General features: G+C 42.5%; 4 protein-coding genes across 4 annotated transcripts; 3 read left to right on the top strand and 1 right to left on the bottom strand.

The window, feature by feature from the left end:
- Positions 1-4397: 4397 nt before the first annotated feature.
- On the top strand, positions 4398-6257 carry LOC124607386 (cuticle protein 18.7-like). The gene is made up of 2 exons (XM_047139703.1): positions 4398-4446; positions 5681-6257. The coding sequence occupies exons 1-2, from the start codon at positions 4435-4437 to the stop codon at positions 6101-6103; spliced, it is 435 nt and encodes a 144-aa protein (XP_046995659.1). The 5' UTR covers positions 4398-4434; the 3' UTR covers positions 6104-6257.
- Positions 6258-20967: 14710 nt separating this feature from the next.
- On the top strand, positions 20968-23708 carry LOC124606771 (cuticle protein 16.5-like). The gene is made up of 2 exons (XM_047138826.1): positions 20968-21028; positions 23129-23708. The coding sequence occupies exons 1-2, from the start codon at positions 21017-21019 to the stop codon at positions 23555-23557; spliced, it is 441 nt and encodes a 146-aa protein (XP_046994782.1). The 5' UTR covers positions 20968-21016; the 3' UTR covers positions 23558-23708.
- A 16977-nt stretch (positions 23709-40685) lies between these two features.
- LOC124607207 (cuticle protein 18.7-like) lies at positions 40686-44518 on the top strand. The gene is made up of 2 exons (XM_047139471.1): positions 40686-40783; positions 43940-44518. The coding sequence occupies exons 1-2, from the start codon at positions 40772-40774 to the stop codon at positions 44378-44380; spliced, it is 453 nt and encodes a 150-aa protein (XP_046995427.1). The 5' UTR covers positions 40686-40771; the 3' UTR covers positions 44381-44518.
- A 7569-nt stretch (positions 44519-52087) lies between these two features.
- Positions 52088-54798, bottom strand: LOC124606998 (cuticle protein 16.5-like). The gene is made up of 2 exons (XM_047139144.1): positions 54713-54798; positions 52088-52678 (listed from the first exon to the last, which is right to left on the bottom strand). The coding sequence occupies exons 1-2, from the start codon at positions 54722-54724 to the stop codon at positions 52235-52237; spliced, it is 456 nt and encodes a 151-aa protein (XP_046995100.1). The 5' UTR covers positions 54725-54798; the 3' UTR covers positions 52088-52234.
- Between the last annotated feature and the right edge of the window lie 17291 nt (positions 54799-72089).

Genomic DNA, 72089 nt, shown 5'->3' with positions numbered 1-72089 from the left:
GGTATTGACAGTGGCACGTAAAGTGCCCTCCGCCACACACCGTTGGGTGGCTTGCGGAGTATAAATGTAGATGTAGATGTAGATGTAGATCAAGAGCTTTGATGGAAACCCAGTTCTAAGCGAAGAAGGGAAAGCAGAAAGGTGGAAGGAGTATATAGAGGGTCTATACAAGGGCGATGTACTTGAGGACAATATTATGGAAATGGAAGAAGATGTTGATGAAGATGAAATGGGAGATATGATACTACGTGAAGAGTTTGACAGAGCACTGAAAGACCAGAGTCGAAACAAGGCCCCCGGAGTAGACAACATTCCGTTGAAACTAAGCCATGGGAGAGCCAGTCCTGACAAAGCTCTACCATCTGGTGAGCAAGATGTATGAGACAGGCGAAATACCATCAGACTTCAAGAAGAATATAATAATTCCAATCCCAAAGAAAGTAGCTATTGACAGATGTGAAAATTACCGAACTATCAGTTTAAGAAGTCACAGCTGCAAATTACTAACGCGTATTCTTTACAGACGAATGGAAAAACTGATAGAAGCCGAACTCGGGGAAGATCAGTTTGGATTCCATCGAAATGTTGGAACACGTGAGGCAATACTGACCCCACAACTTATCTTAGAAGAAAGTTTAAGGAAAGGCAAATCTACGTTTCTAGCATTTGTAGACTTAGCTTTTGACAATGTTGATTGGAATACTCTCTTTCAAATTCTAAAGGTGGCAGGGGTAAAATACAGGAAGCGAAAGGCTATTTGCAATTTGTACAGAAAGCAGATGGAAGTTATAAGAGTCGAGGGGCATGAAAGGGATGCAGTGGTTGGGAAGGGAGTGAGACAGGATTGTAGCCTCTCCCCGATTCTATTCAATCTGTATATTGAGCAAGCAGTAAAGGAAACAAAAGAAAAGTTCGGAGTAGGTATTAAAACCTATGGAGAAGAAATAAAACCTTTGAGGTTCGCCGATGACATTGTAATTCTATCAGAGACAGCAAAGGACTTGGAAGAAAGTTGAACGGAATTGACAGTGTCTTGAAAGGAGGATATAAGATAAACATCAACAAAAGCAAAACGAGGATAATGGAATGTAGTCGAATTAAGTCGGGTGGTGCTGAGGGAATTAGGTTAGGAAATGAGACATTTTAAGTAGTGAAGGAATTTTGCTATTTGGGAAGCAAAATAACTGATGATGGTCGAAGTAGAGAGGAAATAAAATGTAGACTGGCAGTGGCAAGGAAAGCGTTTCTGAAGAAGGAAAATTTGTTAACATCGAGTATAGATTTAAGTGTCAGGAAGTCGTTTCTGAAAGTATTTGTATGGAGTGTAGCCATGTATAGAAGTGAAACGTGGACGATAAATCGTTTTGACAAGAAGAGAATAGAAGCTTTCGAAATGTGGTGCTACAGAAGAATGCTGAAGATTAGATGGGTAGATCACGTAACTAATGAGGAGGTATTGAATAGAATTGGGGAGAAGAGGAGCTTGTGGCACAACTTGACAAGAAGAAGGGATCGTTTGGTACGACATGTTCTGAGACATCGAGGGATCATCAATTTAGTTTTGGAGGGCAGCGTGGAGGGTAAAAATCGTAGAGGGAGACCAAGAGATGAATACACTAAGCAGATTCAGAAGGATGTAGGCTGCAGTAGGCACTGGGAGATGAAGAAGCTTGCACAGGATAGAGTAGCATGGAGAGCTGCATCAAACCAGTCTCAGGACTGAAGACCGCAACAACAACAACAAGTGATATTATATACCTCATAAAAATTAGACGGTGTAAACAAAGGACTAATTAATCTATACAGCCTATAAGCCTATTTGGGAAATCTTATATTGAGCAGATGCACTGCACCATCAAGAACGTTGTATTAATACCATCGACATACAACCCTGGGAGAACCTGATAAAACAATTGTAGCAGATAATAAATACAGGACATCTCACGTTTTACCGGAAGACTATGGTTTTATCCTCAGCATCATCGTTCTGGGATTATTTTTTAAAGTAGACCACACTTATCCGCTAGGCGGGTATGTGATGTCAGCTATACATTGCCTGGAATCCAGCACTGGCTGGCATTAAACTGTTACTGCTTATAGCAGACGCGCTGAGTACTTTCTTCGGCTCCCGGTAGCGGCGCCCTATGAGCCCCGTTCCACGAACTGTAAGCTCCTCCGCATGCACGCTTCATTGTAGCTTCCTGTCTGATAAAGTTCGACGGCGCTGCATGGTTATCACCACTCCCATCTCGTATCAGTGACGACAGCAACTACCATGACTGGAAAATGTCGAACAGATGTGTCAGTGTAATATTATCGGACTTGCAAAATGTTATCCGGCGACAAATCCGAGGAATGTATTTCCAACAGATCCTCGGGAAAGCCTGAGAAGTACCACTCTTGCACATGAATCTCATCTACTGAGAGTCAAGACACAGTACGCATTTTCCATGACGTGGATCACTGTTGAAGGCTACTTTAGTACTTTAAGAAAATTCGCACTGACAGCATTCGATAATAGTGAGATAAGCACTGAAGAGTTAGTATATAACAAAATCTTCCTATGTTATGACAATCAGAATTTTCTGTAGATTCTAAGAGATCATACTGTGACCAATAAGTCGACGTTCGACTGAGAACTATTTTGATTCAGTCAATACCCTTACACTAGTCGTATAATTTCATTTATTGACGGCGAAATGCCTCCTGACAGCATGACCAAATTTTCTCGCTCTATTTCAGTTACTGAATCTCTTTCGTTTGATCGTCCTCTGTGAAATATTTATTCAAACTGTCGCAGTATGAGACAAATACCATACAGAATGTAAGTTTATGTATTGATGAACTAAAACATTACGACCATTGCACACCGTAAGATGAAAATAACATCCTCGTGGTGGTTGCCAGCATGTAACGTTGTAAGGAAAGTATATAAGCGGAAATAATTCAGTAACTATTCTACTTACTGTGCATCTTGCAGATGAATACATCAACTGACATAAGCGATTTTGGCAAAGGCCTGGTTATTATGGCTAGACACAACGAACATCTTGGAAACGACAAACTTGATTAGCTATTGTCGTGAGCATCTATGGAACGTGGTTGACCTAAGAAGAAACCTCGAGTAGGCGTCAACTGTTGGACTTCCACGCCTAATCACGGAACGTGGAAATCGAAGGGTTTGACCGCAACGTAAAGCAGGTTTGAGTCCTCCCTCGGGTATGAGTGTGTGTGTTTGTCCCTAGGATAATTTAGATTAAGTTGTGTGTAAGCTTAGGGACTGCTGACCTTAGCAGTTAAGTCCCATAAGATTTCACACACGTAACGCAGGGCAGGAAGCGACCTGTGACAGATCTGACGAAAGAGTACAATGTCGATACATGCACAACTGTTTCGGAGCACACCGTTGAGCCTACATTTCTGAGATTAGTTTCCGCAACACACGACCCCTAAGTGTTCCACGTTTACCCAACGACATCGTCAGTTACTATTCTATTGGGCACAGTATAATCGAGATTATGCTGTGAATCAGTGGAAACGTCTAGCCTAGTTGGGTGGAAAGCATTTCTTGTCACTCCGGATACATCATTACCAAGGCGAACGGTTGCTCGAAGCAACACTGTGCCACGAACGCAGGTAGGTGAAAGCAGAGACATTCACAAGGGTTTCCACGGGATCTGTTTCAATAACGAAGCGCACAATGACAGCTGTAGACTATGGGAACAATACTGTGGACCGCAAGCGTACCTTTATGTTTGGTACCTTCCGCAGTGGAGGTAGCATTCCAGCAGTATACATATTCTTGGTAGCGTGCTCTGTGGTTCGAGGAAAATGATACTGAACAGATGTTCACAAAATTGGGCCTCTCTAAATCCGATGGGACATATCTGGATCGCTATCGGACGCCCGATCCGTGTCCACAAACTATTGTATGACATCTGTATAGACAAATGTTGTTATACCTCCGGAAACAGACCAAGGACTTCTGGAACCCCTTCACCTAAGATATTTGCAGCATTGTGTTCCAGAAGTCGACCAAACAAGCTATTAAGCAGGCTATCATAATGTTGTGGCACGTCATTGTAGGTCAGACCTTGTAGAGATTGCGTTGGTATCTCTACAGAATGAAATCAAATTACTACTGCGAACTAGACGGATTTTCAAATGCTTATGTGAACTATGCCTGTCAGTTCTTGATTGATGTGGTGATTCTCTTCGTCAAGAAAGAGTGTCAGTGATGAAACGGGTGTCAGCTGACCCTGATGTTAACACTGTACGTCCACGCCCATTGGCGACGCAGCGGAAGGACGGCTGCAGCACTTTCACGCGCCAGAGGCCGACGCACTGCAGCCGATCAGTATATAAACTGGTCTTCTACGGTACTGCGATACACTGCAGCAGTGCCCACAGCAGCAGACATCTCCCACTGACACCATGAAGTGCTTGGTGAGTACCCCGCGGCAAAGTACTGTCTTTTGACCATTTTACCACTACGACCGGAGTCCAGGTCGACTCTGTTAACGAAGAAGTTGACTTAATTCACAATATCAATGACACTGGCCCTCTATATTCTGAAAAATCATATTTGTGCTCCAAGGGCACATATAGACTCCATATTGAATCTTTACTATTATTCGTAATAATGATTTCATAAGACGCTACCTAACATGCCATTACGTATCAGTTACTGGAACAGTTAGCTGTAAGATCTAGCAACTCTCCTTAATTAACGACAGATGTACCAGATTTTTAAGTATAATATTAAATGCTGCGTTGTAAATGCCGAAAGAGAAGATTCATAGTTACACGTTTAGGAAACTGATTTTGTGGGAGCTTGAAATGGAAACACTGTTGACACATATTATGTACATCCCTTATTAAGTACCTTTAGTATGAGCTGTGGTATGGAGACTTAGTGACTGCTACTTGCAGTTCCAAATGACACTTGTCTGACACCCATACTTGCCTGAGCGCTCAGTTATAAACAAACATTCTGGAAGTTTTAACTGTATACAGCCTCGGATAATAATCAGGATAACTTTGTGCGAATTCGCGAAACGGTGTAGGGAACGTTTGTGAATCAGTATGTTCACCTTAAGAAAATTTGTAAGTTTATGTCACTTGTACGTAAATGGAAACTGCCCAGATTTATTGTACTTCACAAAGAAGCAGTCTCAGGTTTCATACAAGAGGAGGCAAAGAACACTTAAGCAACTGGATATTTGACCTCTGAGAGAGCTGAACAATAGCTGCAGCTAATAGTGTAAAGAGGCAACGAAACTGGAGGCCTTTCTGTAGTATTTTGCTTTCAGTAGAAAGTAACTTATCCGCCTCTCTCACACAAAAATTTTAATATCATTAGATAGTCAACATCGAAATTACATAGTAATATTGAGTTTTTAAAGTGAGAATACGTTCTGCGTAGCGCATCTGTTACTCTTGAAGCTTAAGTAATATACAATCTCAATATTAAGAGTGTTGCAAGCTGCTCTGGAATATTCACAAGTGAAGTTTTTAAATATTTTCTCTTATTAAGGAGACTACATGGAACATACATTTATTTAAATCCACAGCTTCCAATTGTATAATATGTATATAATATACTTACAGCTATGATGGAATATGCCTAGAGAAAAGTCTCAGTGCAATCACATCCAACTACAATGAAACGTATTTCTAGATTGTCCTGAGTGCTGTGCTCGCCGTGGCCCTGGCCAAGCCCGGCTACCTGGGAGCCGGCGTCGTCGCCCCCGCCGTCGCTGCCGCCCCAGGCATTGCTGCTGCTGTCCAGCCCGCACCAGTACTTGTGGGTGGTATCCACCCAGGCCTAGCAGCCTACGGTCCAGCCAACATCGTCGTCGGGCCTGGCGGCTACAACCTGGACACGGCTGACGTGGCAGCCGCAAGGGGCGCCCACCTGGCCGCCGTCGCCCAGACGAGGGCCCGTGACGCCGCCATCAACGGCGCCGCCCTCGCCGCCGCCTACGGCGCCTACGCGGCCCCCGCAGTGGTCGCCGCTCCCGCAGTGGCTGCTGTGGCGCCGGCTGCCTACGCTGCCCCTTCGGCTGCCTTGTTGGCTGCCAAGGCTGCCTATCACGGTTGATGTGACTGCACTAGGTGAAGGTTCAGACCATTGAGACAGCTAACCTCACTGAGTATCATACCTCAGCCCCAAAAGCACATGCCAGAATATAATATGAACTTATATTTATCCATATTATATATTATGTAAATAAATTATTTCTTGTTGCAAAATATGTCAGCGTCACTTATTAACCCTTTAATACTATTCAATCTAGTAATCAACACAGAAACTTAAAGAAAGGCAATGGCAGATATAGAATTGTGAAATCAAATAATATTCAGTAAAACTGTATCTACATCTAAGGTTGCTGGAGTCAATACCGCCATATGTGGGTGCATGTAGCGCCTCTGTTTCAACCTTGGTGATAGATTATCGATAGATCTCGATTGTAGAAACCCAAATGATGACCTGAGGCAATGGGGCACATTTATCTCTTTCTGTAACTAAACCACATAATACGGATTTCGTAGTCATGAACAATATCGTAGACCTACAAAACCCACTTCCTTCTGTAAATTTTTATTCAAAAATTCTTTAATTGGCGTACTCTGAAACACAAAGATAGATCATGCAGCTTTTAGAGCAGTTAAACAAAATCAAATGAAACAGAGTAAGGCTTCCAGAAGTGCATAAAAAATGTATCCGAAAAGGATAGAAGGTACGATAACTTTTATATTACACAGCAACAGATTCGGCATCAAACTGTGGTGTTTGCCCCATTAACCATAAAATTAGAAACAATGATACATATTCCAAAGGAATCACAGACATAAGGAATATTCACAGTGAAAATTTAATAAAACAATTCATGAAATAAGTTGTGCATCAAAATGACTGTAATTTGATGGGAGTGTGGAAGAGATTCTTTGGCTTGGAATCTCGTTGACTGGCGAATCAGTGTCTTCAGTGATGAGTCCAGCTTCTAATTAGGACTCGATGACGAGAGGAGAGGCGTCTGGAGGTACCAACCTGAATGTGACTCACCTTATTGCTCTACGACTAGGAGTGATGATCTCGGATGCCATTCCTTCTCACAGCAGGGCGCCTTCAGCTGTCATTTGCGGCACACTTACAGCCCAGTGGTACGTCGACTATACTCTACTCTTCGTTTTGTTGCCTTTTCATGGCAAGCAATCCGCGGCTTACGTTTCAGCAAGATAATGTCCACCTGCACATCGGAAGAATTTCTACAGCTTGTCTTCATTCTTGCCCAACATAGCTTTGACCAGATAGGTCACCGAATCACTCCCCAATTGAGAACGTTAGGAGAATTTTGGGCGGAGTTCTCGGACCAGATCGGGATTTTGACGATCTAACGCGCACGTTTGGCAGAGTAGGACATCCACTAACTCTGTCAATCAATGCCAGGCCGAATAACTGCTTGCATAAAGAACAGACGTGGAACAGTTGGATTGCTTAATTTGTGAAGCTGTTTATCCTGAATAAAACCATACTGTTTTTCTGAAATGGTAATCATTTGCTCAACTGTACATGTGCATCACAAATACCGACTTCCATCCCATTCGAATAATTTATTCTTAGTGCAGCATTTTCTTTTTTGTGTTAGTTGTGTAATAGACAAAAATTGTACTAGAATTAGACGATATTTTATATCACTGTATGAGATGACTAGAAATCACAGATAATTAATGATGAAATAGTGGCATTTTAAAGGCATTGTCAAGTGTCCTGTATAATTCCATAAAAGGTAAGATGGAAAGTAAGGTGCTTGGGGATGATAGTTATAGATGAAAGCAAAGTAATACACATTTTGTTGCAAAATTGTTTACACAGTCCAACTACACACTGCAAGAGTTTCTACTGCTTGTCTTTATTCTTGACCAACCTGATCTTGACCAGATAGGTCACCTAATCACAATGTCCAATTGTTAAATATCAGAGAAAAAGAGGTATACTAGACCAAATTGCCACAAAAGCGCAACATATTCACTAAAATTTCCACCAGCCCCGTAGACTCTTTTGATGTTAATGAATCAAATTATCATGTAGGTTTTGGAGATAAATGTGGTGCAAAGTAGAAGTAAACGATGTTTTTGAAAGTACTGTTACTACAAATTTCTACATTGGACATGAAGCGTTTGATTTAATTTTAACTAAATGTGTACTAGGAGGCCATGAGAAACGAAGAACTGAGAAACTACTTTAGCGTACCTGTAACACTAATATGAAGACTAGTATAAGTTTTGTATACATTAACTATGAGATCATGGGACTGCTTGATAAGGTTTTGTGTTTAGGAGAGTTGTTGCCAGCAGTCGCGTGGAAAGTAGCGTAGACAAACTGAATTCTCAGAATGGTCTTATGCGTCTGTATAGTGTTCATAACCAGCTAGCAATGAGTCTGAAACGGAAACTTTGCAATGGGTGTGTATTACTAGATCCGATCTGTATCAGAGATATGTTCAGTACAGAAAACAGAGAGCTACTCAGTGATCAGCAGGTAAATGAATTACTGTAACTGTTAAGAGGGACCGTAAACGGAACTGTGGTTGAGTCGTACAGAAGACGTAATTTTTATTCAGTTACAATGGAATGGAAGTGGACCTAAATGATGAACACAAGGAAATATCCAATAACAATGTGGATATGGCTCACTGAAAACCATCTTGCGTAGAGAATTCAGGAAGACTTATATATCAGGAGCGATGAATTAAGGCTGGTGATTATTATGAAGGTGATGACAATAATGACTAATGGGCAGTTGAATTAAACATGCCTAAATAATATCACTTTGCATTACGTTCTCGTAATAATGATGATGATGGACGCTACAACGTATTGTGTTATGATCACTCAACTGCCTCTCGCACCGCTAGTCTCTCACAACCATAACGATGGCATTCCAGGCGTGTTTCACGTTACTGAGGCATGTGACCTGGGGATTGTAACGCTACATAGCTGTTTGTGGATGTTGCACACTACGTGATGGAGGTTTAATTATGGGGTTAATTAAGCCCAGACACAAAATAACATCTAGTGTTTACTCACGAAGTATGCTCCGCAAAGAGCACACGGATAATATAGTCCCCATATGACGTATAACGTCAATGAAATAACTATTGCTGGTAGTAGCACGTAGTTCCGTCTGATGTTCTTTGTAAAATTCCATTCGCGCATCCCGAGTTATTTTCTTAATCGCATCAGTTAATTCGGTCCTGAATTTGGTTACTGTTTCACACGCTTCCTGCAACACATAATTAATTCTGAGTTTTCGAGAACGTTTCTTCAGTTTCGTGATTAGTATTTTCATACAGTTCTTGCTATTTGTGCGATCATTTCGTTCAGTGCTAGCTAAGATTCTGAACAGTGCCTAATTACCCTTTGCACTTTATACTTTCATTTATTGTTGATGTGACTACTGAATCTGGACCGTTTCCTTTGATCCTCGTTGACTCCGTACCTAGAGCAACGTTATTTGACAATGTGCTACTGTCAATTCGGGAACATGTAGAGTATGTCTTCTTTGGTGTCCGCAGAACGGTGTGTTCCGAAACACTTGAGCTGAATCTGATGTCAGACCTGTCACAGACGGCCTCTGATGCTGCTTTATAGAGCGGGTAAGCCTCTGTCCTCCACATTCTGCGATCAGGTGCGAATGTCTACATTATCGCCTACTCATGGTTTCAGCGTCCGTACGCGATAAAGAAAACAGCAGGTGAATAGACGTTCGGCTTCGTCACTAGCCTGATGCAAATTAAATTCACAGTGACCGGGCAATAACAACTTGCGACTTTTCAAAGTCATTTGTGTCAGTGGATTTTCTTGTTTGCGGCACTATATTGTCTGCTCTGCTTATAAACGTTCGTTATTGCCACATGTGCCCCAAAGGCTACCTGGCAGCACTGAATCTGGTGTCATGTAGCGGTATAATGCTTTTCCTTATGTGTAATCCGTGATATTGGACGGTTAACCTCCTGACGTGTACGCCTTTTCGCTCACGGTATCCCACGAAAAGAGATTTTCCGTTTGGCCCGTGACGAGGTGAACATGGAAACCATAGTGACAACATGAGATCGATAACAATCCCATGTGTTAGGATCATACGATGTACCTCGGAGAAAAGGCGTGTTACGTTCACATTTCATTGGGCTTGACTAAATCACAGCCGAAAAGCTCTATTCGTCATTGCTCCAGTTCTAATTCAACTACAGCCAAAGCCGCTATAATTTCGTATTATTTGCTTTATTATCGTCGTCGCTCGTCAGGCGAAAAAGTTTTCCTATCTTCGCTGCCCTAAGAAGTTCCTGTCCCCTGATAGGTAAAACTAGTAATGACATAATTATATCTACCCTGTGGCAGTTTTGTCTGTACGTTATTGTCTAACAGCCGCTGCGTCCCTCGAAGGCGATTCCACGATTTCTTAATCTAATTTTTATTCAGTTGCTAGAAATAGCTATTTTGAGAGCCTCAGGACTTTTCACACTGTCATTAGTGACACACATCAAGATTGTCAAATAAAAGTTTCAACTGGTTAAGCCTCCTGACGTACTATACGGTGAGCAGTATTAGCGATTGAAGCGAAATGTCTTTCGGTGATTTACACTATTACTTCAGTTTCTTGGAGTACTTAAACAAGCTAAATATATTTCTAAGATTTGCTGAAAGTCTTTGAGCACTAACAAATGAAACATCGATTCCGCTCTATCTTTCAGCCCAATGTATTAGATTATACGAAGGCTTTAAAACTTAGTAGTGACAATATAATAAGAACATTACTTGCTCCTTCCCTAGCAGTCTGTTATCAGGTACACACTGAAGAAAGGTTAGCAGTCCTAGCTTGAATATCGATACTCAGATGAGAGAGGCATTAGAGATTTTAGGTGCAAAAGAAAACTTTACCTAATTCTGTAGTCTCACTGTTCATATAGCTTATACTAGCCGCTGCTCATGAAAAGACGTAACGAAACCAGTAACAAGGCAAGATGTTTTAGAATTATTCGTAACAATTTTTTATAAACTTCTAAAGTACTATAATAAAAAGTCCAAAGAAACGTATACTAGTTTTTAATGATGACTAAAATACTGAGAAGCTAAACGTTTCCTGGCACTAACAGTCATGTTCAGGATAAAATATTCGTGGAGATACTTACGTTCACTCCGACTGTCCTATTCAGAAGAGTGAGTGGGATATCCCATACATAAGGAATTAATTATTACCTCATGTACTTCGTCATTAGAAAGGACAAGAGACAATATGGAAAACAACATATAGATGTGAAGAATTCCTATCTTATATTGTGCTTAAGCAATAAAATTATACCTTTCTCGTACACACAAAAACGATACAGCCATCCATTAAAAAGGCACTTAATACATCAGTGTGAAATGCTATATTTATAAAATAATCCTTGTGTTCGGGCTTATGTTGTAATAAACAGCCATTCCAACAACTAACAATTTGAAACACACTTCTATTGATTTGTTCACTGTCATTTAAATGTCAAACACATGATATCTCCCTGTCAAACAAGATACGAATATACAACATAGAAGACAGCTCTTTCAGAAACTATAACATGAAATGAGAGTTAATACAACTACTTAGCATATTTACCAAAAATAAGGAAACATTTTAAGCGAGTAATGGGTTATAGCTAAAACAGAACAGGAGAAATGCAGATGGTATTCTTCTTACCTTTATAAGCTCAGTTTTATTTTCTAAGCTTTTGAGTAACGAGGAATCGTTCTTCTGAAACGCTCTGCGTGAAATTACGCCACGTGGTATTTCAACCACAAAAGTTCAAGAGCGATAGATGCAGACGGTGTAATGGTTAAGGAACTGAGACACCATTCGGCAAAAGCGGAAATCACATTCCATGAGCTTACGTTTCAAAAGTCGCATAGCTCAGTGTAACGCCTTGTTCATTAGAAAGACTTCCCTTCCTGCTCCAATTAGCTGAATCTAAGTCTCTATTTGAGAAGGTACATCAAAAACAGGTCTTTGCGCCTAGATAACTCAAGAGTTTGAATACGCGCGCCGATACTACGTGGAATTAATCTACAGTGATCAAAAGTAACCGGCCACCTCGTTGTGACCTAGCGTCCCATCCTTGTCTTTATAACGACTCGAACTCTATTGGGCACACTTCTAATGAGATGTCTGAATGTTAGTGGAGGATTGACAGTCCGTTATTCCTTAACAGCAGAATTCAGAAAAGGTTCTGATGCTGGACACTGGATTCTGGAGCGAAGTCAAAGTTCTAACTCATCACCAAGGTGTTTCATTGCTTTCAGGTACGGACACTGAGAAGGCCAGTCCTCTTGATGAATGTTATTGTCCACAATCCACAGCCTCACACTTGGTGCTTTATGACTGGATCCATTGTATTTTTGATACAGTTCTTATCTCCGACATGTTCCTCTACTTTACGCACTAAACCACATTGTAAAGTATTTTCATATACCTCCTTGTTTCGCGTTTTCTTAACCACAGTGAAGGGACCACATTGTAACCACGAAAATTATCACCATATCCTAACACAAACTCCTCCGTACATCATTAATCTACATCTACATATATACTCCGCTAGCCACCAAGCAACACAAACTCCGCCGTACATCATTAATCTACAGCTACATATACACTCCGCTAGCCACCAAGTGGTGTGTGGCGGAGGGCACACTTCACACCAAAATCATATTCCCCCCTCCGTTCCACCCGCGGATCACGCGAGGGAAAAACGACTGTCTGAACGCCTCAGTACGAGCTCTTATTCGCCGTATCATTGAATGGTGATCATTGGGCGATTTGAAAGTTGGTGGTAATAATATATGCTCTACATCCTCGGCGAAGATCGGATTTCGGAATTTTGTGAGCAGCCCCTGTTGTTTAGCGCACCGTCTATCTGCAAGTGTGTCCCACTTCAAACTTTCTATGAGATTTGGAACGCTCTCGCGATGGCTCAATGTACCAGTCACGAATGTTGCTGCTCTTCTTTGGACTTTCTCAATCTCTTGAATCACACCCAACTGGTAAGGGTCCGATACAGACGAAGAATACTCCAAGATTGGACGAACTAACGTATTGCAAGCTATTTCCTATGTTGAAGGACTGATCGCTTCAGGATTCTACGAATAAACCGCTATCTAGAGTTTGCCTTACCCGTTACTTGTGTAATCTTATCGTTCCTTTTGTGGTCATTTCTAACAGTCACACCCAGATACTTGACGGACGTTACCGCTTCCAAAGACTGGGCATTTATTTGGTACTCGTGCATGAATGGGGATTTTCGCCTTGTTATACGCAGTAGGTTACATTTACTTATATTGAGAGACAACTGCCAGTCATTACACCACGCATTTATGCATTTATTTTCTGCAAATCCTCATTGATTTGTTCACAACTTTCGTGTGATACTACTTTCCTGTAGACTACAGCATCATCGGCAAACAGTCTAAGGCCGCTGTCAATACCATCAACCAGATCGTTTATGTAAATCGTATAAAGCAGAGGACCTATTACGCTGCCCTGCGGCACACCTCAATTTACGTTTGTTTCTGTTGAAATCACCCGGTTCAGGACGACACACTGCTTCCTGTCTGTTACAAAACTTTCTATCCAACCGCGTATGTCATCGGACCGAACTTAAGCGCGCACTTTTTGTAGTAAGCGACAGTGCGGAACTGAGTTGAACGCCTTTCGAAAGTCGAGAATTATGGCATCAACCTGGGAGCCGGTATCAAGAGCCTGTTGTATATCATGCACAAAGAGGGCCAGCTGTGTGTCGCATGACCGCTGTTTCCTAAAACCTTGCTGGTTTCTGCAGATGAGCTTCTCAGAGTCTAGAAAGGTCATTGTGTCTGAACGCAAAATATGTTCCATGATTCTACAACAAATCGATGTCAGTGAAATTGGCCGGTAATTATGCACATTCGATTTTCTACCCTTTTTTATAGATTGCTATTACCAGGGCCTTCTTCCAGTCCCGGAACTTTCCACTGTTCCAATGATCTCTGATAGATGATGGATAACAGTGGTGCTATATTTGTAGCATAGTCAACATTGTATCTTACGGGGATACCGTCTGGGCCATATGCCTTCCTGGCGTCCAAGGATCTCACCTGTTTTACAATCCCAGATACACTAAACACTATGTCAGCCATCCTTTCGTTTGTTCGATAATTAAAAGGGGGAATGGTGCCGCAGTCCTCCACAGTAAACGAGTTTTTGAAACCTAGGTTTAGAATTTCGGCCTTCTGTTTATTATTATCGTTACATTATACGTACTGTCAGCAAGAGAATGTATTGAATTATTTGTAGCGTTCATAGATTTTGCGTGCGACCAAACTTTTTTGGTATTATTTTTGGAATCTGCAGATAAAATATTGCTTTCTAATTCGTTAAAAGGATCTATCATTGTCCTCCTGACAGCTTCTTTCATTTCCCATAATTTCGGTTTGTCAACTGGGGAGTGACTACGTTTAAACGACTGTGCTAAATTCTCTGTTTTCTCAGTCACTTCCTAATATGTTAGTTGTACCAAGGTGGATCCTTTCCCTCCCCTATACTTTTGCTAGGCACATACTTCTCTAGCACATGGGTGACAATACCTTTAAATTCCAACCAAAGATGCTCAATACCTTTGTGTCTCGCGGTGAACGCTTGGAGCTGACCATCGAGATATTCGTTAATGACAGTTTTATTTGCTTTCGCAAACAAGAAAACTCTACGCTGTTTCTATGGTTTTTTTGCAACTTCCACTGACATAGAAGCCACAACGACTTTATGGTCGCTAATACCTTCTTCTAAATTAACTTCCTTAAATAGATCAGGTCTGTTTGGCGGCAATATATCTAATATGTTTCCATCTCCAGTTGGTTTTCTAACCAATTGCTCAAGGTTGTATGTTGAGATGGTACTAGACGTGTGGCAGGTAACGCTTTCCAGGAATTTGTAAAACCCAGTCCCTTCGATCGGATTACCACAGGGTGCAGCTTGATTCGTCACTCCAAATAACTAGTTTCCAGTCATCCAGTGTCCAATGGCGTCGCTCTTTGCACCACCTCTAGCGTCGCTTAACAATGAACACAGAAATGTGTGGCTTGTGAAGACCTGCGCAACCATTATAGACATTTTTATTTTAACTCCCTACGCAGAGTCATTGTTCTAGTTGGATCTCGGGTAAGACTTTGGAATTCACGAGTGACGTATACTGCTGATTTCATGCAACTCTTTACACCCACCCTCCGCTACATTCAGCTGTCTCGTTCGTTAATGCATGAGGTCCGCCTGGTCTTAATTCTCTGTGGTTTTTTCTTCGCGTTTCCACTTCACAGTCACATCACCAACAGTCGACTTGTGCAGCTTTAGAAGGCTTGAAGTGTCTCAGACGGCTGTGTTACTCAGGTGACGTCCACTGCGTAGTCCACCTTCGAAGTCACTGCTTTCTCCTGAGCGACTAATTCTGATGTTACTGCGTTTGTACTGACGTTATAGAAACATGCCTCCAATTCTGCTGTCGGGTCTACATCTGGTGACATCTAGTGTATAATTCCGCAATACTCAGAGTTGTTCGGAACTTTTGATCTTATAGTGAATCTGCAGGAAGTTACTGTACATTGAAATGTCGGATGTGTTTACAGGGAACTGACAAAATCCTGACCGTAAAAATTCAGCAAAGATAATAGAGTTTTCGCGATCAGAAACATCAGCACACCATAGGCATAAACTCACGTTCTGCTTACCAGCTATCACCTAATGACACAACACAGGAGGACATTTGTATAACATTAATTTCACACAATCCGTTTTTACTTCGGCAATGCCCAGTGACCGATCCGTATATCAGAACTACATGTCGTGGTATGACGCTTTTGTGTGCAAATGGGTTAGGAAAAGTATGTTGTGTATGAAATTCGGATATTTTTGGTAGGCCTAAGGACTATTGGACCAAACTGCTGAGGTCATCGGTCCCTAGGCTTACGCACTACTTAATCTAACTTAAACTAACTTACACTAAAGAAAACCCACACACCTTTGCCCGAGGGAGGACTCGAACCTCCGACGGGGGGTTGTGGTGGGGAGGGGTGGGAGGGGTGAGGGAGGAGCCGCCGCACGAACCGTAACAAGGCGCCTTAGACAGCATGGCTACCCGGGCAGCGTTGTGTATGAATTCAATCAGTAAACAAATAAATTTCGTTCACGCACAACATCAATCTGGTCACGGTTGCCGACTGCGAAAGCCAGTAATTATGGGGAACTATTAGACTAATACATTCGCTATTCATGCTGCTAAGTTTATAAAAATACTGTTTTTATTAGGCTTTGAGACAGTTCTGAGGAATGAATACTAGAGAATACGTTAACAGTGTACTTACGGCTAATCACCAGAGTTTGTATTGCCGGTTTAACCAAAGTATCCGAGAGTACACTATTGATCAATCATGCCGAGAAAACCTGAGAAATTAGAAAGTAAATTTAAATACACACCCATCCCAGATCCTAATTCACACAGAAATACAAACACATATTTCCGTAAAATTTCTCAGTTATAATGCTAAGTTCACGCGAATCGAATTACGTAATGATCACTACGAGGAAGTTTCAAGATACAATATTTCTATTTAGATCTGAGAGATAATGCTTTTCATGTACATGTATGTAGATCCAGATGCCGGATTTGGCCACAGCCGAGACGGTAAACAAAGCTGTGATGGAAAAGGAAGTGTTAAAAAAACAGCCTTCATTTGAGCTGTAATGATTTTCTGAAGTCTGTTGAAGTGTGGTGGAGACTTTAATCAGTGGGTTTTGATCAGTGCTACTTTGGTAGGGATAACGAGAGGTGACTTCGATATGTTTCTGCGGCATCTATCATGTAAGAGTGTTAGGTAACGGCTCACGATTGTTCCATATCTCCATATCCCACGTCACTGGTTCCAAATAACATCCCTTATTTCCTAGAGCTTGTGTCAGTATTCTTCGGATATTATTGCTGCTAACGGTACCAAACAACAAAAACACACAATTCTGTACCAGATTTTATGATCGCCACAGGTAGTAAACAGAATGCGTGCAAAGTCAATCCTTATAATTCAGTGATATTTTTAGATTTCCAGAAAGATTTCGACACCGTTCCTAGCAAGCGTCTTCTAACCAAACAGTGTGCCTTTGGAATATCGCTTCAGTTGTGCGTCTGGAGTCGTGATTTCCTGTCAGAAGGGTCACATTTCAAGTCATCGAATAAAACAAAAGTAATATCCGGCGTCCCCCAAGAAAGGCCCTCTATTGTTCCTGATCTATACTAACGTGATAAGAGACAATCTGAGTAGCCCTCATAGATTGTTTGCAGATGTTGCTGTCATTTACCGTCTTGTAAAGACAACAGATGACCAAAACGAATTGCAAAATGATTTTGATAAGGTATCTGTATGGTGCGAAAAGTGGCAAATTACCCTCAATAAGGAAAAGTGTGAAGTTATTCACATGAGTACTAAAAGAAACTGAAACTGAAGAAACTGCAAAAAGGTGGGAATTTAAGGAGATGGGACCTGGATAAACTGAAAGAACCAGAGGTTGTAGAGAGTTTCAGGGAGAGCATAGGGGAACAATTGACAGGAATGGGGGAAAGAAATACAGTAGAAGAAGGATGGGTAGCTCTGAGGGATGAAGTAGTGAAGGTAGCAGAGGATCAAGTAGGTAAAAAGACGAGGGCTAATAGAAATCCTTGGGTAACACAAGAAATATTGAATTTAACTGATGAAAGGAGAAAATATAAAAATGCAGTAAATGAAGCAGGCAAAAATGGAATACAAACGTCTCAAAAATGAGATCGACAGGAAGTGCAAAATGGCTAAGCAGGGTTGGCTAGAGGACAAATGTAAAGAGAACCACTTGTATGAATATCAAGAGCTCAGATGGTAACCAAGTTCTAAGCAAAGAAGGGAAGGCACAAAGGTGGAAAGAGTATATAAAGGGTTTATACAAGGGCGATGTACTTGAGGACAATATTATGGAAATGGAAGAGGATGTAGATGAAGATGAAATGGGAGATAAGATACTGCGGGAAGAGTTTGACAGAGCACTGAAAGACCTGAGTCGAAACAAGGCCCCGGGAGTAGACAACATTCCATTAGAACGACTGATGGCCTTGGGAGACCCAGTCATGACAAAACTCTACCATCTGGTGAGCAAGATGTATGAGACAGGCGAAATACCCACAGACTTCAAGAAGAATATAATAATTCCAATCCCAAAGAAAGAAGGTGTTGACAGATGTGAAAATTACCGAACTATCAGTTTAATAAGTCACAGCTGCGAAATACTAACGCGAATTCTTTACAGACGAATGGAAAAACTGGTAGAAGCGGACCTCGGGGAAGATCAGTTTGGATTCTGTAGAAATGTTTGAACACGTGAGGCAATACTAACCTTACGACTTATCTTAGAAGAAAGATTAAGAAAAGGCAAACCTACGTTTCTATTATTTGTAGACTTAGAGAAAGCTTTTGACAACGTTAACTGGAATACTCTCTTTCAAATTCTGAAGGTGGCAGGGGTAAAATACAGGAAGCGAAAGGCTATTTACAATTTGTACAGAAACCAGATGGCAGTTTTGAGTCGAGGGGCATGAAAGGGAAGCAGTGGTTGGGAAAGGAGTTAGACAGCGTTGTAGCCTCTCCCCGATGTTATTCAATCTGTGTATTGAGCAAGCAGTAAAGGAAACAAAAGAAAAGTTCGGAGTAGGTATTAAAACCTATAGAGAAGAAGTAAAAACTTTGAGGTTCGCCGATGGCATTGTAATTCTGTCAGACACAGCAAAGGACTTGGAAGAGCAGTTGAACGGAATGGACAGTGTCTTGAAAGGAGGATATAAGATGAACATCAACAAAAGCAAAACGAGGATAATGGAATGTAGTCAAATTAAATCGGGTGATGCTGAGGGGATTAGATTAGGAAATGAGACACTTAAAGTAGTAAAGGAGTTTTGCTATTTAGGGAGCAAAATAACTGATGATGGTCGAAGTAGAGAGGATATAAAATGTAGACTGGCAATGGCAAAGAAATAGTTTCTGCAGAAGAGAAATTTGTTAACATCGAGTATAGATTTAAGTGTCAGGAAGTCGTTTCTGAAAGTATTTGTATGGAGTGTAGCCATGTATGGAAGTGATACATGGACGATAACCAGTTTGGACAAGAAGAGAATAGAAGCTTTCGAAATGTGGTGCTACAGAAGAATGCTGAAAATTAGATGGGTAGATCACGTAACTAATGAGGAGGTATTGAATAGGATTTGGGGGAAGAGAAGTTTGTGGCACAACTTGACTAGAAGAAGGGATCGGTTGGTAGGACATGTTTTGAGGCATCAAGGGATCACAAATTTAGCGTTGGAGGGCAGTGTGGAGGGTAAAAATCGTAGAGGGAGACCAAGAGATCAATACACTAAGCAGATTCAGAAGGATCTGCGTAGCAGTGGGTACTGGGAGATGAAGAAACTTGCACAGGATAGATTAGCATGGAGAGCTGCATCAAACCAGTCTCAGGACTGAAGACCACAACAACAACAACTAAAAGAAATCAGCTAAATTTCGATTACAGGATACGTCACACAAACCTGAACGCTGTAAATTCAACTATATACTTAGGAATTACAATTACAAATACCCTAAATTGGAATTATCATATAGATAATGTTGTGGGTACAGCAAACCAAAGACTGTGATTCATTGGCAGAACACTTAAAAGGTGCAACATGTCTGCTAATGAGACTGCTTACACCACGCTTGTCCATCCTGATAAGGAATATTCCTATGTGGTGTGGGATCCGCATCAGATGTGACTGACGGATGACATCAAAAAATTTCAAAGGAGGGCAGGTCGTTTTGTATTATCGTGAAACAGGGGAGATAGTGCCACCCGCCATGATAGGTGAATTGGAGTGGCAATCATTAAAACAAAGGCGCTTTTCGTTGCGACGGGATCTTCTCAAGAAATTTCAGTCACCAGTTTTCTCTTCCGATTGCGAAAACATTCTGTTGACACCCATCTACGTAAGGAGAAATGATCATCACGATAAAATAAGAGAAATGAGGGCTCGCACAGAAAAATTTAAGTGCTCGTTTTTCCCGCGGTCCGTTAGAGAGCTGAGCTGTAGAGAGACAGCTTGAAGGTGAAACTTCTGGCAGATTAAAACTGTGTGCCGGACCGAGACTCGAACTCGGGACCTCAGTCGGTAGAGCACTTGCCCGTGAAGGAAAAGGTCCCGAGTTCGAGTCTCGGTCCGGCAAACAGTTTTAATCTGTCAGGAAGTTTCATATCAGCGCACATTCCGCTGTAGAGTGAAAATTTCATTCTAGCTCGAAGGTGGTTCATTGAACCTTCAGTCAGGTACTTTGTTGTGAATAGCAGAGTAATCACGTAGATGTAGACAGTATCTCTCTAGCAAGCTGAGTACAGTTGTTTAAGGGCAAATGTTTCGTAACTTCACGTGTAAGTCAGTAGTGACAGAGAAATGCGTGATATTGAACAAGAGTGATAGTCAACTGACTAGGAAAGGCGTCCTAGGAGCAATGTGCAAAGTATATCAGTAGTGCACGGACACTCCGTTTTAATGCGTGAGCGAATCAAAGACTCCCGGGGCAGTTCACGATGTCAGGCACTCAGCTCTGTTGCGTAGGCGTAGCGTCCGTCTTGCGGTCAGTTAGAAAATGCAAAGGTCACCACAAATTGTAGGAGAACATTGCGAAACCCCTAGTAGCTAGGCTCCGTAGACTACTGTGCTGTGAAGTAACGGAAATGCGCTGCTCTAGCAACTGGCGTGTCCAAGTCCACGCCCATCGGGGACGCGGCAGAAGGACAGCCACACCACTTTCACCGCCATGCCGCCCGTCTATATAAACTGAACATCAGTGATCGGGCGGCACAGTCCAGCAGCAGAAGCAGCAGCAGCAGCGGACATCCACCACCGACACCACCATGAAGTGCCTGGTGAGTGTGATAGCGGGACGGACAGTCTTGAACATGAACGTTAGGCTTTACACTAGGCTTCCTATCATGTGCTAAGTACTCTATCCGTCCCATTACACAGGTCATCCAAGCCACCATCATTTGCAGCAAGACTGACTATATCGCGTACAAACGATAATATTGGATTGGCTACTCCTGATTCTTTATCCACCTTTTAAATTTTAATGCGTCCATCATTTGTTCTTCGACATACAAGTTAAGAAACAGGCTATACGCTAAAACTTGATGCTTCAGTTTTGTTTCTAAAGAGCTTTTGTTTTTCGACCTTCCACCTACGTTTACCTCACTTCACAGATCACTTGTACGGCTTTCTCCAAGGTTAACTTTGGCTTCCCATTAACAAGAAATTCTTCAGATAATGAATACTGACCAATCGAAAAAAGGAAGGTTGTCAAAGGAACCATACTCATAGAAGGGGGCATTACATAGGCATGCAATAATGCTAGGATTGAACTGAACCAATATACGAACGTTTCACTGAGCGTCTAGGAACAAGATTTGTTTTCTGTCAGGTACAAGGGGTTGAAAGTGGGCGCTGCTATTGCTGTGTTCCTCGATTAAAAGAAAACCACTCATCTGAGTCACACAGCAGTAGTTCACTGTGCATATGAGTATCAGACCCAAGGTATGCTGCAATTTACACAACAAACATTAGGTCACTGTGAACTCTTCACTGACTTTTGACTAATATTCTTTGGCAGTAGAATTATTGATATATTTCTAAGAATTAATGAAGGACGCTCACCACTGCTATCACAATGCCAGCGCTTACTGATTAAATGATTTAACGTAAGAGTTCAGTGATAGCAGTCTATAGAACTTTACTGCATGTCGAAAGAACACTGCAACTTCAATGTTCTTCACATGACTATTACAAAAACTGAAAACTATGAGGTTTTAGTCAAAAGTCCATAAAACTGTTTCCAACTTACAATCCAGACACTTCAGCCAGTTGCCCTATAACGCTAAGATTTATTTTGAATGAAACTGACTCACGTAGATTTTCACAGTAATTTGTTAGACAAGAAGATAATGGATTTCCTGCAAAATCAGTTTATAACAGGACAGTTTGATGTAGGAAACAGCCCAAGTTGCGATATTCAGTGGTTTTTATTTAACTGATGGCTTGTTTCGGTCGATTTGACAATGGGTTCTGATACCTGAAACCGGTCATCAGTTAAATAAAAAGAACAGAGTTTCGCAACATTGGCTGATTTCTACATCGACAATAATGTCTACCTTGCACCATCAGTATGAGTTCCAGTTCCATGTCCTTAGCCTGATAAACAGTTTTAGTTATTCTAGCCCCTCCCTGCAATATTTAGATCTACTGGTCTATCCATTGACGATATGAACGTTCGTGAATGTCCAAAATGTGTCCTAAATTCTATCTGTTGTTCTACTGACCCTCTTGCATGAACTTCAGTTATATTATGTAGTGCAGTGAAGGTATTCATCGTTTTTAGTAAGTGAGAATCATGTTGGTTCATTGAGTTCTCTCTTCATTCTCTGCCCCATTCTATGCAGTCATTTCCTACTGTATATTTGATAAATTGCACAGTTTAGAAGACTTAGTTGTCACTTTGATAAAAAAAAAGGTTGCAGATAATAGATCTCATTTGTTACAAAACCCAGATAGTTCGTGGACTATTTTAAAATCAACAGCAGCTCCTAGTTTCCTGACTACTGCAGTTTCTTGAACAGAACAAGTTAACAGTACATTTATTCATAACATATCCCTAAAAAAACTTTTTGATGATTTCAAATACAAATCAAGTCTAGAAAATATCCTCGTATATGCATAATTAACAGTGATTATTTCTTGTTGTTGGTAATTTATCGTGAGGTATTAGGCTGCGCCAGATTCCTAGTCAAACTCAAGGTTTCGACCCGCCGTCTGAGATCATTTCCGGGAGTCTTGTAATGTGTCCAGGTGGCTCTACAACTGACAAATATTGCAGGAGTTTGAAGAATATGATTTGACCTAACAACTATTACTTTACCATCAATGACAACGACTTAGTAAGCCTGCTGACGCTTGTTTTGTTGATGTATTTGTAGATCGTCCTGAGTGCTCTCGTGGCTGTGGCCCTGGCCAAGCCCGGCTTCCTGGGGGCGGGCGTCGCCGCCCCCGCCTACGCCACAGGCCTCGCTGCTGCCGTCCAGCCCGCTCCTGTCTATGTGGGTGGCATCCACCCTGGTCTCGCTGCCTACGGCCCGGCCAACATCGTCGTCGGACCTGGCGGCTACAACTTGGACACCCCTGACGTGGCCGCCGCCAGGGGCGCCCACCTGGCCGCCGTCGCCCAGACGAGGGCCCGCGACGCCGCCATCAACGGCGCCGCCCTCGCCGCCGCCTCCGCCGCCGCCTACGGCGCCTACGCCGCCCCCGCTGTGGTCGCTGCTCCTGCTGTTGCTGCCGTCGCCCCTGCTGTCTATGGTGGACCTGGCGCTGCCTTCCTGGCTGCCAAGGCTGCTTACCATGGTTAACTTGACTCCGCTGGACAACCATTCCGTTTTATATGACACTGGAACAGATTTATATTGGCATCCGAGATTCCACAGCACAGACAAGAGGCTAATATATACTGGTTTCTGTACATAATAAATTAAAACTAGTAAATTATTTTTTTACAAGTAACACTGTGTTATTTTTCTAGCAACATCTAATGAATCCCACCCTCAAGATCCTCAAAATGGTTCAAATGCCTCTGAGCACTATGGGACTTAATATCTGGGGTCATTAGTCCCCTAGAACTTTGAGTTACTTAAGCCTAACTAACCTAAGGACATCACACACATCCACGCCCGAGGCAGAATTCGAACCTGCGACCGTAGCGGTGGCGCGGTTCCAGACTGAAGCGCCTAGAACCACTCGGACACATCGGCCGGCTCAAGATCCTCCAAATCCTGTTTGCATTCATAAGGATATTATACATTCTCATATATTTTGTACTTTGTTGCATTACAGTGTTTTTAGTACTTGTTCAAAAACACTAGAACCTAACGAAATTGGAAAAAAACGTACGTCTTATAGGTATTAATGTCTAAAACCCCGCGAAAAATATTCATTGGCCATTGATTTTTATTTTGTATGCAAGTATAGGTATTTATTAGCTGGTCGAGTATGTCAGTAGCCCATTTAAATCTATTGTACTGCAGAATCGTTTCTTTGTCGTCACCATTCAAAATTCACAAATCTGATACCGTTTTTTTTTTTTTTTTTTTTTTTTTTTTTTTTTTTTTTTTTTTTTTTTTTGAGGGGTGGCATATAACTGACTACAATAGCATCTTGTGTGTAATAAAATTACAATTTCTCTGCTGCTTATTTGCTACGGAAGTTCTGACCTGCTTTGCTGGTGTAGTTGGAATACACAGTCAGAAGGAACATAGATAGCTCAAGAATTCATGCTATACAATTGCAGGTTCTACATGACCGTCATCTTTCTATAGAGAAGATCGTCAGGAACACGTATTAAATGTTCTTCTGCAGCGACCTCTTACATAACAATTTAAAATGAAATTATGATGAACTCAGAAGGCGAGTGAGAGTTTGGCTAACAGTACCTAAATATTGACGTAATGTGGCTTTAAATACATCTCAAGTTCTTGTTTCTTGCTGTGTGTATCGGGGGTATAGTGATTCAACAAAAAGCTTGTGTGTAAGAAAAGAGGCCAGAATGCATGTCGAGCAACAAGTCTAGTCGAAACATTTAATAAAATATCTAGTGCTACGATCTGAGAGCTAATCAACCGGAGAAGTAAAATAACTTAAAGACAAAGTCGCTACAGTATTAGTGATGAACGGGGGGAAGGCAGTTCCAAATACAATCCTGCAATAAACGTAATCGTTGATGAACAGTTACGACTCTTACGATGTGTCAGCAATAAAGCTAAACAATTCAATTGTTAATATGAATCTAAATAATGAAAGAATATTGGTTTCGGGTCATATAGACCCAACAGAACTTTAGGGCTAATAAAAATTGTTAATAAACTAATAAAAATATATAATATAAATTTTATGGGCACAACAAATTTCTGTACACCCATAATGTCCATTCCATCGTACGCCAGATCAATAACACAAAAGCAAAAAGATGTGGAATGTAGATTATATAACTGCAGCCCTTATATAGAGGCACAGAATGCTCGGGACTTTCTCGTGGTGTTACGGATATCAACGTGGAACGTACAGCGTCACATATATACCACTATCAATCCCATTTTTTCTCCCAATACATGCTTCAGTATTTAAGTCAAATGTCACGAGCCAGTATTTTTACTTCCGCAAATGTGTCCAAGATGAACGTTACGAATGGCATTATTAAAATCAGAATACTATTCGCCCTACAGAAATTAGCTGCAAAAAATGAGTTTTGCTACATCAATTCGGTGACAGAAAGCGTGTTTTGGAATCACGGAAAACATTTGGTAGCTTTTTTTTGCTTTTGTGTGTGTGATAGTAAATGCAAACCTAGGAATGTGAACTGACAACCTAAATATGCTGCTTAGCTCAAAGCCACGTCATTTACATGAAATTGAAATGAATCCTTCGTGTGTGAAAACTGATCTCATTGATAAACAAATAAATAAGCAAACCAATAATTTCACGCTCAGCAGACTCGGTCAGTGCGAACTGTTTGAAAAACTTAATTCTATAAAAGAAAACAAGCTGTAATGTCGATCTGTGGAAGAATATAACCTGAAACACACGAAAATTCCTGCACTGGCATATGGCCCTGGTAAAATAAAGACACTAACACAACCTACATTTGGCAAAGGAAAAGAAGAAACAATCACATATTATGAATTCACCTGCGAAATGAAGTACTGCCAGAAACTGAAACACAGAAATTCTCCGCAACAGCTAAAAATATACTGCTAAAAACCAACTACAGTTGGTCCAGGGAAAATGGGTTCATAATCTTGACACAGAATGCCAATGAAACTCATGACTCAGTTTATCAAAGAAAACAATTGTAGGCTCTAATATGAAAATTAATTTAATCTAATAACTTCCATGGTACAGTAAATTAACTCAGAAGATCATCCAATAGAATAATTAACATAAACTCGACTGTGACGAGGGTGAAGTGGATCAATAATACAAGTCTACAAAAATAAAATAAACTTTTTACCTCATCAAATAATTTCTTGTTTTCGTTTCAAAACCTTTTTCATGTCCGTATGCTATCGAACAATTGTTCTGAGTCACCATTCCTCCTCGTAATATATCTGCAACCCAAATAGTTCCAGAAGTTCGTTAACGCATTACACTGCACGCTCCACGCCCGTCTTCTGTACACCGCAGCTATCCACTACAGATTGTCGAGAATTCTATGACACCACAGTGCTGCCATGGGAGGCACAGATACTATTGCCTAACAACTGTTTCTCTGACTACAAATCTTAATCTAAATACTATTTTCCTTCACAAATATTAACACATCGAATAACCTCATTAAAAACAGCCGTCTTATAGCTTCTAATCCTGGAAGTAGTGGAGTTTAAAAAGCTGATTTATGAATAAGAAATGTGGCTAGCTCAAGCAATATACGTCGCAAAAAAATCTCATTTTGGCCATCTTTGCATAAGCGAGTCCTGAAAAAACGGACATCATTTGTAGTTAGAACCAAGATTTGAATACAGTAAGAAAGTTCAAAAGCATGTAGGTAGCAGTAGCTATGTAGAAACTAATATCCTTCCACAAGATAGACTAACATGTTAAGCAGCATCAAACCAGTCTTTTCCATTATAATTCGCTTTTTAGGCGTGCTTCTAGGTATTTAATAGTCGTGACTGCTTCCAATAACACACATCCAACTATGAAATTAAACAACAGTGGCACTGCATTCGTGCCAAATACTTCACGTTTGTTTGAGTAGTTGGCAAACGCTTAATATACTTTAAGCGTGTATTCTGTGCACATCTTCCTATATCTAGCTCTAATGTTCTGGGGACTTTCCTTAATAGATCAGAATCATCCCTGAACCACATTGCAAGTTTTTTTTTTCATCAAGTAATTTTTATATATCGTTCATGCTAGTGGTTCTAAAGACTATCTTTTGGATACGTTTAAAGCTACTTTCAGATCTGATGGTCTGTCTCCATTAAGAAGGAAGCAATAAATTATTACTAGTGATTTTGTTGAATGGGTACATACTGCAGGGAACGGTGCCTGAGGGGGTAAGGACTTAAACCGGTAGTACTGTGTATGGTTGTGGTACAACCCTTACGGTGAATTTCTACAATTAATTGTTAGATGACATTTCACACCGATGTGTGATTCCATGTAGCAGTTATAAGATGTCAGCAAGTGGTACAAGTGTGTTTTTGTAACTTTAACTGAGAATACGAGTTCGTGAGAAGCTGTCGAAACAAGTTTGAGCATGCTGGGGCTTGTGATATCCCCACACACCACTCTAGTCCTACAAGAGGAAAATGTCAGTATATAGCTGTTTTATTGCAATTTTGTATGTCAGATATGATATGTGATCATACAGTTAATAGCAAATATTGTTATACGTGGACTATTATGGGCCACAAGGGGACAAAGTGCGGGCATTGATTCATCAAGTACTTGATGAGGGTCGAATTGATTACGATGATGGAGATGAAGAGGATGCTGTTATTGTCAGTGACCGCGACACATCATCAGAACTGGAAAAAAATGAAAACGTTGAAATGAGGTCAGTGATATGTATTACCTGGGAACAGATGGAACGACCAAATGGGGAAAAGAATTTACCCGACGTAATATTACAACAAGGTCGCATATTATTACCCATCTTCCAGGAGTCGTTAGTGATGCCAAACAATACGCTACCTTTTTATACTTTCTTGTATTATAGAAGGAATTGTTTTGTTTACAAATAATCGCATAGAGAGTCAGATGTTTCATGAGGAAACGTAATAAAAGCTTTAACCAAACACGAAATCATTGCAGTGGATTCGTGTATTTAAACAGGAACCTACAAGACAACTAGATTGCATTTCGAAGACCTTAAGGCATCTGAAGGAACTAGAAAAAAGATATTTTGGTCTATTATGGCCCCTGTAATCGCCCTCCTCCTTCTTAAGTCCAGCTGTCGCCCACAATAAGCAAAGTGTTTTATGAAAAATTTGAGAGTAGCGAAAATTACAAAACACTTTGTAGTTTACTTATCTTTTTGTGTAGAGTTGGCTCCAGTTCTTCTTGTCTAGGGGCCTGATTCTTGAAACTGAAATTCTCCCTTTTTAGGTCCTCATCATTGAACTGATCTAAATATATTTGAATATTGTTCTTGCAGAATTTTTGTTGTTACATTAATATGCTTTTTCACTTTTTAATATATCATACAGTCTTTCGAATCTTCACAGTAACAAAGCCTAAGTTACATTGTCCGCCTAAAGCACAGAAATACGTTCGATCACATCAGAGGCATGCTAACTACTCCTTCACTCTGCGTTGCTGACCATATTCCAAAGGGTTTACAATTATTCTTGACAAATGAATTTCTATTATTATTTCGTAAATGAATCCAGAAATAAACATAGTATACAGTACGAGATTGCGTAATTAATAATAGAAATTTTAAGTTTGCCAAATAATTCGTATTTTCAAATGTTTCCAAAAAAATTATTTTTAGTGTAGTTTCAAAGCCATTGTCGATTGTGAACTCGAAAAGAAAGTAATTCCTTCTCATAAATTTTAGCTTGAAATAAAACATATTCTGTATAAAGTTATACGAAAGTTTTCAGAAAAGCTGCTGAGATAATATTGACCTGTCCAAAATTCGAAAAATGATACTGGTATCGACAACTACTTTCGAAGAAAAGTAATGCTAGAGGAGGATGTCCCGTTACACTCCGCACCCTAAAGATCGCGCAGTGCTAGTTTTGACGACCAAGATACTCGAGCAGTTAGGAAGGAAGTAGAAACAGTGGTTTCAATGACAGACATTGTTGACCAGTTTCTGAGCAACTGCAACAAACATTTCTGTCACTGAATGTGTTTCAATGGATGAGAAATCAGAAGCAAAAGACTCAAAATTTGCAACTGTTATGCGACTAATTATTAATAAATAATATTCAGTTTTATTGTTATCACTGTGTATTAATATTATAGAATAGTATTGATCCATAGTAACAGTAAATATTTAAAATATGCAAAAAACTGGATGGGGTGTTCTACACCCCACACACCACTAGCGTTAGAATTCCAGGCCACACCACAGCCGGGTTAGGGAACGAAACAGTCGTATGGTCAAAGGGCCGGGCACTCATTCCAATGGAGGTACATCTACTTGATGGCGGAGATAAAGATTTGTAACAGTCACTCTGTTATCAGCGCCAAGCAGGTGTCCCACCAGCGTGGTGTAATACAGAATATGGTGCGGAGCATTCTCCACGACAACTTCCATTAGCTCTATTACGTACTTACAACGCGCGCGGGCCTCATTACCTATGGACTTTCCCCCAAGTTGACAGTTCTGTCACTTGTTCGTCGCATAGGCCACCAGAGTGCTGAGATTACTGTCATCCATCCTATTCACAGGAGATGCTATCTTTACACACCACGGTGTCGTCGACTTTCCCAAGCCCACCTAGTGGCTACAGAGAATGCCCATGTTTTCATGGCATCAGCAATCATTACCAGTTCAGTCTCAAAGTGCGGGAGGCGGTTATGGCGACCACCTCGTGGGACTACTCAACCTTCCACAACGCCTCACAGATGAGGAGTATCTGCAGTCCCTGCGTGTGATCCTGTTGCCGGTGTGGGAAGACCTCCCTGTTGTGACACGGCGGTTAACGTGGCTTCTACATGAGGTTACTCCGGCTCATAGCCTTCATGATTATGGAGTAAAACACTGTCAGAGGCCATTTATAGCCGCTTTCAAGGAGACGTTACGCGTTTGGAACGGAGTCCCAGCCATATGTCCATATGACCACTTTTTTTTCAATTGTATGCACTGCATATAACGACTCATGACATTCAACAAACACAGAAACAAACAGATCACCACTGTACACTGCCTAATGGTTCTTATGGAGTAATACAGCGAGGTCCACAGGATTACTATTGTGGAATTCTATGGAGAAGAGATTTTTGGCCTCCAGAGAAATTGTAATGAGCGAGTACAAAACGTTATCTCTAATTCTACAACTGACTGACAGCAATGATATAGGGCAGTATCACGCTCACCTGAACGACAATACTTCTTGAAAAACAGAACAGTCTGCACCTTACCTATGTTGTGTAGTTTTAGTAGGAGTGCAATGTCATACATATGTAGGTGAGCCAATCAGCCGCATTGAATTGGTATGAAGGAAGATGAATTTCCTTGTGTGGCTGATGATTAGCTGTGTAGCTTCAGGGCCAAGGGCGCGTCGGGTCTGTTACGTCAGCCAGGTGCAGAGGGGAGTAGCAAAGGGCCGCATGTGGGTAAATCGCAAAGCTGAGAGTTTCGACAAGAGTCATCTCCCTTAGCAGAATGCGGAATGATCAGCAATGGCGGGCTTTGAGACAAACTATAAGATCACTTACAGTTCTTTGAGAACCTACAATAATTTAAAGGAAATCTGAATACATTTGCGAGCTCAGAGAAACGATGCTCATCCAGTGAGACAGCAATACTTTCAATAAAAAAAAATAGCTCTGAGCACCATGGGACTTAACGTCTGAGGTCATCAGTCCCCTAGAACTTATAACGACTTAAACCTAACTAACCTAAGGACATCACACTCATCCATGCCCGAGGCAGGATTCGAACCTGCGACCGTAGCGGTCGCGCGGTTCCAGACTGTAGGGCCTAGAACCGCTCGGCCACGCCGGCCGGCAATATAATTTAAATAGCTTTAAAACAACAATATTTAATAATTTACAGCAAATAAACATTTCACAATGAACCTCTGAATTAACAACTTTTAAACGCTTCATACCATATCAATTGCATTGCACTGCAGCTGCCATCTCTGAAAGCTACGTATATTTCTCTATTCTATTTCTTGATTTATTGCGTTTATTATACATTTTCATTACCCAAATATTTGTCAGAGAATTGTAGCCTCCACAATTACACAGCAGATGAATACATTATGAATAACTCACATTTTGTCATAACTGTGTATTTATCCGATCCACAGTTTACGTTGGCAGAAACTTTATTTAAATATTAATTACAAGTGGTAATACAAAATCATGGTGATTTAGGAAGTCATCAATCACATGTTTTAACTGACACCACCTTTGTAAAACAGTGCCAAGAGACGCTTCTGACAAGAAGGCGTAAATAATTTTTTAAATAATGTTTAACGAGAGTCTGTTGTCATTTATCGTTAGCGCATGTGCGCAAGAATACTGGCTTATTTATTTATGGACGAAACTATACTGACTATTCTGATATTTATTGTGAGTGATATGATGTGACTGAATGTTATAACATTTCTCTACTTCTTATCTGTGGAACATAAGAACGAAGTAATTCTGGTGGGAACGCCCTACAGCCAATTGGAAAACACACAGTGGCGTAACACTATCGTAAATGGTAAATGTCGAGACTGGCATTTTGCCAATGAAGGGCACGAGTGAGCGATTCCGGACTCTGACGTTTGTACTGAAAGCAAAGAGACCCGCCGGAGGTAACGTGCGTGATTCGGATGTGTAGGCGATAGATTCTGTATAGTTGAGAGTAGCTACGAGACTTCAACTTTTCAGGAATTTTTCGATTAGGTCTTGGAGGGGACATTTGGATATTCGTTCTGGAAGTAGGCATATCTGCCTGTGGTATCGTGTGGTTTTTGATGAAGTGGGTTATAGATTTTGAGCTATGGACGGCAGCTACCACACTTTAACTTCTGACGGAACTTTATATTTCGAGAGGCTGAATGTGCTCCAGAGTAAGTCTCTAAGTCTTGCCGCTTGTATTACGGCACTGAGGATACAGTATGAGTTACTATTCTTTGAATCGCGCGTGTTGATTTGCAAAACATCATGCCGAATTCTGAACTGTTCTGAGTTGGCGAATATTTTATGCATTGTGATTACGAAATGGACTTAGTTTTCGCGTATCTTTGATGACTATTTAATTCGTGGATTTTATAATCATGTTAGTACCGTTCCCAAAGTAACATTACTGTATTTGATAGGGGTATTTTCTTTTTGTATTTCAACTGATTATCGTAGGAGTACTTTATGTTTATCTGAGATTTCCTTTCTTGGACAAACATTATTCAACATAATTCTATGTCGTCTACATCAATTACAGACTTTAGAATAAAACCTTTTTTATTAAATTATTCATTTAACTTTTGCTTTTAATTTCTGTGTATTATACTAACTCGCAATTATAGCCAATGCGTAGACTACTTGACTACAGGATCATAGCTTCAGGTTTTTATTTGCAGCGAATTAGCTGTGGTGCATGAAACCAGATGTGAGCGGCTGGACCCTGTGACTACATCGAGCTACTGAGACGCGCATAATCCGAGTACGTGAAGTAGAGTAACAGCAGGTAAACACGCAACTTGTTTGCTCGTAAGGAATACGGTTAGGAAGCGCAAGTACACTAGCAGTAACAGCAGGAGCAGGAAAGGAGCAATTTTGCTAAGTGATACAGTTTAGCAAGACAAAATTTTATCTTTCAACCTATATTCTGCATTGGTGATAGTGGGATTACTCAGAGCATGGGTAGAGATCGTTTACCCATTTACTGTCTTAATGAAAGCACCGAAAATCTTTGGGTTTTCCATCTAATCGATAGATCCTCAAATAGTTAAGTGGATAAGCGAAGGTTAAGATTGTGAATTTACACCCTCCTGGTGTAAGGAATGATTCATTTCAGGGTATTCGTATATTTCTAGATGACGTTTTCTCTGTTTCTTCTAAACTGTAGTTTAGCCTATAGTGGCTTTACTTTCCCAAATTTGATGAGAAATAATTTGGCCTTAGCGAATGCTACATAACGTTGAACTGTATAATTTAAATATTTCACGGTAATTTAAACAGTTTCCTTTGGTTCGGCAACGATTTTGGCTCCGTTTTGCGAACGAAATGGAAGGAAGCCCTAAGATTGTCAGACTGCCGTTTTCCGCCTGTTCTTACATGTCCTTATCAAGTTGTAGACTACTACTGGTCAAACCGAGCGCGGTGGCACTGCGGGTAGCACACTGGACTCGCATTCGGGAGGACGACGGTTCAATCTCACGTCCGGCCATCCTGATTTAGGTTTCCCGTGATTTTCCTAAATCACTCCAGGCAAATGGATGGTTCCTTTGAAAGGGCATGGCCGACTTCCTTCCCCATCCTTCCCTAATCCGATGAGACCGATGACCTCGCTGTTTGGTCTCTTCCCCCAAACAACCAAACCCCAGTACTGGTCAAACATTCCGGTGTGCGATCGCCAGTTTCCTGGATACTCCTCTTTTCCCTCAGTAGAACAGGATATGTTTTGTTGTAGTACGTCTGGCATCCATCCTACGCCAGTTCCCGTAATGATCCCTTTTGCATGTGCACAGGTGGGACAATACCTCGAACCAGTCACTGATGGCGCAAATATTATACTGGGCAACATTCCTTCGACTACAAAGCCTGGGCGCTAAACCTCGGACGAGGTAATGAAATTCGATGTGTGAGTCAATCTACGGGAGAGCACAGTTTCTGAGCACCACACAGAAACGCAAGTGTGACTACCGTGAGCGACTGAATGCTTAACCATGCAGACATGGAGCACGGCATGGCGAGAAAGTCAGATCCGAGTTAGCTGTGCACAGCGTAGAAACTAAGCTGACCTGGTCTGTTGCCATCGACAAGTTAACACCCAGGACTGACCGTACAGTGCTTCACACACGTCATATGTGACAGTGTGGCGAAGTATTCTCCTGTAATACCCATACCAGCTCATCCGCATCCGTATCGGTGGCCACTGACGGGGATACTAAATCCCTCCCACTGAAAAGGGCACATAGTACCGAGCATGGCCACACTTCTGCCTCAACTTCTGGTGGAAGACCTGAAGGGGCGTGAGGTTCCCTGGCGGCAGGGGGGACCGCTGAAATTGGCAACTTCGATGCGGCCGACTCGGCCTGAATGGCATAAGATTGCGGAGGCCGGTGTAATGGCTGGCCTGCTTGAGTGGGCGGGGGCGTGGATTCATCTATGGGCAAGTGGAAAAAGGAGGGTACAGGTTCTAAATCCATGGTCCCGTTCGGACACCGCGGGATCGATCGCCACCGACACAGTATTCCACAGGCGAAAGCAGGAGGCCGGTGGACGCAATGGGAGTGGCCGCGTGTGGGCAGTTAAGATACTCCCGCCGGTAAAACGCCACGAACAACAAAGCTTGGCTGGCGCATATTAGATATGGTGGCAGTACAAGGACTAGGAGGCGCTGACATCCACAACAAACTGTCGTCGGTTGTGACCTATCACGACACCAGGCAGCCACCTAGGTTGCTGGCCGTAGAATGCACCCAGACTGCAGCCCCACGAGGAAAACGAAGAGACCGTGACCATTCGGGGCATGGTCATCACGATGTAAATATTCGAGGAAGTCCTGCGGCTGGCACCGATGCAATCGCTCAAACTGCTCCAATCATCCGGCATTGCCCGACATGTGGGTAAAACGTTTGACAGCGCATCGTCGCATGTTGGAGTATTGAAAGTTCTCACGGACAACTCCACCTCTAAGTTAGAAGCCGGACGAAGCAGGGATACCGTTGTGGATGTACAAAATCCTCAAACCCCCACGACACACCAACTGTTATTGGAGACGAGAGTTCAGTGAAAGTACTCGAAAGTGTGTGAACTTCTGCAGTCGACTTTGTGGAAGACAATTCAGTACCCTGTGGAAAATTGGACAACACATCCACAACCAACAACCACATGATTCCCAAAACCTGTCCCATGAAATCATTGGGCGTCGTGTTACAGTGGTTTATTCATTTATTTATAATATAATTAAATAAATAAATAATGTTCCAAGGCTGCTCCAGGACTCAACAAGGTGAAAGAGACGTGGTAGATTAGCCTGATTCTGTATACAGGCGGCGAAAGACCGCGACGTGTTCGGTATCGTGATCAATTGCCGTCCAGAGTGTTCATACGAGACGTACCCCAGTGCGATGCACGTGGCAGCTGGAGTATGCGGGTACGCAACGCCCGAGAGACGCCAACTCGACAACTTTGCTCCTCTGCGGCAAGACGTCCTAGACCACATGGAGGCAGTCAAGCAGGAGAAAAAACCTGTGCTACTGAAGAACTCGAGTCAACCAACGTGGGCAGCTGAAATGATTTTCCGAAAAACCGTGTCCCACTGGCATCAACGATAATGCATCAGAATTAGAATACTGAGGGGTGGACCGGAAATGAATCACTTAACAACAATTATTGAGAAAGAGCACCCACTTCCGTAGTCAATGGGCAGTCCTATCTGGTGGTTTGGAACAAGGGCTGAATGAGTAAACCAGCAGCTTGTGGTCAATGATGAGTAACAGCTTCACTACAAAAGAAAACATGAATCTCTTTAATGCTGTAAATTATGGCCAGTGCCTCCTTTTCCACCTGTGAATAAGTTAAGCTGAAATGGCTCTGAGCACTGTGGGACTTAACTTCTGAGGTCATCAGAACTACTTAAAGCTAACTAACCTAAGAACATCACACACATCCACGCCCGAGGCAGGATTCGAACCTGCGACCGTAGCGGTTGTTCGGTTCCAGACTGAACCGCCTAGAACCGCTCGGCCACCCCGGCCGGACAATAAGTTAAGCCACTGAAAGCTTCTTTGGAGCTTTACAAATGGGCTGCTTGGTCCTACTTACGTTACGATGTGACAGGTCGGTCTGTATGCCACACTGGGTTGCCTCGGCGGTCAGGGTTAACGGTATACCCGGCATAAAGGAAGACAGACAGGGAGTGGAGCACAGACAAAGTTTTAGTGACTGAAAAGATCTTTGCTACAATTCATGGTGAAACATTCAGCTCTCCTTTATATCGCACCATTCGCCACTAGTTTCGGTCAAATGACCTTTGTCAGGCTAAGCTGCCATAAACGGCAGGAAATTTTCACCATAATTTGAACAAAAGCAAACTGCTCTTTTGAGTCTATCATAGTACTTAATAGAGTTTCTAATGCTAACCCTAAATACTAATCAATAATTAACAACAAATCACAAACTCGTTTGCCCTTCGTGATTAGAACTTCCTGAATATGGCCGCAGATGACTGACAAAAAGTCACCTTTAATATGGTGAAGAAGGCACTACTCCGGAGTTATAATGGATGGCATTGTTTCAGGGTCGTTGCGGCCTCCTTTTACAACAGAGCCATCGTTGTCTTATTGTAGCTCTTCTATAGCCATATTCCGGAAACAACCTTACAGTGCATGAAAGCGGGGGAGCATGTGAAATTACTCGAAAGAAATGTGTATGCACTGTACTGTGCTTTGTACAATAACTGACATAGGGTTTCCGCCTTTCCTGTTACGAAGTGACGAGCTCCAGTAGTTTACGGCTGGCTTTGTAATCGCGAACTGTCTTTATACTTCCCTTTGTGATGGGAATTATCTCACATTTATCCAAATTTAAGTAATCTTGAAACCATCTGAAAAATAATGCTGTTTTCCATTTCTTTACAGTTACGACACGGTGATGTGGCCCAAATGGCTCTGAGCACTATGGGACTTAACTTCTGAAGTCATTCAGTCCCCAAGAACTTAGAACTACTTAAACCTAACCAGCCTAAGGACATCACAAACATCCATGCCCGAGGCAGGATCCGAACCCTGCGAACGTAGCGGTCGCGCGGTTCCCAACTGTAGTGCCTAGAACCGCTCGGCCACACCAGCCGGCCGATACGGTGATATCTTTCTGCGGATAACTGCTTCACCTAGCGAACAGTCTGACTGCTGCTAATCCTTGATGATTCACTATTACATTATCCGTCCTTTTAAGCGCACAAATCTTACGTTACTTTTCTTCTTTTGCGAAGTTTGCTGTCCAGTATCAGCTAAGAAGTGTAGTCACATAGTTCGTTTCATCGTGTCAAAGAAAATATACTAACGTAATTAATTACTGGTACGTTTCTGCAACTGCGGTACATGTGGAAGTACCCGCACCAAAGCGCCATAGAGGAAGAAACGATGTGGTGCAGCCCATTGATTAACTGCACTATCCGACTGTAATTGTTTGCTACATTAAAGGGAACAACGCTCCATCACTCCTTGGTAAATTGGTGGTGGTTTAAGTCAGCAGCACACTGTCTTATAATTTTCAATATTTAAGCAATAATTTCTATCAGTTATTAGCAATTGTTATTCGTGCCAAATCACGTGCAGTTTTTTCAATGAACGCCACTCAGCATGCATAATTGCGGATTTCATGCGGCTTACACACGTGGTGCTCTGTGCACGGAAATTACCTTAATTTAAGAGCTAGTACGTAAATCGGTTGACGAATTTTATCCCTGAAGTTCACACTGGTGTTATCTGAGGACCAAGACTTGTTGTTTTATTGTTTTTGAGGTGAAGGTTTGCTTGAGAAGAGGCAAACGGCTTGATACTAACGTACTTTTTCAAAAAAAATGGCTCTGAGCACTATGGGACTCAACTGCTGAGGTCATTAGTCCCCTAGAACTTAGAACTAGGTAAACCTAACTAACCTAAGGACATCACAAACATCCATGCCCGAGGCAGGATTCGAACCTGCGACCGTAGCGGTCCTGCGGTTCCAGACTGCAGCGCCTTTAACCGCACGGCCACTTCGGCCGGCCGTACTTTTTCAATACGATCTGTATCAAGTAAGGGTATACTCTTGGCTTCTAGTGTTTTAATCCTCATTCACTGTTTCGGTTTTACTCCGTTTTGATCATCGTCAGTGTGCCACATCAGTGTTTTGTTTAGTGCTGTTCTACTGTGCGTCAAGAGGTGTGATTTTAATTGTGTGCTGGCCTTGTGCTTAGTGCTACTGTCAGTGATTGTTATGTGCTAGGCCATCCGTCGATACTTTTATGCTCCGGTCATACTGCGCCTTGTGTTCTTTTAATTGTATCAGTGTGTGGTTTTTTGTGTGCGCTACTTTTTTACTGTTTTTATCTCCATTTTACAGTCGCCCCTTTTTTTGTCTATTGTCTTCCATGATGTTCCACCTTTTTTATATCTATGTACACCATGTTTTCTCCTTTATGTTGTTTTTAAATGTCTTCTATTGTTTGTTCTGTCTTTCGGCTGAAGAGCAGTGCATATGCTGCTGCCAGCCCGTCCCGATGGGGAATTGAAATACAATAAAGGAAAAAAAATCGGTTTTACTTGAACATTTTGCAACCAATATGTAATTTCTCGGCGTCACAATCACCTTCTAAAGAAGATAATTTTGTAGTTACCGAAACTTAGGTCAAGGTCTCAAATAAACACGTGACACGCAACTAGTTGGCTGAATTTATCATCCTTTGGAAGACTGTCAGGTGAGGCAGTGATTAGGTAGCATAGGGTCCTCCAGTGTTTGAAACAAGTCTAAGTGATGAAGAACGAAGTGGCAGTATGAAGAACCGGCAACAGCAATAGCTGTGAAGGCCCTGTTGCTGTACTAGCGACGTGTCGCAAACGAGACGACTGTAAATAACATGAAAATCAGTCATGGATCATCTCTAAGCTGCTCGTACTGCATTCTGAAACTGACGAATGTCGCTGAAAGTGCTCACGCACAGCATCTCCTTCTGCGCAGGACACAGTAAAACATGCTGCTTCTTTGGGCTGTCAAATTTTGCCTCAATCACCGTGTTTTCCTGCCATGGGACCCAGCGACTTCTTCCTCTTACCTCAGCAGACGGAACCATTCATTCAGCATCGTATCCACAATGGTGACGAGATTATTGGCGAGGCGCAACGTGAACATTCAAATTGCAGGTTTCCACAACCGAGGCCTCTGCCAAGCTGGCCATCGTCGGGAAAAAAAACGTGTCGCATTGAACGAATACGCAGAGAAGGACGGAAACCATCATTAAATTTCAAGGCTCTGCTACTTTTACTGTAGGTGATAACTGAAAACATATTACTGCCCGTATTAATTTCTTTTGAAACACAGCCATATACACTACTGGCAATTAAAATTGCTACACCACGAAGATGGCGTGCTACAGACGCGAAACTTAACGGACAGGAAGAAGATGCTGTGATATGCAAATGATTAGCTTTTCAGAGCATTCACACAAGGTTGGCGAAGGTGGCGCACCTACAACGTGGTGACATGAGGAAAGTTTCCAACCGATTTCTCATACACAAACAGTAGTTGACCAGCGTTGCCCGGTGAAACGTTGTTGGGATGCCTCGTGTAAGGAGGAGAAATGCGTACCATCACGTTTCCGACTTTGACAAAGGTCGGATTGTAGCCTATCGCCATTGCGGTTTATGGTATCGCGACATTGCTGCTCGCGTTGGTCGAGATCCAATGACTGTTAGCAGAGTATGGAATCGGTGGATTCAGGAGGGTAATACGGAACGCCGTGCTAAATCTCAACGGCCTCGTGTCACTAGCAGTTGAGATGACAGGCATTTTATCCGCATGGCTGTAACAGATCGTGCAGCCACGTCTCGATCCCTCAGTCAACAGATGGGGACGTTTGCAAGACAACAACCATCTGCACGAACAGTTCGACGACGTTTGCAGCAGCATGGACTATCAGCTCGGAGACCATGGCTGCGGTTACCCTTGACGCTGCATCACAGGCAGGAGCGCCTGTGATGGTGTACTCAACGACGAACCTGGGTGTAGAATGGCAAAACGTCATTTTTTCGGATGAATCCAGGCTCTGTTTACAGCATCATGATGGTCCCATTCGTGTATGGCGACATCGCGGTGAACGCACGTTCGAAGCGTGTATTCGTCATCGCTATATTGGCGTATCACCCGGCGTGATGGTATGGGGTGCCATTGGTTACACGTTTCGGTCCCCTCTTGTTCGCACTGACGGAACTTTAAACAGTGGACGTTACATTTCAGATGTGTTACGACCCGTGGCTCTACCCTTCATTCGATCCCTGCGAATCCCTACATTTCACCAGGATAATGCTCTACCGCACGTTGCAGGTCCTGTACGGACCTTTCTGGATACAGAAAATTTTCGACTGGTGCCCTGGCCAGCACATTCTCCAGATATCTCACCAATTGAAAGAGTCTGGTCAATGGTGGCAGAGCAACTGGCTCGTCATAATACGCCATGCACTACTCCTGATGAACTGTGGTGTCGTGTTGAAGCTGCATGGGCAGCTGTAGCTGTACACGCCATCCAAGCTCTGTTTGACTCAATGTCCAGGCGTATCAAGGCCGTCATTACGGACAGAGGTGGTTGTTCTGGGTACTGATTTCTCAGGATCTATGCACCCAAATTGCGTGAAAATGTAATCACATGTCAGTTCTAGTATAATATATTTGTCCAATGAATAACCGTTTATCATGTGCATTTCTTCTTGGTGTAGCAATTTTAATGGCCAGTAGTGTATTACAAGATGGCTAGGAGACGCCCTGCTAAATGTCGTCGACACGCACCGTTATACGCCTAGTTGTCTGCGTCCAAGAACTAGCCGGCAGAAGGCCGGAGGCCACTTTCACAAGGCGCTGACCGTCGGCCTCAGCGTATATAAACGCGCAGAAGCTGGTTCCAGGTATGCACTGGCTAACAGCGGCAGCGGTAGTAGCATCGGCATAACAGGCGCGCAGCACCACCAGCAAACATGAAGCTCCTGGTGAGTTCACCTAACACAGGCTCACTACGTCTTACCAAAGGCGGAGCGCAACATCTCTCAACTTCTTACTGCTAGCGTTGAGACTTTATAAATGTATTTATATCATTTTATGTTGAATTTACTTTCGCAGCCAGTGAGCACATTATTACAGACACTATTATACGCATATGATATCATTAGACTGTTGGTCATTACCGATTTAACTTAAAAGTCGGGGCTTTATGCACTTCTTCCGCTCTCTATATAAAAATTACTGGGAGAATAAAAGGAAAGTTAAATGAAGCGTCTACAGCCGATTATTAAATTGTAATGAGGAAAGAGTTGACTGTGATCCACTGGAAGGATTAATACAAGCTTTCAAAAGAAGCAATTCAGAGATATTATGAAAAAATGTAAATCAAAATATGCGAACGACGATTTGGACTCCCATGAATGTAGTTTAAATCCCCTAATCATTACACAAAAATGGTATCAGAGCTTAAATGTATACAGGTTCATTTTAGATGCAATTGTAAATTATTTGGTGCTTCAGCTGGTATCAGAGCTCTGCGTGTAGATAGGCTCTTTGGAGCTGGTGTTGGACATTATTTTATCGCGGAGATTGAGATACAAGAAAACTATGCAGTTAGAAATGCTCGACATGCGACATTCTGTTTCCCCGCATCGTTTCATTCTATCCTGAGTGGTGTACGCAACCCCAGCTACGAACAGATCTAGGGGGAGGTTATCAAAAGAAAGTTGTTGCACATCTGTATCGTGATGGGTTACAACGCTAGGCTATAATAGGCGCAGCTCCAGCTTTCTTGTGTGAAAGAGGTACTTGGTCACAAACGGGCTGAATATTGTTAAATCAGTGTTACCTTTTATAAATGACGCTCTTAAGCAAAATTAGAGACCTTTTCTGTGACTTACCTTCTTGATACGTAACAACAAATATTGCATATTTCTTTCAGCCCCACTGGCGCTCTTATTATTAGTAAACATGTGACTAGGGCCTCTCGTCGGGTAGACAGTTTGCCCGGGGCAAGTCCTTCGATTTGACGCCACTTCGGCGACTTGTGCGTCGATGTGAATGAAATGATTAGGACAACACAACACACAGTCCCTGAAAGACCCAGTCGGGAATCGAACCCGGGCCATAAGAATTGACATTCTGTCGCCCTGACCACTCAGCTACGGGGTTCTGTGTGGAACCTTTCAGGAGGATTTTGTGAGTAGGTAAAAGTTAATTCCAATTTTTTCTAAGAAAGAAAGGAAGAACTTGGAATTTCCCGGTAGACACGGTGGTTAGCAATGTGACAGAATGTTTTGCGGTATGTTTAAGTCACACCACTTTATAACCCACAGGAATAGTTCTCTAGTTATGAAAATTGTGGCTCTTACTGCAAGATATTTTCAGATTTCTGAATCAATTAGGTGTCATTCTGTCTTTCTGTATGTCTGTCAAGACCCTTTCTTCTCAGGAACGGGAAAACGTAGCAATTTGAAATTTGTATCAATTACTAAGGTGCACTGTCCCATGGTGGTGTGAAAAATTTAAACTTCTAAGCCAATGCAATCAAAAGGTGCGACCACTTATGTCACATAATATGATACTCGCAAACTGTTAAACTCTTTGTATACGCAATTACCTTCGTAGAGGGCCGCCAGGCTGCGAGATCCTCGCAATGGTTTTGTTCAGAAAGCATTATCATGATGTATAAGATCCGTTTTGGAATTAATTTACAGGGCCCATGCATTTGCTCCCTTCTAGTGTACAAGGGCTATGAAGATTTGTCAATGGTACTCGGATTAGATAATCCTAGGACACTGATTTGCCGTCGTTCACGGTATATGAAAAGGTAGAATTTCGAATATTAAGAGAAATGGTCGTCATAAAACGGGAATTTGGCAGCGCTCTAATCACGCATACGCCAGTATCTACGAACTGCAATACCATAAAGGACCAGTGACTGTTAGTGTTGTTGGAATGAGCGAGAGATCGATTCCTTGTCTAGCCACAACGGCCTTTATTTGCTGACTTTTATCTGTTCGGTGCTCTCTCTGGCTTCTTAATCGTTATACTGGATTTGCAGCAGTCTGTGAACCAAACACGCGTAAACACTTAGTAAGTACAAAGAAATACGTGTACAGTCATTTATATTAGTACAATTTTAAGACACTTTTGAATTTAAGTGTTCGATCTGTCATCTCCCTCTCCAGTTTCTACCCCATGTATATTCAAAATATACATAAATGACCTTGTGGATGACATCGGAAGTTAACTGAGGGTTTTTGCGGATGACGCTGTGATATATCGAGAGGTTGTAACAATGGAAAATTGTACTGAAATACAGGAGAATCTGCAGCGAATTGACGCATGGTGCAAGGAATGGCGATTGAATCTCAATGTAGACAAGTGTAATGTGCTGCGAATACATAGAAAGAAAGATCCCTTATCCTTTAGCTACAATATAGCACGTCAGCAACTGGAAGCAGTTAATTTCAGAAGTTATCTGGGAGTACGCATTAGGAGTGATTTAAAATGGAACGATCGTATAAAGTTGATGGTCGGTAAAGCAGATGCCAGTCTGAGATTCATTGGAAGAATCCTGAGGAAATGCAATCCGAAAACAAAGGAAGTAGGTTACAGTACGCTTGTTCGCCCACTGCTTGAATACTGCTCGGCAGTGTGGGATCTGTACCAGATAGGGTTGATAGAAGAGATAGAGAAGATCCAATGGAGAGCAGCGCGCTTCGTTAGAGGATCATTTAGTAATCGCGAAAGCGTTACGGAGATGATAGATAAACTCCAGTGGAAGACTCTGCAGGAGAGACGCTCAGAAGCTAGGTACGGGCTTTTGTTGAAGTTTCGAGAACATACCTTCACTGAGGAGTCAAGTAGTATATTGTTCCCTCCTACGTATATCTCGCGAGGAGACCATGGGGATAAAATCAGAGAGGTTAGAGCCCACACAGAGGCTTACCGACAATCCTTCTTTCCACGAACAATACGAGACTGGAATAGAAGGGAGAACCCTTAGAGGTACTCAAGGTACCCTCCGCATCACACCCTCAGGTAGCTTGCGGAGTATGGATGTAGATGTAGATATGTTGCTGCCTATCATGCATAATATGCTGGCCCATTGTTCAGTGCTTGTTCTGATCTGCCTACAGATCGTCCTGAGTGCCTTGGTGGCAGTGGCTCTGGCCACGCCCGGTTACCTGGGGGCGGGCGCCTACCTGGGGGCGGCGGGCGTCGCCCCCGTCATCGGCTCGGCGCCCGGCCTCGTCGCCCCACAGCCGCCGGCCCCCGTGGTGGTGGGCGGCCTGGCAGCCTACGGCCCCGCCAACATCGTGCTAGGACCGGAGGGCGTGCCCCTGGACACGCCTGCGGTGGCCGCCGCCAGAGTGCAGCACCTGTCCGCGCGTCTCGCCGTGCAGTCTCGCGGGTCGGGTAGCGCAGCCGCCGCCGCCGCCGCTGCCGCCGCCGCCGCCGGCGCCTACGCCGTGCCCGCAGCCGTCGCCGCCCCCGCCGTCGCCGCCGTCGCCCCCGCCGCCTACGGCGTTCCTGGACTCGCAGGCCTCGCTGCCGCCAAGGCTCTCTACCACGGCTGAAACATCTGCGAGCCGATGTTGAAACGTGCCCTGTAAAGCAGCTTGTGTACACAATTCGGCGTAGCTACTGCAGATGTACACAGTCTTTGTATATTACTAGAGGACGCCAGAGGACGAATAAATTATGATTAATAGCTATGTTTCTGTTGTTTTTTTTGCCTTCCGTTGTCCTACTGTTATAGCATGTACTCTCCAATATACTTGTAAAGCTTATCCCAGATATATTAGTCACAAGGCTTATGTTGAATGTCCTAACAACTCTACAAGAGGAAATAATCACATTTAGAAAAAGAAGAGGAATATCGGTTAAACGGCGGTAAAATATGCCGACCCATAATATTGGGAACAGTTTGGACAAGCACTAGCCAGTAGCCGGCCGGGGTGGCCGAGCGGTTCTGGGCGCTACAGTCTGGAACCGTGCGAATCCTGCCTCGGATTTGGATGTGTGTGATGTCCTTAGGTTAGTTAGGTTTAAGTACTTCTAAATTCTAGGGGACTGATGACCTCAGAAGTTAAGTCCCATAGTGCTCAGAGTCATTTGAACCATTTTGAACTAGCCAGTAAGACAATTCGCTCAACTAATCTTATAGATGAACAGTACAGATAAATAATATAGAACAGTGGCAAGAAGGCGAATGCTACAAATCTTTTGGTATACAGACGGACAGACAGACAATTCGGAAATGAAATATTGTACTGTGAACAGTTTACGCGTACAAGAGACGACAGAGACTACGATGGGCTGAAAAAAAAAGAAAAAAAAAACAAAAACAAAGGCAACCTATGTCTATAGACAGCTTCAACAATGAACTATTGAGGAACGTGACTTTCTGTATAATACTACTAAGTCGGTTCAATATGCTGGCAAGGAAGGCTGATAGCAAGAGCATACAAAAAAGTACAACTTATATCGCCTTTCATTGAGGGAGAAAGAAGAACACGCCAGAATTATAGGAAGACTGACTTATTTATTCAGCATACTGTTTCCCTGAGCAGCAGATTAAAAGTAATGTAAGTATATACTAAGTGAGGAACGATAACAAATGCAGTATTTCTGATGAAACAGGTAACTGAAGAACATGCAAAATTTAATTCGGAGAGTCAATAAGCATTTTTTATTAGGAAAAGCCTTCGATAAAATTAATGGAGAAGAACTGTGGTACCTAATGAAGAAAAAGTTTAGCTTCGAGCGATGAAGTAGTGAAAGTAACAGATTATCACATAGGTAAAAAGGCAAGGCCTGGTAGAAATTCCTGGATAAAAGAGGAGAAACTACATTTAGCTGACGAAAGGAGAAAATATAAAATTATAGCAAATCAAGCAAGCGAAGGGGAATATAGGCGTCTAAAAATATAAGATCGACAGAAATGGGAGAATCGCTAAGCAGGAATGGCTAGAGGACAAATGCAAAGCAGTACAAGTATGCTTAACTAGTGGCCAAATATATAGCATTTTGTCAAAAACTGACATTCTGAAATCGTGGCTAAGTACAAAATACACGTCGATTTTTGTAAGGAAAAGAACAGCAACCAGCCGCTCTTTATAATGCTATTTATTTATTCAAATGGCTGTTCACGTCTAGACACACACTGGTTGATGTCAACGTAAGTTTTCGCTTTTTTATTCCGCCTTGTGGCGGAGGTTCCTTGGGGTGATGGTGCCTTAAAGCTAAATCGATGTTAAAAACGACCTACTTGGACGTAACTATTCCTAATAACGATTGAACATAACGTAAAGAAATCTTTAAAGTTCAGTTATTATACATATAGTTTATTTATGGGAATTCTCCCGTCATTCTGTTGCAGTTTTATTGGTTTCTGTTCACTAAATGCTGAAGATTATTTCAAGCACTTATTTGATATACATATATTCACATAATGTAAAGCACAATACACGACCAACAAGTTTTTGTCACATGGGAAAATGAATACAAAAATGGCTATTGCACAAAACTGAAAGAGTCAAAGAATTTCTCTCTCGGAGACATCTCAACAAGTATCTGATGTTGCAGTAGAGCAACTTACAAACTACGAAAGTTTAATTGCATGCAATTTATTTTCAATAAACGTTAATTACAAATAAAGTAAATAAATGGAAAAGCCAATCTGTTAGACAAAGTTACTTAAGTAATATTACTTAAATACTGTGGCACACGCTCGTAACATAATAAATGATCAGAAATAAGCGTATGTATAAATATTTCGACAGTGGACAGTTCTGTGTCACATGGTCGCTACTTGAAAGTTTAAACTAATTTAACTATTGTAATAATGCGTGAATAAGCAGGCTGTTATATTTTAGTATAGGGTTTCAGTCTTCTTATTTTTACCGTCAAGGCGAGTAGTGTTTATTCATGTTTCAAATTGGGAAAAAGATGATTGAAATTTTGTAGAAAGATTGCATTTGATAGCTCAAACTGTTCATTAAGGATTTGTAACGCCACCTATCTCAGAATGATGCAAGATCGGGATGTAGTCTTCAGTGCATTTTACTGCACGTCTGTCGAGAGTTGTGTGCATTTCATACGTAGGTTCTGATATTTTATTCGAAGGACCACTTATAAGGACATTTTCCTGTTGCTTTTCGTAGCCATACATTTACAGAGACAACAAAAACCGTATATAGCTGTTAAGTTTGACCCCTTTCAGAACTCTTTCATGATGTTTGCATAGCAGATAATATTATGTCCTCTGTCTTTTTTTTTTCATCAGCTTACCTGCACGATCACGGGAAACTTATTCTAAGCCTTTTTCATCAAGAAAATTAATAGTAAATTCCACAGTGCAAATTTGTAAGTTCATTTTAGTGAAGCAGAAGAGTTATGAGAGGACAGTGCGAATACGAAGAGATAAAATTAGATGCCTGTGGTGAGCAGCTGGGTAAGTGACACCATGCATGGAGTCACGGTTCTGAATCCGCGTAGCCAGGCAGGTGACCGCGATAGCAAACGAGCGACGACTGTTCATAAGGCATCCTGTTAATCCCCGTAACAATCCAATAAAAATATTGTACATGACATATGAAATTTTTACACTGATTTTCGAAGTTTCTGGAAGAGTGACGAATGAAAATCCAGGCATCAGAGATAAAATAGAAAAGAAAATGCCTCACGAACTAGTCCATAAGCACAGTCGCTTGTCGTTCACAGTTTCCCAGACACCAGTGTGATTAGCTACAGAGTATTTCACTTTATTTCAAACAGTAATTTGTCACCGTTCAATATTCTACATTATTTATAAAGAGAAACATGATGAGATGCAATGTATGGATTTCAATTTTACGTGGCGTGCTGCTTTTCGTTATACGCTGTAAGACAAAAAAAAGTAGAGCCACGAAGGAATTACCCGAATGGGACGGGAACCTATAGACGTGATCTACATGTACACGCAAACAAATAATTACAACCTCAGAAAAATTGGATGATTTTTTAAAGAAAACAGCTTGACAAACTCAGCATATCAATAACGCGTTGGTCCTCATCGGACCCTCATACAGACAGTTATTTGCCTTGGCAATGATTGACAGAATTATTTTATGTCCTTCTCAGTGATATCGTACCACATTCTGTCAAATATGTGAGCGTTAGAGCGTCAGAATCCGAGCTGCTTGGAGGCTTCTTCCCAGAATGCTCCAAAACGTTCTCAGATGGGGAGAGATTCGACGATCTTGCTGGCCATGGAAGGGTTTTGCAAGCACGAACAGGTAGTTGAAAGTCATGCAGTGTGCGGGCACGCATTATCTTGCTGAAATGTAGCCCCAGAATGGCTTTCCACGAAGGGCAACAAAGCGGGGAGTAGAATATGATTGTCGCACCGCTGTGCTGTAGCGATGCTGCGGATGACAACCAAAGAGGTCCTGATTTGAAAAGAAATGGCACTCCAGACTATCACTCCTGGTTGTCGGGCCGTATGCCAGCCGACACGTTGATATCCCACCGCTGTCCAGGGGGTCTCCAGAAACATTTTCGCTGGTCATTGGGTCACAGTTTGGACCGTGTCTTATCACAGAAGACAATTATACTTCAGTCAACGAGATTACAGGCCGAATAAATGTCTGGAGACGCCCCAGACGGCTGTTGAATATCAACCGGATTGCCGCGTGCAATATGGTGCGACACTCAGGTGTGATGATCTGGGATGCCATTTCCTTTCAGAGCTGGACCTCTTTGGTCGTCATGAGCGGCACCTTTCTATCACAGCGGTAGGTCGACGATATTCTAGGCCCCGTTTTGTTGCCCTTCATGGCAAGCTATTCTAGGCTTGCATTTCAGCAAGATAATGTCCGCCCGCACACTGCGAGAGTTTCTACTGCTCATGCTTGTCAAACACTACCTTGGCCAGCAAAGTCACCGGATGTCTACCCAGTGGAGAAAATTTGAAGCTTTATGGACAATGCCCTCCAGGAAACTTGGATTTTGACGGTATAACACACATATTTGAAAGAACGTGTACGATATAACTCAGGAGGACGTCCGCCCCCGGTAGCTGAGTGGGCAGCGCGACGGAATGTCAATCCTAAGGACTCGGGTTCGATTCCTGGCTTGGTCGGAGATTTTCTCCGCTCAGGGACTGGGTGTTGTGTTGTCATAATCATCATTATTTCACCCCATCGGCGCGCAAGTTGCCGAAGTGGTGTCAACTCGAAAGACTTACACCCGACGAACGGTCTACCCGAAGAAAGGCTCTAGTCACAAGACATTTACGTTTTACTCAAGAGGACTTCCAACAACTCTGTCAATCACTGCCAAGGCAAATAATTGCTCGTATAAGGGACAGAGGCGGACCAACGCGTTATGGATTTGCACAGTTTGTCAAGCTTGAGTGAATCATTCAATTCTTGTGAAATTGTTATCATATGTTTGTGTATACACGTGCACCACATCTACCTATTCTGTCCAATTCGAATAATTCCTTGATGGGGCGTCGTAATCTTTATCTTAGAGTGTACATGTGGAGTTAAGTTTTACGTAAGACTTTCTCATTTGTCCACTTTATTCTCGTCTCACAGTTTCCACATGATGATCTAGTCGTAAACACGACGAGTTGTGTGAAATACTTAAATAAAAGTGATCTTGTATCAATAACTTTTGAAAGGAACGAATGGGAGTGTTCTCCGGCAATCGCGCCGTGGCTGTTTGTGTAATGTGGTAACTTCCTGATGTATGGATACATTACTTGTATTGAGGATGTTGTATAATCAGTTTCACTTTAAAAGGCTTTATAACTATATTGTTTCCGAAGGGACGTGCAGAGCATTCTTCCCTCATTTAAAGGTGGCTTAACTTCATCTGTACATATTAGTTTCATAAAAATCAACCATTGATTTAAACGTACGACACATTCTACTTATTTTTTAGAGCCAAATTCTTAAGCTATTAATGATCACTAGTCATACTTTCATTACGTAGTAGATCTGTAATGATTGGTACAACACATTACAGATATACAGCTGCCGATTTCGCTTCCTGTATCCAGTTCAATCCCATTTCTCTGTCCTAATAGTTCCCACGTCTCCCATTATTTCCCAAGCCTTTTTACACGTTACATTTTAGGTAAGTGATTGAGGTGCTCCAGAATTAGGAATGATTGAATCGGATGCAGTGGGAATCCTGATTTGTCTGTCACCAGCGAACGATTCAGAAACAGACTGTTGTGTCATGTGCTTACGTATGTCAGCGTGCACTGTACAGTGACCTTTACGTTCGGAACGTTAGTTCTGCTGCAAAAGTTCGAGAAATAGTTGGTGGGCACAAGGATACATTTTTGTTTCTACGTTTAATGACCGTCCCCCGTTCACACGGCACCCGACTTACGCAGAAAAAAAAAGAAATAGGAAAATGGCAGTTGTACAGTAAAACAATTTCTCATCTGAAGCGACAGTTATTAAGAATTTCTAAGAAGAACTGTGTAAATCTCTTTAGAGATCCTAAAAGAAATCTTGAAATCCAGTGGGGAATATGCACTGTTTTCAAACTTCCTGGTAGTTCATAACGTGTTCTGTAATTTGCCTCGAAACTAGAATCCTGCTTTCCATTGAGAATACTCTTAACGACAAAGCTATCTACACTCATAGGGTCAGACCATTGCCTGCGGAGGACAAGAGCCAAAGTTTGAGAGACGATCCAGTATTCAGTTTTAATCCATGTGGAAGTTTCACCTGTAAATATTAACTTACGTTAGAGTCGCTTGATAATCCATTCATAACATCGGGTGCAAATGATGTGTGTGATTACAGATGGTCGTTGAGAGTTGTAATACAATACTTCTTCAGAGTAGTGTTTCATGAAAAACATTGCACAAAAAGCTTGTCACCCTCACGAGGAATAGCGTGAATAAAATGCAACATCTGCTATTGTCTGGCTAATACCCACGATTCGGAGATGAAGAGAGTCAAAAGTTTGTTCACGTATGCCTTATCAGACAAAAGCCTACCGTTGATGATTTAATTCCGTAGACCTACCAAAATGCACGGGTGTTGCTCTATACAGATATATTCTATGGGAGAATGATAAAGCGAATATGTGGGGCCAGTTGATGTGTGATAGGGTGCCTGAATCTTCAACGATCGAGGAATGTCAGCTTGCAGTCGTGTGATGTGTCAAGTAAGCACTCATCGCGATGTTGTGGAGGAAAGAACAGGAGATGGTCTTCAAGAATGTTGACATTGCTATCATGGTTCGTTTCTACCGTAGCCTGAGTATGTGGGACTAAGCTATCATATGAACAAGACCTGTAAAATATCAAAAACCACCTGCAGTCCTAAATACAGCTTCCACATTCTGATTTAAAGAGCTGCTTGAGCCTTTAGTGCATTTGATGCCACGCATCAACTGAAATTCTGTGTTGTTTGGCCCATTTAACAAGTGTATCTTAATATTTCGAAATTTTGCAAAGTACCCAACTCCAAAGTTGGACTGGATGCAGTTACCTACATATTTTTCAATAGGAAACTGCTCCATAAGGAATTTATTTACTAATAGTAGCAATACTTGAAGAGTTTGAATTATCATTGACAAGACATCACATTCCTCTTCAGCCCCCATTCACTGGCATCTTTTTATGACCACTGATCTTACACTGTGTTACATAACTCCGAATGGTATTCAATCTTTGTAGTAACATCGGCTAATCTATGTCGAAACACTAACGAATCAGGAACGCCATTCGAATTGTGGTCAGGGTCACGTCCAAACACGATAATTTATTTCTGCTATTCTAACACATCTCCACTTCAACCAGTGTAATGCTGCATCCATTCAATCTATTGGATCATATGCGCTACTTTCACAGCGTAAACGATCTGTGAAGGTTTAGGCAGCAGCTGTGGCCGAGCGGTTCTAGGCGCTTTAGTCCGGAACCGCGCTGCTGCTACGGTCGCAGGTTCGAAGCCTGTCTCGGGCATAGATGTGTGTGACGTCCTTAGGTTCGTTACGTTTAAGTAGTTCCTAGTCTAGGGGGCTGATGACCTCAGATGTTAAGTCCCATAGTGGTAGAGCCATTTCAGCCATTTTCTGTGGATGTTCACATGAGCACCAGTCTTTCACCATCATAATGCTCCACGTTGCCAACGATCTCTGTTATGGAAGCGACTAACAATTTCGTCCAGTAAGGTTAAGTACTCCTATGCTGTTGATATTTATTCAGTGTAATGTTGTGTTTGTGTTGTAAGGAAGTACAACAATGGTATTTACTCAATAACAACAGGATGTTTAGAATGTAAAGTATAATTTATTATCTTTTGCCTTTTTCTGTACAGTGTAAACGAATACTTTATAGTTCGCGCTGCTTTCTCCCTTTTGAGTAGTCGGTGAGGTGATCTGTTGCACGGTGTTAACCGTCGTCTAGCGTAGTTGTTTTAGCCGTGGTAGGCAGCCTTGAGGGCAGCCAGGGATCCGGGAGCAGCCAATAGGCCAGGAGCAGCGACAGCCGCAGGAGCGACGGCGGCGACGGCGGGGGCGGCGACGACAGCGGGGGCGGCGTAAGCGCCGTAGGCTGCGGCGGAGGCGGCGGCGAGGGCGGCACCGTTGATGGCGGCGTCGCGGGCCCTCGTCTGGGCGACGGCGGCCAGGTGGGCGCCCCTGGCGGCGGCCACGTCAGGGGTGTTCAGGTTGTAGCCACCTGGCCCGACGACGATGTTGGCCGGGCCGTAGGCGGCGAGGCCGGGGTGGATGCCGCCCACATAGACAGGAGCTGGCTGGACAGCGGCAGCGAGGCCTGCGGCGTAAGCGGGGGCGGCGACGCCCGCCCCCAGGAAGCCGGGCTTGGCCAGGGCCACGGCCACGACAGCACTCAGGACGATCTGAAAGTAGGTTTCAGCTGCTCATTTCAAAACTATCACAGATTTCAGAGATTTCAATTGTACACTATGTTAGGAAGTAACTGTGCTACAATAATCTTATAAAAGTTGTGCTATTATCTGTCAAACATGGCTTTCTTTCTATGATCGTGTTGTCACGAAGAAAATTTATTCATATTTAACTCACTTCAAGGGTGCAAAAGAAATTATTGTTATCTCGTTTACTTACCAATTACAGATTAAGAGAAAAGTGAGGAACATAGTAAATACATTGTAGTGCATCCACTGTGCTAGAAGATAGAGACTCGAGTGCATGCTCTCTTATACCTTTTTCAATATGTGTCATAAACATTCATGGCCACCTCTGTAGCTGAGTGGCCGTCTATGTGGCTGACTGCTGTGCAGAAGACCTGGGTTCAATTCCTGGTACTGCTTTGGATTTTTTCTTCAGGGAGGTTTGTGCAGTCATCCTCCTAAAGCCAGCTGAGGAGCTGCTTGACCGTTCGGTAGCGGCACCAGCCCTAATAAACCGACAGCAGTCAGCAGTGTGGAGTACTGTCATGTACCCTTCCATACTGCATTCACATGACACCAGTGGCTAATGGTTGATATGGAGGTGGAACAGACGTAGATGGCTTGTATGTGGCCAGAACAGTTCTACCTTTCTTGTATAGACATTGATAAGCTGATTTCTGTTGTTTTATTTCAGCAGTGTTTTCCGTAAGAATGCTGAGAAACAACGTAACTGAGCACCTGGAACTTACCATACAGATCTCTTCACTGAAGTAGATACGTACTAGAAATATACTCCCGTTCTTATTCATAGTCAAATCGTCCAGTTTCAGCGAGCCGTTCCTGACGCTTTCCTTATATAATTCTTTTTCTAAATTCAGTAGCCAAATCCTGATCATTTTCTATGTTCCACAAGCCCACCTCCATCGAAAAATATCTTGTCGCTTTGTATCATATGCGTGATAACTTTCATATTTATATGTTCGAAATATTAATTCGTTTTTAGCTGATCCCGGTGGAGGTTCGAGTCCTCCCTCGGGCGTGTGTGTGTGTGTTTGTCCTTAGGATAATTTAGGTTATGTAGTGTGTAAGCTTGGGGACTGATGACCTTAGCAGTTAAGTTCCATAAGATTTCACACCCATTTTTAATTCGTATTTAAATTTAAAATCTCAGTGTTTCCTTGTGTTCTTCCTATGTCTTAAATACTTTGAGACAATAATAAATGTTAACGTTTCCTTCTCCCAATAGCTTGAGTGAGCGAGGTGGAGCAGTGGCTAGCACACTGGATTCGCATTCAGGAGGACCACGGTTCAATCCCGCGTCTGACCTTCCTGATTCAGGCTTTCCGTTATTTCCCTAATTCGCTCCAGGCAAACGCCGGGATTGTTCCTTTGAAAGGGCACGGCCGACTTCCATTCCCATCCCTAATCTGATGAGACCGATGACGTCTCTGTCAGGTCTCCTCCCCCAAACAACCCAACCCAACCCAATAGCTTGGTACAGACAATTGTCGACGTAGGCTGCATATTAACGTCTTTGAATGGTCTTGCATCAGACACTAATATAGCAGTAAATTTTTCGTGGACTTCATCCACGTGTTAAACTGTTCTGGAGTGAAACTTCGTGGCAGATTGAAACTGTGTACCGGAGCGAGACTCGAACTGGTGACCTTTGCCTTTGGCGGGCAAGTGCTCTACCATCTGAGCTCCCCAAGCACGACTCACGGCCCGCCCTCACAGCTTCACTTCTCCCAGTACCTCGTCTCCTACCTTCTGCAGTACCAGCAGGAAATGTGTACAAAAAAGGGAAATACAAGAGATTAATACGGGTCGTATAGCCATCGCTTAGTTTAGGTGAGTGGATCAGAAGATACTCGTGTTACTCCCTAAATGTCTTGGTTTTACTACAAGATGAACGTACTTCTAGAAGCCTAGATGCTAATAATGTCAGAGTGAAACATCCAGCTTGCAGATGTGTCACAGGGACGAATGTTAGACGTCGCTGGAATGCTGTATCACACTCACCAAGCACTTCATGTTGGTGGTGTAGGTTTCCAGTGCGACGACCGCTGCTACTGTTGCTCCCGCTGCCTGTCTGCTGCTGGACTGTGCCTAGGTTTGCCTATGGTCCGTTTATATACCCGGCGATAGCTGTCAGATATGCGTGAAAGTAGTGCAGGCGTCCTTCTGCCGCTGCGACCTGAAGTAGCCGTTGGCACACAACCGATGCTGGAAAATGGGTACTCCACCAGCCTTCCTGCTACTCGGGGTCTCCGCGTGCAAACTGCTATTTTAGCAGCTGCTCTGACTCTTTGATACCAATGAAGAGCAAAGATAACCCTTTCTAATGTGAACACATTTCTTAAAAAAAAATGGTGAATTAAGTTGAATTCTCTGAATATTTTGTCATCTTCTCGGGGTCTCCATTTGCAAATTGCTATTTTCGAGGTTGCTCTGACACTTTGATACCAGTGAAGAGGAAAGATAACCCTTTATAATCTGAGCACATTTTAAAAAATGGTGAATGAGGTTGAGTTATGTGAATATTTTGTCATCCTCTCGGGGTCTCCGTGTGCAAACTGCTATTTTCGCAGTTGCTCTGACTCTTTGATACCAATGAAGAGGAAAGATAACCCTTTCTAATCTGAACACATTTTTTAAAAAAATGGTGAATTAAGTTGAATTCTCTGAATATTTTGTCATCTTAGATGATGAAAAATAATAACGAATTTTACGCCCTACAAATTTAATGGGGAAGGCGGATCGGGTTTTAGTTCATCTTAATAGTCTTTTGATGTAACGTAGAATATTTGATATTTTAAGGAAAAGCTATGAATAAAGGCTTGTGTTATTTTACTTTTGTGGGGGAAAAATGTTACAGAGTTTACAGTTCATATTTTATGGCACAAAAATGTAATAATCACTACAAATTTATAACTTTATAATACAAAAACATGGTGCAGATTGCTTCACTTTTTGTGGAAGCGTCTGAAACAATCCTTTCCCTTTGGAATATAAAGCGTTTCACTTGTGCTATTTTACTGCTCATACAAGCATCATCTTGATGACAAAATGTCACCCATGCCGTCATAATAACCAGGGTATCACTGATCCAGACCGCGTTTTTGGTGAGGTTTATATGCGTCTGCCTTTTTTGAGGAGCCAATACATATCCTAACAGTTATTCACACTCTCCTTCCCCCTTCTTTCCGTCTCTGCCAGAAGCATCCTACGTTAAGCAGACCCGTAATGGTCTTTTCCGCACTCTGGTTTTCATGGCAGAGCTCTTTGTACAGAGACCAGCTGCTGATAGCTTGAAGATCTGCGAAGTTCCGTGCAAATGACAGAACGCTAGTCGTATCACGCTCCTATGACAGGGAAAGAGTATGATTTTCTCTTAGAATTGAGTATCATAATGTTAACGTACATCAAAGCTTTCCCATAAAACAATAATAATCAGAGGGAACAGACAACTAGATCAATTAATGCCTAAAGCAATGCAGTGAACACCTAATTCGCACAGTCGTGCTAGTACCAAAATTTCACCAAAGTTGCTATGTATAGGCATTAGATTACTAATAACCGTCGATAGTACAACATCATTTAAATATTTAAATGACTATATGGCGTAATTTCTTTTGGAAGTGCAACTGTACCAGTTTAATTTTTTGGGCCAGTTGGGTAGTATTAATGAAGTTGACATGCACCTAGTGAGTCTTGGGCCTTAGTAATGCTGACACTCTCTGGTTGGAATCTCACAGCTTGTCTATTTCGTGTCAGAAAAACCCTAAAGGAAGGGAATTGCAGTGATGAGGTGTTCAGTTATAGAAGAATGTTGAATTTAGAAATTAGATACGAAACAAGGAGACTGGTCGAAAAATCGTCAAGAAAAAGAATATGTGGAAGAGACTGATTAGATGAAATGATATGACGACAGGACATGTGCTAACACATCAGCGAATAACTGCCACGGCACTACAAGGAATTGTAGTGGGTAAACATTCTAAGGGATTGCAGAGATTGCAACATGTTCATAAATGAGGACGTGTGTAAGTTCTGCTGGTAAATGATGAGGTTGGAGCGGGAGGGGACGTGTTCTCGGCTCGCATCAAACCAGCCAAGATAAAAACGGAGACTTTCTATCCCGTTGGAGTCGTGTGTTCGGCTGTCATAGTCACAGCCGCTATTTCAGCAACGAAGTGGATAGATCACCAACTTCGCTTAAAAAGGGATGTCAATGTGCTGTTCGTTTCTGTCCCGCAGGGAAGGAAGACATTATAAATTCACGAAATGGAGCTTAACTGCAAAAAAACCGGATTATATAAAACTGATGATTTAGTATATGACGTTAACAGTTCAAACCTAGCAGATATCGCAAATGGAATATTTTGTATCCCGCCTGGAAAGCGGCCCGTGGGTCTGCTCCTGAAAAGTGAAGGGTAGGCCGAATGTAAGAAGTGAGTAGGAGGAGGAAAACGTGAAACACATCGGTACTGCGTTTAACTTTACAGAATATTTTATAGAGAATAGCAGTCAATGACATACGTAACTTTGCACTGGGAAGCTGGATAGGCATCAACGCTAATATCCACTAGTAGTAGGACAAACTATCATTGAAGTAACTGAAGTAACGAAGTCTGTAATGGCTAGCCCCCTATGAAGTAGAAGCTAAGTTGCTCGGTCGTCGGGTCGCAATCAAATGGGTAGAATCTGGAGCGGCGCTCGTAGAGCTGCACAGCGCCGGCTAGAGGGCGGTGTCGTCTGTGTCGGTGTCGTAGTGCCAACCTAGCAGAGCGCGCCTACGTTGTGGCATCGTAGCTATCGATACCACAGAATACATCTAACCAACCTGAATTAAAAAAAAATGTTTTATTGCTGTATTAGAATATCCAACAAGCTCAGCTCCGTCGGACTCCAATCATTCTTGCAGCTCTGACTCTTGTTTACTGTTCACTCTTCCAGCTGCGGTCTGCGTCTTGTTACTCATTCCAGTTTCCTCCACATTATAGACAATAAATTAATGGGATGGTACCTCTGTCGGGCAATCATATTTTTGAATGCAGACTTGAATAATGCAGTTTCACCTGTACAAATGAGCGTTCAGTTATCATTTTCCTTTGCTAAGCATTTGTTATAAGCTACTTGTTCTGCTCTTGTAAGGACTATTAAACCAGGAAAAAAGGCGTTAAAAATACTGCCAGTCATGTGATCCATTTCGTTGCTGTTCAAGCTGCTTGAACGTTACCTCTGGATATCCCTTTTCTCTTGATGTGGTCATCTCCATGTCATGCAGTTTCTTCATTAACATATGCCGGCCGCGGTGGTCTAGAGGTTCTAGGCACTCAGTCCGGAACCGCGCGACTGCTACGGTCGCAGGTTCGAATCCTGCCTCGGCCATGGATGTGTGTGATGTCCTTAGGTTAGTTAGGTTTAAGTAGTTCTAAGTTCTAGGGGACTGATGACCACAGATGTTAAGTCCCATAGTGCTCAGAACCATTTGAACCATTAACATATAGGTAGAATCGGTTGACCGGAAAGCAGCTCGGAATGAAAAGCTTTTTGCTGTTTCGTCTTGGCCGTTTAAATAACAATTGTAATCGTAGGACACTTTATCTAATCCGACATTTTATTTATTACTGCGGTCGCTGCTTCCCAGAAGGTGACTGATACCGTGTGCTGAGTCGGATGTCGTCAGGGAAACAACAAACACCCAAAGTACCTTGGGGTTACCCTAGATAGGACACTAACATTCAAAGAACACCTGACGAAAACTGTAGCGAAACTTAAAACACGCAACAACATACTGCAGAAGGTCTGTGGCACCACTTGGGGCTCCACAGCATCTATCTTAAGAACATCCGCACTTGGCTTGGTGCATCCAGTGGCAGCATACTGTGCCCCACTGTGGCTCAACAGCAAACACACACACATGGTAGATAGCCAACTTAATGCAACAATGCGTATTATATCAGGCACAATCAGGCCAACTCCTACAGTGTGGCTGCCCGTTCTCAGTAACATAGCCCCTCCTAACCTGCGCCGTCAACACGCTCTGGTTAGAGAATTCCAAAAAATCATGACCAACCCTCAATTACAAATTCATGAAGATACTCACGACATCCAAGGAAACCGACTCCGGTCTAGGCATCCTCCACTAAAGACCGCACAGGCTCTGCGCCAAACCAACTTTAAAATAAATGACCGATGGAAAGAGGAATGGGAGAGCAGAACAACAGTAAACTGCCACAGTATGCCATGCATCTTTAGTAAACCAAAAGGATTTGATTGCCGTCGCAAAGTTTGGTCAACTCTTAATCGCATCAGAACCAACTGTGGGAGATGCGCCGACTCCTTACACAGATGGGGTAAACTTCCTTCGGCCGTTTGCGACTGTGGCGCTGAGAGACAGACGGTCAAACACATCGTGCAGGAATGCCCACTAAGGGCATACGAGGGTGACCCACAGGATTTCCTAATGGCGACCCTAGAGGCAACCGACCATTTATTATCTACTCTGGACGTCTGCTTGTGATTGCTCTTCTGTGAGTGTAAATTTACAATTGGCGGTGTCCTTATATACAAACTTATTTATTGCTCCGTTAATAGATATGTGATTTTTTTTTAAATCGTGTTGTTTCTGTAATTTTTACTGTGATGTTATGAGCCATACGCTAAATAAATAAATAAAGCAGGGGAACAATATTGAAAACCAGAGTCTCCTTCATGTCGTGACACACAGACGTTGGTTGGTTGGTTTAAAGACGGAAGAAGGGAGCAAACTACGAGGACATCGGTCTCTTCATATGGGATACCTCCGAAAAGCCGGCAGGAGCGGCCGAGCGGTTCTAGGCGCTGCAGTTTGGAACCGCGTGACCGCTACAGTCGCAGGTTCGAATCCTGCCTCGGGCATGAATGTTTGTAATGTCCTTAGGTTAGTTAGGTTTAAGTAGTTCTAAGTTCTAAAATCGTGTCGGACGTCCTTTTTTCCGGCTTAGTGCAGGAGCTTGATGTGGTATGGACTCGACAAATCATTTTAAGTTCCCTGCAGAAACATTGATCCATGCTGCCTTTATAACCGTCCACAATTGCGAAAACGATGCCGGTGCAGGATTTTGTGCGCATCCTGTCGTCTCTGTTGCATTCCATAAATTTTCAATGGGATTCATGCCAGGTGATCTGGGTGGCCAAATGAACCACTCGAACTGTCCGAAAAGTTGTTCAAAGCAATCGCAAACAACTATGGCCCGGTGACGTGTCGCTTCGTCAAACATAAAAATTTCATCGTTGTTTGGGAACACGAAGACCGTGAATGACTAAAAGCGGTCTGCAAGAAGCCGAACATTACCATTTCCAGTCACTGGTCGGTTCAGTTGCACCAGAGAATCTAGTCCATTCCATATAGACACAGCATAATGGAGTCACCATAAGCTTTCCCAGTGCCTTGTTGACAACTTGGTCCATGGATTCGTAGGGTCTGCGCCGTATTGGAACCCTACCATCAGCTCCTACCAATTGAGATCGAGACTCATCTGACCAGTCCACGGTTTTCCATTAGTCTGAAGTCCAACCGATATTATTAAGAGCCAAGAAGAGGAGCTGTATGCGTTGTCGTGCTGCTGACAAATGTACCGGGTGATCAAAAAGTCAGTATAAATTTGAAAACTTAATGAACCACGGAATATTGTAGATAGAGAGGTAAAAATTTTATTAGAACAAAAAAAACACCCCATATTGCTAGCTAGACGCGTGAAAGATCTCTTGCGCGCGTCTTTTGGTGATGATCGTGTGCTCAGCCGCCACTTTCATCATGCTTGGCCTCCAGGTCCCTAGATCTCAGTCCGTGCGATTATTGGCTTTGGGGTTAGCTGAAGTCGAAAGTGTATCGTGATTGACCGACATCTCTAGGGATGCTGAAAGACAACATCCGACGCCAATGCCTCACCATAGCTCCGGACATGCTTTACAGTGCTGTTCACAACATTATTCCTCGACTACAGCTATTGTTGAGGAATCATGGTGGACATATTGATCATTTCCTGTAAAGAACATCATCTTTGCTTTGCCTTACTTTGCTATGCTAATTATTGTTATTCTGATCAGATGAAGCGCCATCTGTCGGACATTTTTTGAATGTTTGTATTTTTTGGTTCTAATAAAACCCCATGTCATTCCAAGCATGTGTGTCAGTTTGTACCTCTCTATCTACACTATTTCGTGATTTATTCAGTTTTCAGATTTATACTGACTTTTTGATCACCCGGTACTCGCGTCGGTCGTCTGTCAAATTTCGCTGCACTAACGACACGTTCGTCGTACGTCCCACATTGACTTCTGTAGGTAGTTCACGCAGTACTGCTTGTCTGTTATCACTGACAACTCTACGCGAACGCCGCTCTTGGTCGTTAGGTGAAGGCCGTCGGCCACTGCCTTGTTCGTGGTGAGAGGTAATGTCTCAAATGAGGTATTCTCGGTACGCTCTTGACATTTTCGATCGCGGATATTGAATTCCCTAACGATTTCCGTAATGACATATTCCATACGCCTAGCTCCAGTTACCACTCCGCGTTAAAGTCTGATAATTGCTTTCCTGTGGCCATGACCACGTCAGAAATCTTTTCACAATATTTAACTGAGTACAAAAGACAGCTCCGTCAATGAACTGCCTTTTTGTGCTTTGTGTACGTCTGAATATGTTCATATCGCTGTTCCATGGCTTTTGTCTCCTTAGTGTAGCGGATTCGACACGTATTTTCGTATCAATAAAACCAAAAGGTGGCTCTCGAAAGCGAAACCAGGTTCACAGTTCTGTAAAGCAGTTTACATCCTGCCTCAGCGCAAGAGAATGCGGAATTGATGCCATGGCTGACTACAGTCCGTTTAAGATTACAGGATAAATGATGTCAGTCACTTGGCGGTACACTGTTTCACATCGGCTACCGCTCGGTTAAAGGCGACACACAAACACGGCAGGTCACGCCACAATTGCTGGAATGCTGCTCGTGCAGTGCTGGGCAACACTGGAAGCTGCTGCCATCAGGTATGGCGGTAACGCGAGATGCTCTGTCGACAGCTGATTGTAAATGGCCGAAGACTGAACTGCCGCGGACAACGCGTATTGTGCTGTGGCCGACCGGTTCTGGGCGCTTCATTCCGGAACTGCTCTGCTGCTACGATCGCAGGTTCGAATCCTGCCTCGGGCATGGATGTGTGTGTTGTCCTTAGGTTAGTTAGGTTTAAGTAATTGTAGGTCTAGGGGACGGATGACCTCTCAGGTGTTAAGTCCCATAGTGCTTAGAGCCATTTGAAACATTTGAACGCGTATTGTAGCCGGGTGAACTTATACTCGTGTCCTAACCTAACCACAACCTTTTGATGTGCAAAGTATCCCAGAAAACAGCCTGTAAACAAGCAGCAGCAGAGCTATTAATCACGCTCGCTTTGCTTATGGCGACTGAAGTTGACCTGTACGAGCAAAATGAAGACAGAAAAAAATTCAGTTTTAGCTCTAAAAGCGAACTGTAACATCTTGTTTTTGCAATGCGAGCTGACATGATACCGACCGATGAGTAGTGCTGTTTGCAACTCATTTATAGTTTATAGCCAGCACAGATAGAATCCAGAGGAAGAAGAATGTTAAGTAGAAAAGAAAGCAAATGAAAAAGAGAATATGATGATGAAAAGTATCCCATATAAGATTAAAAATGACAAAAATAGACTTAAATTAGTTAATTGAAAGTAATAGTAATCAGAGTTATTTTGGCAGTGCTTTGTAAAAGAAAAGAATATTGTGCCCCAGAAACTGGGACGATGCCCCTCAGCTACGGAAAACCTTACAAGAATATCGTTATATTTATTTATCTATTGAACGAGTTGCAACGATAATTTCCTGCCTTGAAATAGCTCAGTTTTACACCATGTCGTGTAAAGTATATCTATTTTAGGCCGACCTTTGTGATGATAATTGAATATGATAAGCAAAATTGCGTCTTGTGCGAAGGAATCGAGTAGTCTTTGGCTAGTGGTGTGGACGAAATGTGCGTATTTGCTTACCATCGTTTTGTGTGTGAGTGTGTGTTGTTTTTGGGTGTGCTTATCAAGTGTAATGAAATGCGAAATAAAAGGGCCGGACTCAGGATTCGGGATCCAAACATAACAAGGTAAAAAATTCAGACAAGGAACTGGAATTTAACTGCCCATTTGCTGTGGCAGTTTGGCTACGGCGAACAGTTCAGGCTTGACTTGTGCGGTCTGAGTGGAGCAAACCTCCTCCAATACGTAAAGTGTCAACTACCGAATAATTGTAATCAGACTGTAAGTAACTGTGTTTCCATCACGAATAAGAAAATAAGCTATAAAGTCGTTACTGTAGAATCTAAATTAATAAACAAATGCACAAATTCTCAAAATACCGTGTAAATTGCCATAATGATCATCATTGTTGAAAGAACAGTCCTAAGTGAGAAACAGCACATTGGAGCTTGGAGTTTGCACCATTACCTCCTTTCTGCATAATTGTTGTCGTGTGGAATTAATTTCAGTTATTTCGTGTAAGTCAGTGCAGATTCCTACGTGCAGTTTGAAATACGCGTGCAGACCTCAGTCGCAACCTACAGCGATGATAATGTAACATAGCAGTTTAAATTCCGAATATTGTTTTTGGAACGCCACGTATGTTTTGAGCACCAGTAGATGTTTCTTAAATATAAATAGCGTGACTTAATCTCAATTCGCAGGCAAAAAGTTATTTATTATTAATGGAAATATTACGCTCTCTTTCAACGCAACATTAGCTGCAAGTAACCCATCGATAATTTAGAGCGTGAAATGATTTATTTTCCAGAAAATCAGTCTAAAGTTCTCTTTAAGAATTGAGTTAACTTTTAACCCTTTGAATTAACTGAAAATATTCTAAATCAGAGGTGAAGCCTCACCTAAGCCTTGCGGTGTTAAATCTCTGAATAAGTTTCGTAATCAAAAATATTAACTAACTTTAATATTGAAAACTGACTGTAAAAGTATGTAAAAGCACTTAGATTTATTTTCATCTCAGGGTGAAGCTCGCAAACACTGAAATATTTGTTAGTACACGTAATGGCGGACTCAACGCCACCGAAACAGTCGAAACCAGACAGCAATTGACAGCAATATTACTATTACCTTTAAGTAAATTTCACCTGGAGGGAGAGCTATTTTTGAAAGTAAACATAAGATACTTTCAATTAATAATATATTGTAACCTTCAAGCTCATACAGATAGGTAGTTATAGATACATCGATCCACAGGAGAGAGAGAACGAACCATAAACAGAGAACAGACAGGGGCGAGCAACATGGCTCTTGTGTATATACACTCCTGGAAATTGAAATAAGAACACCGTGAATTCATTGTCCCCAGGAAGGGGAAACTTTATTGACACATTCCTGGGGTCAGATACATCACATGATCGCACTGACAGAACCACAGGCACATAGACACAGGCAACAGAGCATGCACAATGTCGGCACTAGATATATATATATATATATATATATATATATATATATATATATATATAGATGTATATCCACCTTTCGCAGCAATGCAGGCTGCTATTCTCCCATGGAGACGATCGTAGAGATGCTGGATGTAGTCCTGTGGAACGGCTTGCCATGCCATTTCCACCTGGCGCCTCAGTTGGGCCAGCGTTCGTGCTGGACGTGCAGACCGCGTGAGACGACGCTTCATCCAGTCCCAAACATGCTCAATGGGGGACAGATCCGAAGATCTTGCTGGCCAGGGTAGTTGACTTACACCTTCTAGAGCACGTTGGGTGGCACGGGATACATGCGGACGTGCATTGTGCTGTTGGAACAGCAAGTTCCCTTGCCGGTCTAGGAATGGTAGAACGATGGGTTCGATGACGGTTTGGATGTACCGTGCACTATTCAGTGTCCCCTCGACGATCACCAGTGGTGTACGGCCAGTGTAGGAGATCGCTCCCCACACCATGATGCCGGGTGTTGGCCCTGTGTGCCTCGGTCGTATGCAGTCCTGATTGTGGCGCTCACCTGCACGGCGCCAAACACGCATACGACCATCATTGGCACCAAGGCAGAAGCGACTCTCATCGCTGAAGACGATACATCTCCATTCGTCCCTCCATTCACGGCTGTCGCGACACCACTGGAGGCGGGCTGCAGGATGTTGGGGCGGGAGCGGAAGACGGCCTAACGGTGTGCGGGACCGTAGCCCAGCTTCATGGAGACGGTTGCGAATGGTCCTCGCCGATACCCCAGGAGCAACGGTGTCCCTAATTTGCTGGGAAGTGGCGGTGCGGTCCCCTACGGCACTGCGTAGGATCCTACGGTCTTGGCGTGCATCCGTGCGTCGCTGCGGTCCGGTCCCAGGTCGACGGGCACGTGCACCTTCCGCCGACCACTGGCGACAACATCGATGTACTGTGGAGACCTCACGCCCCACGTGTTGAGCAATTCGGCGGTACGTCCACCCGGCCTCCCGCATGCCCACTATACGCCCTCGCTCAAAGTCCGTCAACTTCACATACGGTTCACGTCCACGCTGTCGCGGCATGCTACCAGTGTTAAAGACTGCGATGGAGCTCCGTATGCCACGGCAAACTGGCTGACACTGACGGCAGCGGTGCACGAATGCTGCGCAGCTAGCGCCATTCGACGGCCAACACCGCGGTTCCTGGTGTGTCCGCTGTGCCGTGCGTGTGATCATTGCTTGTACAGCCCTCTCGCAGTGTCCGGAGCAAGTATGGTGGGTCTGACACACCGGTGTCAATGTGTTCTTTTTTCCATTTCCAGGAGTGTACATCACACCAAGTTCCATGCTTTCATGAAACATGTAGTATTGTTTGCCATTAATGGAAAATATTTACAATATTTGTCACGGAACATTATCACACTCGACAAAATGACTTATAATATTACAGGCATTATTTTCTGTTTTTACATTTCATACATTAGACAGGCTTCCAAGTGACACCACTGAGAGACAAATGGCAGGGGACAGCAATATGCACACATACAGATAGCGGTATTATCGTGTACACAATGTGTAGAAGGGCAGTGCATTGACGGAGCTTTGAACACCGAATGGTAGTAGTTGGAGCTAGATGCCTGGGACGTTCCGTTTCGAAAATAGTAAATTCAATATTCCACGATCGACAGTGTCTAGAGTGTGCTGAGAATACGACATTTCAGGCGTTACCTCTCACCACAGACATCGCAGTGGCCGACGGCCTTCGCTTAACGACCGAGAGCAACGGCGTTTGGATAGAGTTGTCTGAGCTAACTCACAAGCAACACTGCGTGAAATAACCGCAGAAGTAAGTGTGGGTCGTACGACAAACGTATCCGTTAGCACAGTGCGGTGAAAGTTGGGATTAATTGTGTGTGGCAGCAGATGACCGACGCGAGTTCTTATGTTGACAGCACGACATCGCCTGCAGCGGCTCTCTTGGGCTCGTGACCACGATGGTTGGCTGGAAAACTGTTGTCTGATCATAATACTTCCGATTTAAGTTGGTAACAGCTGATGGTAGGGTTCGACTGTGGCGCAGACTCCTCGAAGTCATGCACCCAAGTTGTCATCAAGGGACCCTGCAAGATGGTGGTGGCTGCATAATGGTATGGGATATGTTTACTTTGAATGGACCGCGTCTTCTGGATGTGCGGCTACTTGTAGTCCATTGGCAGCCATTCATGGACGTGGTATTGTCAAACAACGGTGGAATTTTTATGGATGGCAATGCGCCATGCCACCGCGCCACGATTGTTCGTGACTGGTTTGAAGAACATTTTGGGTAATATGAATGAATGATCTGGCCACCCAGATCGCTCGACATGAATGCTGTCGAACGTTTATGGGACAAAATCGAGAGGTCAGTTACTGCACAAAATCCTGCAATCGTTGGAAGAACGAAAACCAACTCGAAAAAGTGGGGATTTGCATGCGACTCCACGGAATGTGAATGCGGTGAAGAAGAGACAATGAGTCAGCTTCTTGTCTGCAGCCAATGCCTAACGTCTTGCTCGCCACAGAATGTCATCGATGCCACCAAGGAAGCATGAGAAGTTGCTGCATACTGGTCACGCCGCATTTAATTGTAAGTGTAATGCTTATAGTGCCATGTTTTGGAACATTTTGTATAACTTGTAAGCTATAGTGTGTGTGTTCCTCACAAGATGAAATAAATCCTGCAACGATAGCACTTTCGCAATTGTGGGCGGCAGCAGGGGCAGCATGACTCAATATTTCTGAGGGGACTCACAACGACCCTTAGAGTCCATGGCATGTCGAAATGCTGCACTACACCGGGCAAAACGAGGTTCAACACCATATTATTAGGTCTCCCATAACTTTGGTCACCTTAGTGTAAGCCTGCTGGGTGGGGTGTGGTGATAATGAGCAGCTGTTGAATTTGCAGTTTATGTGACACTTGAGCCATACATTAACACTGACATGGAACTGATATGAGACTCAGGATATGCAAACATCACTATTGATACCATTCACATACCGTTGACCATCAACTAGTATCGAGAGCAGTCTTCATGATTATTTTGATCTTCGCGTATGCAGTATATCCCACCTCCATTGGTCGACATGTGGCGGAGGATTCACATAATGAACACGACGATTCCTGTGGTCGTCTCGCAACCTTCGGTAGGGTCGTGAGTTCCAAGTTCAGGGAAGAATTCTCATGTCTTAAGTGCATCCTTCAGCTACTTGTGGGCTGTTCAGAGCCAGTAATCGTATCTTACAGAAAGGAAACAAGTCAAATTTCCCAAGAATAGTACCATAATGAAATCACCTAAGATTTTCGTTCGAGTGGTTGAATCTACATCTACATCTACGTGGATACTCTGCAGATCACATTCAAGTGCCTGGCAGAGGGTTCACTGAACCACCTCCACAATTCTCTGTTATTCAAATCTCGTATAGCGCCAAAAAAACGAACACCTATATCTTTCCGTATGAGCTCTGATTTCCCTTGTTTTATCGTGATGATCGTTCCTCTCTATGTAGGTCGGTGTCAACAAAAATTTTCATATACTGAGTAGAAAGTTGGGATTGCAATTTCGTGAGAAGATTCCGTCGCAACGAAAAACGCCTTTCTTTTCATGATTTCCAGCCCAAATCCTGTATCATTTCTGTGACACTCTCTCCCACAGTCCGCAGCTCGTGGTCGTACGGTAGCGTTCTCGCTTCCCGCGCCCGCGTTCCCGGTTTCGATTCCCGGCGGGGTCAGGGATTTACTCTGCCTCGTGATGACTGGGTGTTGTGTGGTGTCCTTAGGTTAGTTAGGTTTAAGTAGTTCTAAGTTCTAGGGGACTGATGACCATAGATGTTAAGTCCCATAGTGCTCAGAGCCATTTGAATCCTTCCCACATTTCGTGATAATACAAAACGTGCTGCCTTTCTTTGAACTTTATCGATGTACTCCGTCAGTCCCATCTGGTAAGGATCCCACACCGCGCAGCAGTATTCTAAAAGAGGATGGACAAGCGTAGTGTAGGCAGTCTTCTTAGTAGGTCTGTTACATTTTTTAAGTGTCCTGCCAATAAAACACAGTCTTTGGTTAGCCTTCCCCACAACATTTTCTGTGTGTTCCTACAAATTTAAGTTGTTCTTAATTGTAATACCTAGGTATTTAGTTGAATTTACGGCTTTTAGATTAGACTGATTTATCGTGTAACCGAAGTTTTACTAGTTCCTTTTAGCACTCATGTGGATGACCTCAAACTTTTCGTTATTTAGGGTCAACTGCCACTTTTCGCAGAATTCAGATATATTTTCTAAATCGTTTTGCAGATTGTTTTGATCTTCTGATGACTTTATTAGTAGATAAACGACAGCGTCATCAGCAAACAACCGAAGACGGCTGGTCAGATTGTCTCCAAAATAGTTTATATAGACAAGGAACAGCAAAGGGCATATAACACTACCTTGGGGAACGCCAGGAAGCACTTCTGTTTTACTCGATAATTTTCCATCAGTTACTACGAACTGTGACCTCTCTGACAGGAAATCACAAATCCAGTCACATAACTGAGACGACATTCCATAAGCACGCAATTTCACTACGAGCCGCTTGTGTGGTACAGTGTCAAAAGCCTGCCGGAAATGCAGGAATACGGAATCGACCTGAAATCCCTTGTCAATAGCACTCAACACTTCATGTGAATAAAGAGCTAGTTGTGTTCCACAAGAACGATGTTTTCTTAACCCATGTCGACTGTCATTCTTCCATCCATCTCTTCATGCAGAATTGGTTACTCTCATTTCTTGCAAGTAATTTCAATATATGTTCACGGAGAAGTGAAATAGAAAGTACAGTATCCCCGTTGCGAAACAGCCTAATAATTTCAAGACAAGTTCTCAAAACACCATCTTTAGCACTAGTGCATAGACCACTACCTACTTCAGAGTTACATGTACGCTGAAATGTAGCAGAATTCACTTTCTCACCCCTTTCAATATCTATGCAGAATGGGCTGCGCCACTGTAGCATATCGGTTGTACTTCATACGACGCTGTAGGTTCGCCTGCGGCGTCAGTGGTAACCTGTAGAAAGCCAGATTTGCTTTTACGTTGTTAATAACATATTCTGGAATAGTCCCGCCCCAGAGAACTGAATGGGGAAAATTTCATCTATGGATGTTTCACGTAGAAGAATCATCATGATTATAAATGAGAAATGCATGCCCTTTGATTAGGAAACGAATGTAGTGTCTTCTTGCTTTTAGCTGTGAACGGTATGGACAAATCAGGTCCATATTTCCAAATATCACAATTTCATATCAGTTAACCATCCTGACTATGCCCGTACAGCTCTTAAAACAGCTACTGCAACTTTTCAGCCTTCTGGATAGTTATTGCTACGATGCGGTATGTACTTAAGTTTCTCTACAGTCCCACATGATCATTAATCGTCTCCGTGAAGCAACAATAAGCGAGAAAGATACTGAATTACGAAGACAGTCTAGTTTGAAATGCCGTCTAGTTTCAGTATAGTTAAGCCTCTAAACGTATATTTATTCCTGTGGAAAAACTAATCTTTTTTATTGCCAAATGCTTTATCACGTGCATTTGTAAAAACAGAAACATTAAGTCATCAGTGAGTCATTACCTCCTCCCTTCATAATTTGCGAAGCGAAACAACGTCGTAAATAATATTGTATGGCAATTAATCAAACATTTGAAAGGATAGCCGAATGAAAGTGGTAAACTATGCACAAATTAACTGGTAGAAAGGTGAAGTCGTCAAACATGAAGTTAAACCCTCTTCTGCTAGTATATACTTACCTTGATCAGAAAGTAGATACCTTTTTGCCATCAAAGTTGACAACTTTTTACCAGAATGATCTACCGAATAATTGAGATACTACAGTTACATCGGAAGCCTCATGTTTTACTTTGACCTACAAATACTCGAAGTTCTACAAAAATTAACAAAAAGCTCCACCAAAATGAATGTATTCCTCTGAATTCGTATATGAATTTGGTAACAGATTGTAAAACTGTGAAATTGTAAATATCACGAATACAACCACTGTACCAAATAAAACATTGGGCCATTTCTATGTTGGGCCATTTCTGTGTTATGTGTAGAATTCTTTTTTTTTTTTTTTTGTTTTAGTGTGCGTAAATTGGGTGATCGTCGCTAGTGCATTTGCAACGGCAGCTGCAAATCAAATTTTGTAATTTTGTGACAGATTAATCGGATGCCTGTAAAAGGCTGCAGATTTTATCCAGGACTACTCAGGTTACAAAATTCAAGAGAAATGTGGAATTTCGTGAAGTCCATAGTGTAAAATTGGTACAGATATTTGCATCTTCAGTTTGGTGTAACGACTCATTTCAGTGTACAAGATCCAGTGCAAATTTATTACCTTTTTAAATTATTTAGCATTATCAGTTTACGACACTGAAGCACTATACTAGCAAAAGCATCAATAAGAGCAATTTCTCTTCTACGTGACGATGGACGTCAAATTGAACCCAAAACTAGAGTACAACACGTAATCGTCCTGTGTTCTTGTAATGAAATGTTAAAAGAACGATGCAATCCCATCTGGGCCTGACGCAAGACCAATCTGCAAGCATGACATCTCTTCAGTTGCTTGACTGCCACGAATTGTTAAGATTTCTGATAAGCTTGTACTTTACTAAATGTTGAAGATTGTACCTCAAGCGAACAGTTTGATAATTAGTGCATCAAGTGATGCTCTGCTATTCAATGACAGTTGTAAATTATCCAGTACTTCTGTGGCAAAGAAATGTGTCGAAGTAAATCTTTAGTCCAGTTGTGTAATAAAGTGAACCAATATTTCACGTGTTCTAGTTTGATGAGCTTTCTCCCAGAGTAATCAAAGAACCCACAGTTGTGGCTGGACGTAACTAATTTCATCTAATCACAACGGAAAAATCTTACTTGGCTGGAGTAATTATCGTAATTTCAGAAAATGACTGCAGCACACTTGAACTCAACGCTGTAATTTCAAAAAAGAGTCAGGAAGTCCGAAAAGTTTTCCGAATTTCAACATTCTTCCCTGCCATAGTCTTAGTGAGTAACATTACGATCTTTTTAAGACATGTCTGTGTTGCAAAATATTCTGTATTCCTTAACTGGGGCGTATATCCAGCCAGCTATTACAGGGGCACTACTTGTATTCCTTGTATGTCAAGTCCTTGATGACGTCACACATCCTGTTACATTAAGCCGATTTATTCGATTTTACACAAATATTACATTCATCTACTTGGATTTTTGTTGTTCTTTATATTCACGACTAATTTCATTTGCTAAAATGCTTCCTCGCACCATGTTGACTCACAGCACACATTTGACATTTTATCTTCTATGCATCTGAGACATATAGTAGGCGGATATTTCCAAGATCCCAGTGATGTCTAACGCTGATCAAAGGTTTTAGTCGTTGATGACATGCGAAAAGTAACGTTTTCGCGCTGATAATATTTTTATTAGAAATGATTAATATTTCCAATTACGCTAAGAGGAGCAAACATGGTAACTTATATCACAGCTTAATAATAAGTCTTAGAACGGTTTCACAGCCAGTCATATCATATTTCTTCCAGTTTCAACGGGCATTGTAGCAGCTCTCGAGGTATCATACAGGGAAACCGACCACTGACTTGCTCGACCACTAGACATTAGGGTCCTTATGCGAGGCTATGTTATTAATTTTCCTCCTTGTTATAGTGCCTATATTAACCAATGTTCAATAGTACATTACTGATAAATGAAAAAATGATAACCAATATCGCGACACAAATATAAAAGTTTCACTGTTAGGAACCATCGCAGTATTATGACTGTAATGTGCTGACTACAAAAAAGTGGTAGCACTCCAAGGGCGAGCATTG

The sequence above is a fragment of the Schistocerca americana genome, chromosome 3 (genome assembly GCF_021461395.2).
Source record: "Schistocerca americana isolate TAMUIC-IGC-003095 chromosome 3, iqSchAmer2.1, whole genome shotgun sequence".
Classification (NCBI taxonomy): Eukaryota; Metazoa; Arthropoda; class Insecta; order Orthoptera; family Acrididae; genus Schistocerca; species Schistocerca americana.
Note: the sequence above shows the minus strand (reverse complement) of the source record. Positions and strands in the feature narration are given on the sequence as shown.